The sequence below is a fragment of the Humulus lupulus genome, chromosome 8 (assembly GCF_963169125.1).
Source record: "Humulus lupulus chromosome 8, drHumLupu1.1, whole genome shotgun sequence".
In the NCBI taxonomy this organism is placed as follows: Eukaryota; Viridiplantae; Streptophyta; class Magnoliopsida; order Rosales; family Cannabaceae; genus Humulus; species Humulus lupulus.
The window spans coordinates 25,756,566-25,827,601 of NC_084800.1; the positions used below are offsets into that span (position 1 = coordinate 25,756,566).

General features: G+C 34.5%; 8 protein-coding genes across 19 annotated transcripts in view; 6 read left to right on the forward strand and 2 right to left on the reverse strand.

Annotated features, from left to right (window-relative positions):
* LOC133795162 (uncharacterized) overlaps positions 1-2,862 on the forward strand; it is a 2,927-nt gene extending 65 nt beyond the window's left edge. Inside the window, exons 1-3 of the mRNA XM_062232614.1 lie at positions 1-508; positions 551-2,227; positions 2,722-2,862. The exon at positions 1-508 is cut by the window's left edge and continues 65 nt beyond it. Coding sequence (XP_062088598.1) covers positions 1-508; positions 551-2,227; positions 2,722-2,862 — 2,326 coding nt within the window. The remainder of the gene's footprint in view (positions 509-550; positions 2,228-2,721) is intronic.
* An 8,394-nt stretch (positions 2,863-11,256) lies between these two features.
* LOC133796454 (nuclear pore complex protein NUP96) lies at positions 11,257-16,750 on the forward strand. Of its 2 annotated transcripts, none has more exons than XM_062233964.1 (6): positions 11,257-11,565; positions 12,063-14,635; positions 14,945-15,068; positions 15,534-15,682; positions 16,116-16,213; positions 16,324-16,750. In XM_062233964.1, the coding sequence occupies exons 1-6, from the start codon at positions 11,487-11,489 to the stop codon at positions 16,523-16,525; spliced, it is 3,225 nt and encodes a 1,074-aa protein (XP_062089948.1). In that variant the 5' UTR covers positions 11,257-11,486; the 3' UTR covers positions 16,526-16,750. The 2 variants fall into 2 exon arrangements, with proteins under 2 accessions (XP_062089948.1, XP_062089949.1); XM_062233965.1 differs by having other exon boundaries at positions 11,257-11,520.
* Positions 16,751-17,310: 560 nt separating this feature from the next.
* LOC133796455 (uncharacterized) lies at positions 17,311-20,655 on the forward strand. Of its 2 annotated transcripts, none has more exons than XM_062233967.1 (10): positions 17,311-17,649; positions 18,078-18,162; positions 18,575-18,649; positions 18,742-18,778; positions 19,173-19,256; positions 19,375-19,435; positions 19,524-19,630; positions 19,757-19,822; positions 20,151-20,303; positions 20,409-20,655. In XM_062233967.1, the coding sequence occupies exons 1-9, from the start codon at positions 17,622-17,624 to the stop codon at positions 20,244-20,246; spliced, it is 639 nt and encodes a 212-aa protein (XP_062089951.1). In that variant the 5' UTR covers positions 17,311-17,621; the 3' UTR covers positions 20,247-20,303; positions 20,409-20,655. The 2 variants fall into 2 exon arrangements, with proteins under 2 accessions (XP_062089951.1, XP_062089950.1); XM_062233966.1 differs by having other exon boundaries at positions 17,313-17,706.
* Positions 20,656-21,590: 935 nt separating this feature from the next.
* Positions 21,591-23,761, reverse strand: LOC133796456 (deSI-like protein At4g17486). The gene is made up of 3 exons (XM_062233968.1): positions 23,154-23,761; positions 22,348-22,635; positions 21,591-22,067 (listed from the first exon to the last, which is right to left on the reverse strand). The coding sequence occupies exons 1-3, from the start codon at positions 23,284-23,286 to the stop codon at positions 21,799-21,801; spliced, it is 690 nt and encodes a 229-aa protein (XP_062089952.1). The 5' UTR covers positions 23,287-23,761; the 3' UTR covers positions 21,591-21,798.
* Positions 23,762-24,979: 1,218 nt separating this feature from the next.
* On the forward strand, positions 24,980-31,617 carry LOC133796457 (uncharacterized). Of its 10 annotated transcripts, none has more exons than XM_062233971.1 (9): positions 24,981-25,304; positions 26,152-26,488; positions 27,759-27,897; positions 28,160-28,425; positions 28,595-28,639; positions 29,943-30,203; positions 30,644-30,693; positions 30,796-30,848; positions 31,003-31,617. In XM_062233971.1, the coding sequence occupies exons 3-9, from the start codon at positions 27,892-27,894 to the stop codon at positions 31,381-31,383; spliced, it is 1,062 nt and encodes a 353-aa protein (XP_062089955.1). In that variant the 5' UTR covers positions 24,981-25,304; positions 26,152-26,488; positions 27,759-27,891; the 3' UTR covers positions 31,384-31,617. The 10 variants fall into 10 exon arrangements, with proteins under 10 accessions (XP_062089953.1, XP_062089954.1, XP_062089955.1 ...); XM_062233973.1 differs by having other exon boundaries at positions 27,792-27,897; XM_062233975.1 differs by having other exon boundaries at positions 27,825-27,897.
* On the forward strand, positions 25,022-26,403 carry LOC133795163 (uncharacterized). The gene is made up of 3 exons (XM_062232615.1): positions 25,022-25,269; positions 25,358-25,379; positions 26,152-26,403. Exons 1-3 carry the CDS (start codon positions 25,022-25,024, stop codon positions 26,401-26,403), a joined length of 522 nt encoding a protein of 173 aa, XP_062088599.1.
* Positions 31,618-33,324: 1,707 nt separating the features above from the next.
* Positions 33,325-35,048, forward strand: LOC133793608 (uncharacterized protein At2g39795, mitochondrial). The gene is made up of 3 exons (XM_062230919.1): positions 33,325-33,708; positions 34,294-34,622; positions 34,793-35,048. The coding sequence occupies exons 1-3, from the start codon at positions 33,454-33,456 to the stop codon at positions 34,953-34,955; spliced, it is 747 nt and encodes a 248-aa protein (XP_062086903.1). The 5' UTR covers positions 33,325-33,453; the 3' UTR covers positions 34,956-35,048.
* Positions 35,049-45,294: 10,246 nt separating this feature from the next.
* On the reverse strand, positions 45,295-46,748 carry LOC133793609 (zinc finger protein 3-like). The gene has a single exon (XM_062230920.1). It carries the CDS (start codon positions 46,569-46,571, stop codon positions 45,555-45,557), a length of 1,017 nt encoding a protein of 338 aa, XP_062086904.1. The 5' UTR covers positions 46,572-46,748; the 3' UTR covers positions 45,295-45,554.
* Between the last annotated feature and the right edge of the window lie 24,288 nt (positions 46,749-71,036).

Consider the following 71,036-nt stretch of genomic DNA (forward strand, 5'->3'; position numbering starts at 1 on the left):
CAGTCAGAGGGGCATCGAGGCGAACCTAACTCAGATTGCGTCCCTCTCAGAAATTAAGGAACCCCGAACCATCCGAGACATACAGGCTCTAGCCGGCAAGATAGTAGCATTAAGTCGATTCATATCACGAATGTCAGACCGCTGCCAACCCTTCTTGCAGTGCATAAAGAAGTCCACCAACACCACCTGGGGACCAGAACAGCAAAAAGCATTGGACGAGTTGAAGACTTATTTGAGCTCTCCTCCTATATTGAGCTCACCTATTGCTAATGAAGATTTATTCTTATATTTGTCTGTCTCACAATTCGCTGTAAGTTCCGTTCTTTTTCGAGAAGAAGCCAATCGTCAGAGGCCAGTGTTCTACTGCAGCAAGATGTTGTTAGATGCTGAAACCCGATACAGTATGATGGAAAAATTGGCACTCGCACTCCTCACGGCCAAAAAGAAGTTACGACAATACTTTGAAAGCCACACAATCATCGTATATACGGACTATCCATTAAAGCAGGTACTGAGTAAGCCCGACCTTTCTGGAAGATTATCTAAATAGGCCATTGAGCTTGGGACATACGATATTCAGTTTTTGCCGCGAAAAGCTAAAAAGGGGCAGGTACTCGCTAACTTCCTGGTTGAAATTCAGTCGTTCACTCCTGACGCCCTGCCAGAATTACTAGAATCAGAAAATCAATGGTTGTGGACAATGCACACTGACGGAGCATCCAATTCCCAAGGGGCTGGTATTGGCGTCGTATTAGAAGCTCCCTCGGGCCTCAAAATCGAAGAAGCCATTCGTTTAGAGCAACCCACGACGAATAATGAAGCAGAATATGAGGCACTAATCTATGGTTTGGAACTCGCACGTGAAATGGGAATCCAGCGTCTAAACGTTAGAGGCGACTCGCAGCTTATGATAGAGCAAGTGGCTGGGAATTTCGATACCAAAGCACCCCATCTGGCTAGCCTCCTACAGAAGGCAACTGTTTTACGATCGCATTTTCGCCAGTTCGACCTCACACAAGTACCTCGGGAGCAAAATCAGAAGGCCGATGCCCTTGCCAAATTAGCTTCTGCGGGAGCGTGCACACGCCAATCTTCCATATCTTTAAGCCGATCAAGCAAAGATATGGAAGTCTGTTCCACCTCATCCGAACCTGAATGCTGGATAGATCCGATCATCAAGTACTTGACCACCTCCGAGCTCCCACCTAATCCGAAAGATGCAAAACTTCTGCGCCTTCGGGCACAACGCTATTCCATGATCCATGGCACGTTGTACCGAAAATCCTTCAATGGCCCATATCTGCGATGTTTGCGCCCATCAGAAGCTAAAAAATTGCTAGAAGAAATACATGAGGGGGCATGCGGAAATCACACAGGGGGACGAAGCTTGGCACACAAAGCGCTTACAGCAGGATATTACTGGCCGTACATGATGACAGAGGCACGAGATTATGCTAAGAAATGTGACAAATGCCAACGATTTGCACCCACCATCCATCAACCTGCTCAAACCCTACACTCCATTGTTGCACCTTGGCCTTTTGCAAAATGGGGAATGGATGTAGTAGGTGAACTTCCTAAGGCCGTTGGTGGAAAACGATATGCTTTTGTAGCCACTGATTACTTCACAAAATGGGTTGTGGCAGAGGCGTACGTCACGGTCAGCAAAACAGACACTATGTCCTTCATCTGGAAGCATATTATATGTCAATTTGGAATACCCTGGGAGATAGTCGTCGACAACGGCACTCCGTTCCAAAATGCAAAGGTACAAGAACTATGCGACACGTACAAGATCAAGCTAAGCTTCGCCTCTGTTACTTACCCACAGGGTAATGGTCAAGCAGAGGCTTCCAACAAAGTCATCTTTGCCAACATTAAGAAGAATTTGGAAGACAAAAAAGGAGCATGGGTAGAAGAATTACCGAAAGTGTTATGGGCTTATAGAACAACAAAAAGATCCTCCACGGGGGAGTCTCCCTTCGCCATGGTTTATGGAACAGAAGCTATCATCCCAACTGAAGTCGGTCAGCCTACACTTCGGACAGAGATTGCATCTGATCCAACAACGAACACCATTCAATTACTGCACAACCTAGACCTTCTAGAAGAAACACGTACAATGGCCCAAATGAGACTGGAAAATTATCAGAAGGTAGCAGAACGCTACTACAACAAAAGGGTCCAATTACGCACATTTCAAGAAGGAGATTGGGTTCTGCGTAAGGTCACTGGCAACAAAAAGAAGCTAGAGCCTAACTGGGAAGGGCCTTTCCAAATCATCAAAGTATTAGGCAGAGGGTCTTACACTCTAAAGAATGTACGTAGTGGGAAAATCGTACCCCGTACTTGGAATTCAATGTCTTTAAAGCAATACTATTGCTAATAGCTGTACTGTGCAATTCAAAAGTAATACAACAACTTTCCATTTTTTCACATGCTTTTAAATTTCTCTTATGTATTCAATTCCTTGACGTTATTTTCAGCCACATTACACTAAGTCCGACACGTGGTAATTCACTTTTTTCTCAAGGGGGTTCCTCAATTATATCCTCACCTAACTTTGTAACGTTAATCACGTGTACTCAAAAACCACCTACCACAATGGCTATAAATAAACAATCATCTAATGCATCAAATCGCCACCACATACACCGCATGACTTACATCTCAAAACACATGCCTACGCTTCAATAAACAAAAAGCGATGATAAAAAATAGCAAGGTTCGCACCCTGCACGTTGGAACCAGACTGAATCTCAACAGTTCATGGCAACAAGGCCACTACGCACAGCATATGTACAAGATCCTACCGCTTCTGCGTGCACGCTTCACTGGATTTTGTACCGCATTCTAATCTGACTTGACTAAGCTCACAGGGAACTACGGCCAGCCATTTTGCAGTCTAATCTGCCCTGACTATGCTGATTTGGCCGACCAACGGAGGTGCACTGCAAACCCTACCCTCTTACTCGCATAAGAGGAGCGCCTCCAGCCGTCTAATCTGCCCTGACTATCACAGCAGAACCACCTGCTGTCATGATTTGGATTCCTCTTCAATGTACACCAACTGGTTTGGCAATCCAAGGCCGGGAGGAACTTGTCCCGCAGTCGCACCCATATCCTGCACAATGAGTGCCTCTGACAGGATGCACGGAAGCTTAAGCTCCCCCCACCACACTACACGGTATGAGTGCACTGGAAAGATACCCGCCCCACAATCTTGACCTTTTTGCATCTGCTTCGGTGCCCTGCTCCACGCTATGACCTCCGCACTCGGTCCGGGTCATGTCAACCCCTTTGATCTAATGGGAAAGTTTCCATCCCCAGGGGCATGACCAGACCCAAACAAGACCACTACAACTACTATACATACGTAAGGAGGTGCACCACCCAGCAATATTGCTCACATCGCGGGAGTAAGACACAGCTATCACAGCAACTTAAATTAGCAGATGCTAAGTGCGGGGACACACACACATTTACTCAATTCCTCTCTCAATATTTGTACAATAACTTCAATTGACAAATGCAAAGCGTGGAATCAAAAGTCGATATTTATAAGTTATTTATAAGAAATAGTAATAAATCAGAAGTTGTTATTTATAAGTTATATTACATTAATGGCAATATCCACCCCTGACTTCATAATTGCTCTATTCTCTTGTCCATAATTAATCCCATTCGATACGACGTATGTACTCTGCCATCGCACTCTCTAGCATCGGATAGCCTAACCCGTAGCGTTCACAAGATATATAGTACGGGATGCCACTTCTGATAAGCTCTTCCAGAGCCCACGTTGAGTAAAGCCACTGTGGGTTGTCAAAGATTCTCCTTAAAAAGGGAACCCTCGTCCACTCACGGTGCTCACCTGCAACGACAATGTTGTCAGCCCCAACCCATCACCAAAATACAAAGATGGATCAATCGTACAACACTTAACTGGGCATCCTCTCCCACCATCTGTATAATCTTTCGCTGTACTTCGCACGCAAAGGCCTAAAGGATCTATGAAGCTCCTGATCCAAGTACGTCATACGACATACGCCTGTCAACACGCATTCAATTAAGCCCTAAACGACAACAAACCCATACAGTACACACACCAAGGTCACTAACAGGAAACAAAGTTCTACTTGTATTAACAATGTGTTCTATTACAATCACTTACAAACTAACGGCCTGGAGAGCCCAAAGAATTTATTTGCAGAAGTTAATGACAAAAGTTAACAAAACAAAAGTGAGTCGATTATTCTACGGCACCTCTTTCACCCTCTGACTTTTCCTCAGCCGCAGAGGCAGAACCTGATGCTTTTTTATCAGAACCCACGTTGGCAACACTATCTTCAGCAGCTTCCCCGTTGGCATTATACATCGATCCCAGCGTATCGCCCCTCAGCTTCAATTTCTCCAGATGACACGGCGAATAAGAAATCTACAAATCCCCAAGCTCATTCAAATACTTGTCGACGTCATACTCTCCTATCTTTACATCAACGTTCTTACAATACATCTCCAGTTTCGCCCATTTCTCCTCTGAGGTCTGCTTCTTATTCCGTAATGCCAAATCCAGATACTTGGCAGTGTCCACCTCTGCCACTCTCGCAAGCTTGCGTTCGGTGATCTCTCGATCTCGAATACGCTGCCTAGTGGCTTCAACAGCTGCCTCTGCTGCCCTCTGCAAAAACAAAAAACATCACGGAATCAACACACGTGTTTCATGGGCCCATTAATTTTCTAATGCATCAATAACAAAAGATGAGACATGAACCTCTTATGCTTCCTTCAACTTCTTCCCAAACAGAAGTTCAGTTTCTAACTTCTGCTTCTTGGCCTCTGCTGCGCTGGCCTCAAGACTGTTCGCCCTTTGCTCCAGCTCTTTTTTCTCTTTCTCTAAGGTCTCCTTATCAAATTGCAACGACACAATATCTTCTTCAAGGTCGCTCATCATACTGCTAAGCTTCTCCATGCGGGCTTCATGCTGAATGCAGAATTGGCTTTTTTCCATCCACTTATTGGTCATATCCACCAAGTCAGCTTTCAGTTTGTCTCGCTCTACTTCAAGCCCGACAGTGCTTACCAGCTTCTCCTCCGTGGCGGCCACCCTCTTTTTCGCCTCTGCCAACTCTGTCTCTAGCCTCTTGATGGCCTCCACTAGCACATCTCGATTCGCCTCAGCCATCTTTCTCCCTGACCGCTCCTCTTCTAATTTCGCCATCTGCTCTGCCAATTTGGCTCCATTCTGCATAGCCGCCGCATACTCTCGCCTAGCAGCCGAAGCACACACATAGCTCTGTGAAAAATTGATTATGCCCATTACAAATAACATTACCCACATATAACAAAATGCGAAAAGAGCCTAATTTTTTAATTAACTAACCATCCAGATATGGTCTGATACTTGCTGCAACAAATCGCCTTGTCCACCTAAAGATCCAATAGCTTCTGTAGGTAGATGGGGCCTGCTTATGCGTAGCATTTCTTCCATGACTTCGTTAGATGCAGAGGGGCCATATTCCGACATTACTCCTGTTCTGTCACTTGCTTCTCCCCCTGCAGATGCAGCCGCAAAAGCAACGGGGGCAACTGGCTTCTCACCTTCTGCTAGCGTCGATACCGTAATGCTATCAGACGCTAACGCAACTGTCCCCGCGCCAGAAGAATGTGTCTTCAAAGGACGTACAAACAAGCTATCATCCTCACTCAAATCACTAGGGAGGTACACTGGCGTCTGCACGGCAGAAGACGTGAGCTGCTCCAAGAAAGCGCTAGGAGATTCAAAAGTGTTAGTACCCTTCGGGGACACAGCAGTGACATCTCCTGGATGAAACTCAGAAGCGGTAGGCAGCAATGAAGAAACGTCAACACAAAGACTGTCAACACTTGTTACTTTGACAGTCCCTGATTCCTGGCCCATAGGGATAGTTTCGGGCTCAACGACCTTACTTGCCTCAACTGGCGGAGAAATGATATCCGCAAATTCAAAACCCTCCCCGAAAGCATCCTCTAGAAGCTTGTTTTTACGAGAGGCAGAGGAAGGGCGCCTGCCCTCTGAGCCACGTTTATGGCCAATGGAAGACCCTATAGCTAAATCAGAAGCAGAGGTCAATGCCTCTGACAGCTTCGCGCAGACAGCAGGCGACTTCACCCCCATCGGTAAGCCATTTGGCACTCCGTCTCCAGTCGCCTCTCCTGGTAATTTGGAAGGAGAAGAGGAAGCGCCCTCCACATGAGCCACCCCTTCTGAGCCCGCTACCAAGAAAGATCCAGTATCAGAAGTAACAGAAGGTGCCCCAGGTAAATGCCCAACAGGGGTAAATCCCCGTGGCTTTTTGCACAACGAGAGGGCCTGACCTGTTGGCAATTTACCGGGGGAAAGTTTGGGGATTGATAGAGCAGATCCTTGAGGAGTGGGGACAGAGCCTTTCGGGATCTGAAGCTTTGACGAAATGCACTTCCCGTCGTCCGAATCTTCGGAAGAGGATTCCTCACGCTCCTTTCTTTTTCCCAAGGCGTCTGTAGGCAAAGGCACTTGCTGAAGAGGCTTGATTTGCAGAGCGTCAGAAGGCGTGGACGACCGCCCTTGGATGCGAGAAGACCTGCGCGATAGGCCGGACTTGTCAGGGGAAGACTCTGTAGCCAGGCCAGAACCCTCCTTCTTTTTACCCTCTGGGACCCCTTGACGCTTGGCACACGCGTTGAAGGTTTCAGTGCACGCCCTTTCGAACTCAGCTTTCGTCAGTGACAGAGTTGAAGAAGTAGGAGGAGATTTCTTCAGGAAAGCTCCCAACTGCTTCGCGCATGTCGCAGTAATCTTACCTAGGGCCATGCCACCCTTCTGCAATCTAACCCGCACAACTCCAGGGTCGACTCGATCCACGAAGCAGAGCCGAGTCATAATCTGCATACAGTAGGAGTTCAGTACACCCCTAATACTAATGGCATTCTCCTTAGATTCGTGAAGAAGCCCCTTCTCTGTCAGCATGCTCTGTCGCTCAGAACTCATGCTGACCTGAGGCCAAGAAAAATCTGGCACGAAAAACCGAAGCAGCAGTACAGAGAAGTTAAAATACTCGACAATCATCCAGATACGATTAATGCACATTAAAATTAATGAAAAACATGACTCACCTTTTATAAACACCCTGGCCAGGGGAAAAATTTCCTGAGGCACGTACTCAGGGTACCATGCTCCTCCAACAGCAAAGAAGTATTTATCCCAATTTCGATGGGAGCTATCAAAATCGGTGAACATTGTCCGATCCTTTTTGGGAGAGAGGTAGAAAGTTTTCCAAGGCTTTCCCTCTATCACCTTGTTCGTAGACTTGGTGAAGCACGCGTAAATATCGTCCGACTGAATATTGACATTCCTAAGGCTCCCTATCATCTGGGCCTCGACTATAGATTGAATGGCATTTGGAAGAAATTGCGAAATGTGAGCCCCGGAGTTTGAAATTATCTGAACAAGCAGCGCCGGGAGAGGGAAGCGGAGCCATTCGATATGTCTCAAGCTCATGACTATCTCAGTAGGCTTCACTACGTCCTTAAATCGCCATTCTCGAAGTTCGGCCTCCGAGAGCATCCTCACCGTCACATTGTCTGGAATGTCGAACGATTTGCGCATGCGTTCGAACGCATTTTTGTATCCATCACGATCCGTAGGGTCGGGAGATGAACGAGAAGACATTATCACACCGAATGGGATGATTAACGAAGGTTTGAGCTGGATAAAATCTCTAGGGTTTTCTTTGAAGCTTCTCTCTGGAAGAGGGAACAGAGTTTGGAAATCTGAATGAGAATTATTTTGAAACAAAAACTACTTAAATAAGAGATGAAATTTTGAACCAAACGTTTTACTCGGTAACTGTGTACGCATTAAGTATAACCTGTCAGGTAATCAAATGATCATGTACCTGCGGATTGCCTTGGTTTACGGAGAATGACGGCTTTAGGCGAACCTTTTGGTGTTGAAGAGTCGGCCCAAGATTCTAACAGATTAGCATACCACATCTGTTCAAAGCTTGGGCCAGGGGGCATCTGTTGGGCCCAAAATGTTCGGCCCGAAAACACTTGCCTCACTTATCAAATATTCAAAACGGAGCGTTTAGACAAAGGGATGTTCCAAAGCCAGAAGCTGTAGGTCAGAGGCAATCCGCGCCTCTGACCTCTGAGCGAGACATCTTAAAAGTTGGTATTTTTGGAGAGAAATTTAGTTCCTCTCCTTCCTCATTTTCAGGATCCACTTGAACCAACTAACTGTTTTGTATATTTCATCCTATAAATATGAGATTTGGAGGAGGAAAAAAGGGATCGAACTTTTGAACTGACTTAGGCATCGGAGTGTCTTTCTTGCAGGAAATCCCGACGAGTCAAAGGCAGATTTCATCACCGGAGAAGAAGCAAGTCGTCAAACACCGTCGGGTCTTTACCTCCACAAATAGAAAGACAAATAGTTGCTCCAACACTTTTATACAAGTAAAAGACTGCGCCATCAATATTATTATTATTAGAGTGATATATGTCTCCAAAATAATGACACAAATATATGTTATAGTTTAACCTAATTAATCACATTTATTTAAATTAAAATTTATTATTTTAAAAACATTGATACGTAATATTTAAATATATATTTTTATGTGCACATATCATTACTATTACTATTACTATTACTATTACTATAAGAATTATCAGCAAAAATATTTAATATTTTGAAAAACTTTTGGCAAAAGTATTGTCAAATTGGGTCCATAACAAATAGGGTTAAAGCTTGGTGTACATGTGGTATGTTATAATTGATCCACCTATAGTTTAAAATAGAAAAAAATAATTAAAATATATTTAAAATTTAAAAAATAATTAAAAAAATTAAAACCTATTTCCTCTCACCTCTCTCTCTAATTTCTCTATCTCTCCTTTCCGTTCTAGACGCCGTCTCCATCAGCTTTGTTCCAGACGGGGGTGGTGGTGGTAGTCGTATTTTGGCTTGGGTTGGGGTGTTGGATTTTTTTTTCTTCGATTTTTGGAGCTGTTTTTTATATGGTTTTGATCTTTTTTATTTTTTTATGTTTATGATGTTGTTCTGAAACATGTGAAACACCTCACGAAGATTATAATGATCAGATCTAACTAATGGGTTAATACCGAAATTTTGATGAACAATGAATAACACTCTTTGACTCAAATATATTTTTTAATTATTTTTTTATTGAAAAATTTTTGCTAATGATTTTTGGATTTTATTTCATTTTCATAATTTTTGTATGAATCGTTATTTTTAATCATTTTTTCTTAATTCAAATGCTTTTTTATTTTTTTATTTATTTTAAAATAAATTTATAATAAATCAATCGTGTGTACACTAACTCCACATTTACTAGATCTACTACGGTGGGTACAGTCAAAACCCAACGAAAGTAGATATTGTATATTTTTCTCACAAAAAAAGATTGATACTAATTCACAAACTTTGTAAAGCATTAGTTACTTTGCCACTAATTTCTCTTATTGTTATATTATGAAAATGTGTAACAAAATAAAAAATGTTGTAATTAAGTTATGTTATATTTAATAAACTACTTCGTGACTTTTGCTATACAAAATTGATGCAAAATGAGACTTTCACAAAAAAAAAAAAAAAGGCTTAAGTGCAATGTATCATTCTACTATTAATTTTTGCCACAAATTACTTCAGACTGTATTTAAGTCTAAAAACATACAAACATACCACTATTAAAATTAGTCAAAATAAGTTTCATTAAGACAAAAAAAATTAAGGTGTCAAACTAATAATTTAATTAAATAAAATACATAAAAAAATATTTTATAAAAAAAGTAAATATTATTTTAGACTCTGTGTTTTACAAAAGTTACCAATGAGATTTGTGTTTTGTTAATTAATTCACACCATGCATTTTACAAAATGTAACAAAATAATATTTTGCACAGAATTTTTGTCAAAATATTTTTCAATATGATCAAAATAACCTAAAGCTTTTTAATTAATGAATTAATTATATAATCAAAAATGCATTTTAAATAAAAAAATTTCTATAAATTGATTTCAAAATAAAATATAATTAAAAAATATTTTTATTAATTAAAAATTAACATAAAGAATTACAAATTATTAAATTGAAACTAATCAATCCTAAATCAAATCACAAACACAATTTATTATCTAATTAATCACATAAAATAAATTAATCACAAGCCTGTTCACCTAGATCCGAGAAGAAGTTTGTGCGCCCAGGTCGCATAAGAAGCTCGCCCATATTGGAGAAGAGGCATGCCCAGTCGCCTCCGTCTGTTGCCTTCTCGTCGGATCTAAGTGAAGCTCTCCCAAGTCGGAGAAGAAGCCCGCCCAGTCGCCTCTGTCCGTTGCTTTCCCGTCGGATCTCAGCCTCGTCCCATCTCACCATTAACTTAGAAGAAGGACACGAAGAAAAAGAAGACTGACAAAAGAAGAAGAACGTTTTGAAAAAATTCACTACTATTTCAGTTTTTTTAATTCTATCATTTTAGTTTCAGTTAAGATTTTTGTTTAAGATTTGTTTTAATTATTTAAAATTTTAATTTGTTTTGTATATTTTTATTTTTTCACATTAAAAATTGTATTTTTTAATTTTAGTTTAATTTTTAAATTAACTAAATATAATTAATATTAAATTTGTAATAATATAAGAGGGTATTTTGGTTGTATTGAAAAATATTTGGATTAAAATCCAATTGAGTATATTATTTTGTTCTGTTTTATAAAATGCAAGGTGTAAATTGTTATTTAACAAAATGTAAAGTTCAATCGGTAGCTTTTACAAAATCACATAATCTAAAATAATATTTATCCTTATAAAATATGCACACACAAAAATTATGAATTTATGTTAAGTAAACCAAATATAATGTAGTATCAAAATGAAATTGAGATTTTTGAACTTTGTGTTTTGTCTTATTATCTGTTTGAATTTTGCGTTTTAGTAAAAAAAAATTATAACTTATATTTTGTAAAATAGTTCAAATAGATCCCTAAACTCAATTTTGATGAAAAAAAAAAACTGAACATAATAATACTAATTTTAGTAATTTTAGGTAGAATAATTTTATTTTTATTCTGAATTATTAGTTTAATAAATTATTTACGATTTTAGTTACCATTTTATAAATCAGAGGCTATTTCTCAAAACACATGTACAAACACAGATAGTAAGATAAAAGACACTGTACAAAAATTATAAATCCAATGAAATAACATCCTGGCAGAATTCATCTCTAATTTTCATAAAATAAAAACAGAGCTTTTTAACAGTAACCAATTTGCAAAGGAGTCAAGCTAGCCATAACGTCGCGGACTCGCGGCTCTGCTCTTGTACTTGTAACCGGAGACTGGAGACTTACAACGGGGACAACCGGTAATCCTGTTCCAACAACCAAAACCTTCTCATCCATATAACTCAACCTTTACAATCTTTCCACTTCACATTCTCATGGCTTCGCCACTGCTTCCGCCTCCCGTCTCCGGTAATCTTTCTTGTTCAGAAAATGAAATGAGAACCATAGTTTCAGGTTTAATTCGCCATCTTCGACGATATAGCTACTCTAGTTTTTTTACTTTTATTTTTTCATGGAACTATTATGGTTTGACTAGTGAGTGTTGCTGAAAAATTGAAGATTGTAAAGTTTAATTTTAAAGATTAATCAATCTTACATATGATTCACTAGTTTGTAATGCCGTATATATATATATATATATATTCGCCTTTTTTGTTTGTTTTTTGACCTCCTCGAGTGGGAGGTGGCTTTTGTCAACTTCTAGGGTTTATTGCTTGCATTTTCACTTGGGATGGGTTTTAGAATTCTGCGAGAATTTTTTTTGGATTAATCGCTAGTAATATGAACTTTCGATGTGCATTTCCCTTTTCTTGTTTTCATTTGGAAGATTCTAAGGAGTAGCAAATATGTTTCCATGTCGTGAACTGTATTTTGAATCTATAACGTATATTTTAGTATACTTTTGTTGTGTTTTTATTGTCACCATCATTATCATTTATAATTGCTGCTAGGGGCTTCTGGTGAACTTGATGGTAGAAGAAGTACAGTCAGTGCTACCTGTGCTATGGACTTTGCTGCAGGAATTTCAAGTTCACAAGATGGACTCCAGTGGGACAAGAGAATGAGAGAGATTGAAACTCTTTTACCCACTCTACACAAGCCTGAGTATTATATGGAGCCATGCTTTGATGAGTTGGTCTCGAGGGAATTGATGGATCCTGGTTATTCTAGCCGAGTTCCAAATTTCACAGTTGGAAGATATGGTTTTGGGTCTGTCAAGTATATTAGAGAAACTGATGTTAGATGGCTGGATCTAGACAATATTGTGACCTTCCATAGGCATGAGGTAGTTGTATATGAAGATGAAAATACCAAGCCTTTGGTTGGTCAGGGCCTTAACAAGACTGCTGAAGTAACTTTGGTGCTAAAATTAACATCTTCACCTATTGAGGAGGATCAGAAAGAAAGTGTGGTGGGTAAATTAAGGCAGAGCGCAGAGAGACAGGAGGCTCAGTTTATGTCATTTGACTCCAATAATGGTGAGTGGAAATTCTTGGTTCACCATTTTAGCAGGTTCGGATTGAGTGAGGATGATGAAGAGGATATGATAATGGATGATGCTCCTGCAGTTCAAGAGCCCACAGAGATGAGTGGCGGGGAGGTCTCTGACATTGATGAACAACCCCAATTGGATAATTCTGGAAACTTGCTTTCTCATTCTCTTCCTACTCATCTTGGGCTTGACCCAATAAAGATGAGCGAATTGAGAATGTTGATGTTCCATGATGAGGAAGATGAGAGTGATGATTTTTATCAATTTCCTAGTCATCAGAAACCATCCTTTGATAAAGAATCTATCAGATCTCCTCTGCAGAATTTGACACAGATGAATCATAGATCTACTCCGCTAGTTGCTCGCAAAACTCCATTGGCATTGCTTGAGTACAAGCATGGTAGTTTTGATTCAAACTCCCCTGGAGCCATTTTGATGGCCCAACAAATTAAAACCACACCTCTCAAGAAATTAAAAACAGAAGGTTTTCAGCTGGACCTCAAGCATGAAACACCAGTAACTAGAAGCCATACTCAGTGCGTAGTTGATGCTGGTTTGTTCATGGGTAGGTCATTTGGTGTAGCATGGGGTCCAAATGGAACCCTTATTCATGCTGGTACACCGGTTTGTGGTAGTGATTCTCAAAAGGGGTTGTCTTCTGTGATCCACTTAGAGAAGATTGCCATTGACAAAGTGGTTAGAGATGAAAAAAACAAAGTGAGAGAGGAACTTCTTGATTTTGCTTTTGATTCTCTTCTAAATCTCCATAAAGGAATAAATCACGATACAAAAGAAAAAGAATTTGGGTCTTTTAAATTGAAGCTTCAAAAACTTGTCTCTAATCAATTACAGCTTTCAGAGATTTGTAGAAACTATGCAGAGATTATTCAGAAGCAGCTAGAAGTACCCGGGTTGTCGTCTTCTGCCCGCTCTGGTTTGATGCACCAAATAATGGTCTGGGAGTTGATAAAAGTCCTTTTCTCTGAAAGGGAAAATAATAGAGAATTGAAACCTTCGGGTACAGACAATGAAGAAGACATGATGCAGGACCAGGATGCGAAGGAAGCTTCTCTTGATGTTGATCTTGAAGCACTCCCTTTAATCAGGAGGGCAGAGTTCAGCTATTGGCTGCAAGAAAGTGTTTGTGGTCATGTTCAAGATGACATAAGCTCCCTAAATGAGACCAATTATCTTCAACATATATTTTTGCTCCTGACTGGGAGGCAGTTGGATACTGCTGTGGAACTGGCTGTTTCTAAAAGTGATGTAAGACTTGCTTGTTTATTAAGTCAGGCTGGTGGTTCCATGGTGAGTCGTTCTGATGTTGCAAAGCAGCTTGACCTTTGGAAAATCAATGGGCTGGATTTCAATTTCATCGAGAAGGATAGGATAAGGCTTTATGAGTTGCTTTCTGGTAACATTCATGGTTCTTTGTACAACATTGAAATTGACTGGAAGAGGTTTCTAGGTTTATTGATGTGGTATAAACTACCTCCTCATGCTTCACTGCCTGTTGTCTTTCACACATATCAACACCTTCTTGAGGATGGAAAAGCTCCATCTCCCATTCCAGTTTATGTCGATGAAGGATTTGAAGAGGAGGCCAAAAATTGGAGATCAAAAGAGCGTTTTGACATCTCATACTATCTTATGCTTCTTCATGCAAGCGATGAAAGCCAACCTGAATTTTTAAAGAATATGTTCAGTGCCTTCTCTTCAACACACGACCCACTTGATTATCACATGATTTGGCATCAACGTGCTGTGTTGGAAGCAATTGGTGTCATCAGTTCTGATGATCTTCATGTTCTTGACGTAGCACTTGTTTCTCAACTCTTGTGTTTGGGCAAATGTCATTGGGCCATCTATGTGGTTCTCCATATGCCTTATCGTGAAGATTTTCCTTATCTTCAAGCTAATCTAATTCGGGAGATCTTGTTCCAATACTGTGAATCGTGGAGTGCTCAAGAAAGTCAACGCCAATTTATAGAAAATTTAGGTGTTCCAGTTGCATGGCTGCATGAAGCACTGGTAAGAATTTTTCTTTTTGGCTCTTTCTCATGGTTTCTTGTTTTACATAATGTCAACTTGTTAATGTATCAATAACAATCATATAAGTTAATTTAAAGTTGTCCTTTAGTTCAAGATAGGAATATATAAATATCTTGTCAAATTTTGTTGCTAAAAATTTGTTTCCTTGGAATTATCCCACAGATGAATTTGTTTCTACTGCAGTTTATATGGATTTACTGAAATGATTTGGAATATTTACATGAAATATGACTCTTTTCTTGACAATCTCTTTCTACTGGCTCAACTGTTTTATTCTACAAATTGCAGGCAGTTTATTACAATTATATTGGAGATCTCTCAAAAGCCCTTGAACACTTTCTTGAATGTGCTCATTGGCCAAAAGCTCATACCATTTTCATAACGTCAGTTGCACATACACTATTCTTGTCAGGTAAAATATGTTATGATGTTGTGGTTATATAATGCTAATTAATAGGGTGTATCAAGTTTTATCTCATATCTTGTTCTTTTGAGGAATCTCATGATACTTAACACATGTTAAAAACCAATTGTACCAAAGCTCTTATGATTAATTTAAACATGATGCTCTTAAGATTTCTTCTCCCCCTATTACAAATAGCAAGATAGTTTAATGTTTTAAATTCAGTGTTATTTCCAAAGGCTGTATTTAGCTCCATCTTTTTGCAAGATGGGAGTGGTACAGTTCCTTTTTTTTAGGAAGAGAAAGAAAGAAAGAAGATAGGAGTGGTAAAGTTTCTGAATCTCAATATATTTTTAGCTTATTTTTTGTAGCTGAAGGAACAACAAGATGTTTCCTTCAAGTTTTTAGGACTTGGTGTGCCTTTTTCCATCCACTGTAGCTCACTGGTTTTTATTTTGTTTTCTTTTAACATAGGCAAACATTCAGAGATATGGAAGCTTGCAACTTCAATGGAAGACCACAAGTCAGAAATTGACAATTGGGACTTGGGGGCTGGAATATACATTGCCTTCTATTTTCTAAGAAATTCACTTCAAGAAGATAATGATACCATGAGTGAACTGGTAAGATAATCTATCATTTTCAGCTTCATTATTATCATGTGGAGCAGAAAGTCGTGGATTGATAGTTTCATAAATCAAACTTCATGGTAGGAAGTTTGAATATAATTGGATTCATTTAGGCTGAGGTTCATTTGCTTCACATTCAACGTTGCTGTGTGAGTTGTAAACTGTCCTAGGTCAAAGAGACATACAACGCCCTGAGCTTCTTTAAATTTGGATTTTTCATCATTCCCATAAAAGCTGACTAATTAAACAAGAACTGTGATGAGAATAATGCGCTAGTGTTGTTTATAAAATTCGGTGCATTGAATTTCAAAATTTCATTTAAACTACAATATAATTTTAGTTCTTCGTTACTATCTTTACAGTAGACATCACTTTTGTTTTTCCTTTCCTAACTGGTATTGAGTGAGAAACTAAATTATGTTCGCAGGATTCACTTGAGAGCAAAAACTCTGCCTGTAGTAAGTTTATTGGTCAATTAAACGATTCTCTGGCAGTTTTGGGTGATAGATTGCCAGTTGATGCCAAGTATGTCACCTCACCTTTATACAACCACACATTGATAAATTTCTTGGATTTGTTTGTATTTAGAAACATGGTACTAACAAGATGAGGATGGTGTTGTGATGTTTTGGCAGGGTGGCTTATTCTAAGATGGGTGAGGAGATATGTAGCTTACTATTGTCTGGTGTTGGTGAGGGCAGAACGCGCGATATGCAGCTAAGCTGCTTCAACACAGTGTCTACTGCTCCAATACCTGAGGAACTCCGATCCAGTCATCTGCAGGACGCGGCCTCTCTTTTCACATGCTTTCTTTCTGAGGTGGCTGCACTGACCTAACCTACACACTTTCTTGGACATCTTTGAATGTTTTTGCTTTCATATTTTGTACACACATTGAGAAAGTCCAAGAGGTTTTCTCTTTTGTATATTTTGCTTGAGTTGCCTAATATTCGTAGTGTAGTTTTTTAACTTTTGAGTTAAATTGTGAGGTTTTAGTATAAAGACCTCTGGAGTTTTTTGCTCTTTAGTAATTCAGTCCCTTAAAAAAAAATTAGCAATCAAGTCGTCCAATTTTATTAATGGTAGTAATTAAGTCTTTAGTGTTTATTAATTTCTTTTACAGACTTTTTAGTTTTATTTATTTAACTTTTTACTTTGGGGTGGGAAATTTGAATTTGAGATATGGTTTTTACCAAAAAAAAAACATCATTACTAGTCTTCAATAGCCACAAAATTGAGAAATGGAAGTATATAATATAAAAATATTATTATTTTTGATAGATAATTTAGATATTAAAAACAAATAACTTAAAGGATTTAATTTTGATTGTTTTCAAAATTTAGAATATGTTTGGGAAAAAAAAAAAATTCTTATGGACTAAATTGTCAAATAAGGGTGAACAAAAAATATCACTAACCCAAAGAAAACTAACTACAGTACAATCTTCTTATTATAATCATATGATCAATTCTCACTCCCTGATTTGTTAATTTGTTTTTAATATAAATATTCACAAATTTTAAATAAACAAATAAAAATCAGTTAAAGAAAAGAAGAAGGGATTTTAATAGGGGTGTGAAAACTCGGAGTCCCAGAGGGATATTACCTGGCAAAGTCGAAAGCTGGGTGGGGGCCATCATAGGCTCCTTCCTGTTAAAACGAAAGAGAGCTCATTTGCTACCGTACGCCGTCCTCATCCCAACGCCAAACAGTTCAAAAGCAAGGTAAAGAAGGAGGGCGTAGTACGCACCCTCACCACCTCCACCATCACCATCACTGTCGAAATCTACAATACACCACGTCATCACTTCCTTCTCTTTCTCCCTCTCTTTCTCTCTCTACAAACTTGGTTAAGCTCCGGAGCGACGAAGCTTCGAAGCTCAGTCGCTGGTTCTCTCTCGGTCGCTTCGCTGTGCTTGCTCTTTGTCGACGATGAAGCGGTCCGCCTTGAGAAAAACGGGTCAGACCAATTCAACAGCTTCCATTAATTCTTCGGCGGCGGATCTCTTTCGCTCCGGTTCACTTTCTTCTTTATTATTCAATTTGGTTTTTTCCCCTTTCTTTTGAATCATCGACATGACGATGAGCTTGCTATTATGATCAGAATGATGGGTTATTAAGGATCAGGAACTAGTTCGGTTGATTTATCGTACATGCAAAGATTAGTTTTTTTTTTTTTTTTTTGAATTATGAAACCCCGAAATTCCGTGAAAACAAGATCAGGGTTTTATTTGGGGCTTGATCTTTTCAGAATTCGTAATAATTTAACATCAATCTAAATTGGGACTAGTTGATCTTCTTTCTTGATTAGACTATATTTGGGCATTATTTATTCTCAAACCTCTATTTTTTTTTTGGTGATATATATCTATATATATCATGTTTCAGCCTCCAGTAAATCCTCTTCAAAAGAGTTGGAACGAATCGATAACTTGTTTTGTTCATACGCTAATGGGTCCTCCAATATGATTGAGTAAGTGCACTCAATTAGCATACAATTTCTCTCTGATCTTATATTTTGTGTGTTTGAAGACACTTTTGTTTTGTTTTGCTCTTGTGTTTTTGTTTTTAATGGAATGCATGGGTAATATGGCTTCGAGTTTCTTGAGAAATCTCCATCATTCATTACATTTAAAATAAAATAAAAAACAAGATCATCTAAATTACTTTGTATAGAAGCACCTATGCTTTAATTCATTTCCCTCTTCAATTAATACTTTGAGTGAATAAAATTAATGATCTGTCTTTATCTGCTTAAAATTCTGTTATGTCTATGGAAATATTATCTAACAATGAGTTGAAAGCTACTTACCGATGTGAGCTGAAAGCTACTTGATAGATGTGTAGTCGCTATATTTTGACATATTAACTGCCATTTTGTGCAGCCCAGAAGGAATTGAAGCTCTTTGTTCGGACTTGGAAGTGGAGCATACCGATGTGAGGATATTGATGCTTGCCTGGTAACTATATTTTGGAGTCATTTGATAAATCTCAATTCTATATGTTTACACTTTGGCTTGTGTGTTAAATTCAATTGGCTTGCATGTACCAGGAAAATGAAGGCTGAAAAACAGGGATACTTTATTTTGGTAAGTAACATTGTTTTTATGTTCACATAGTTTTCTCAATTACATTTAACTAATTATCCGTTCATTATTAATATATTTAAATAATAGAGCTTTCCAAGCTTTTTTTAATTAGTTTAACCTTTTATGACCCAAGAAAAACAAAAGGGCAACTGTACATCAATTCAACTAGTTTACAGTTTTGAAAAGCTTAGCAATCTTTTTCGTTTCCCTGAAATGCAAGTGGTGTAGAAAGATCTCTTCGAGAGATTATATAGTAAACGGAGTCTATCATCGTACCTGCACACTAGCACTGTCTTGTAGTCTTTAGTTTCTGGTATAAGCTGGAAGATATCATACTCGTGGCTTTTTATTTACTTGATATGCTGAATGACACTGCCAATCTTATCTTTATTAGGAAGAGTGGCGAAGAGGCCTCAAAGCATTGAGGGCTGACTCAGTAAATAAATTGAAAAAGGCACTTCCAGAGCTAGAGAAAGAGGTATATTCTCAGAAATTCTTGCTTTCAGAATTCTCTTGTGATTTGGTAAATCTCATTACAGTATTGATGGAAAGTTCGCTAGAATTCTGATTCATCTTCTGTCTTATTAAATAAAAAGGTCAAGAGACCATTGAACTTTGTGGATTTCTATTCTTATGCATTCCGTTATTGTTTAACAGGTAATGATTTTACTATGGCAAGTACTTTAATCACGCACACACATATGTATTTGATTGTTTTTAACCTAGCGTAATATTTTTTTTTCAGAGGAGAAACAGAAGAGCATAGATATAGAGAGCATATGTGAATTGTTAAATATTGTTCTAGGGTCTGAATACCCTTCCCAGGTTGAATTGTTCATTGAGTATTTAAAGGTGCATTCATACTTTGGAAAAAGATGTTTTTATATATTAATTAAAGTTGTAGATTAAGGGATTGATTTTTGAACACAATTAGTGGTGAAATCCTTATACAAAATTTTTTTTATTTTTTTTGTGCAGATTCAGAACGATTACAAAGTCATAAACCTGGATCAGTGGATGGGCTTTTACCGGTTTTGCAATGAGGTATAACCGAGGGAGGGGGGTTTCCGCTTTTCAAGTTGATTAATTCCATTTATCTCTTTGAATTACATGTTTGAGGTTGCGTTCAGATCTATTCATTAAAAAAAATCGATTCGATAGGTTAGGTGCTATACTTGATTTGAATAAGATTTTGGATCAATCTATATTGTACTGTTGCTAGCAAATACACCCATTAAATTCTAGCATGTGGCACCACAAATGAAGCTCTAAAGTTGAACTCACAAATGAAGTTTTAAGTTGCAAATGTTTACTTAATGCTTCCCTCCCCAATACCATGTGCCCAACCTAATGCATTACTGTTGATCCACAGATAAGTTTTCCCGGCCTTGATAATTATGATCCTGAACTTGCATGGCCATTGATCCTGGACAATTTTGTCGAGTGGCTGCGGGAGAAGCAATTCTGAAGTTTATAAATTTTTGGTCGACTTGGTCCTGTGCTATATACCACAATTACTGCCATAGTAGGTGCTCCGGAATCCTTATTTTTCGTAATTGACAAGTATTGCAATTTCTTACTCTTTTTATTTGTTTTTATTAATGTCACTATGATTGATAAATTTTTGCAGGGCTACCAAAACCTCACACATCAAATTGGACCCAGAAATCCTTTTAGTTTCTCCTCTTCTTTTTTCAAGCATTGTCAAATGCGCAAAATTGATCTCACATTGGAAATTACATGTCTGTTAGTAATGTGAAATGTGTGCTTGAGAGAAAGTCTTGAAACATATTCTTCCTTTTGTTATAATTTGAAATTTGATAACAGTGGATACTAATCATACTACTACTATCTAATTGATTGTTTGTTGCAAGTTATTTCAAGCTGATCATATTATTACACTCGGAACTTTGTTGTTTATTATTAATATTGAAACGATCAGACAGCAGAATCTTAATCTAGTCTTTTCTTAATTGGTGACTCGTGAGAAAACAGCTTGTAATTTCAAACACTTGAATCTTTAGATAATAACAGCAAGAAAAAGAGAAAAGAAAATCCTAGTAGTTTGTTTACACGTGAAGCTGCTTACTTGCAAAATTATGTACGTTAAACAGTAGTTTCGAAAAGAGCTTCAAAACATAGCAGACGAGTTTCTGAAAATGTGCCTGGTTTCACTCGCATGCTTATTATTATTCGCATGCTTATTATTATTATTTTTGTTTCATGATATTAATGGAAGTCAAAGAAGTAGTTCCATGATTGTTGACCCAAGTAGAACTTATGGATGTACTATGTACAGTGGCGTTGTTGGGCAAAATTAACAGGCAGGCACGCCTTTTCTTGCAAATCAGGTCCGTAATTTATGACAAAATTCTCAACTTTATTAGACAAATTTGCTGAAAAAGCAAAGTTCAACCGAACATTTCGACTGATGGAACTTCAGAATATGATGCTTTTGACAGTGTGCCACCACGTACTTTTTCCTTCAAGCTCTACTTTTTCTACTGGAATACTTAAACGTGATCATTGGTCTGTTGGTTTACTTCAACGTGAAGTAAAAAAAACAGTTTCACTCCCTTTAAGATAGGGTTAGAACTTCTTTTTTTTTGCCTTTTATATGATTATTCTAGCACTTTATTTGTTATGACAAGTCACTGTAATTTGTCAAAATAACTGAAAAAAGAACCAAAGATCAACAATTGGTTAATATTGAAGCTTGATTTTTATCCAATAAACTCAAATTTGCCATAGCAATGTCAACCATGCCAAGCTACAAGATAGAAAACTGAAATCAAAACAAAAAGATGGGGGATTTTGCAGAAACATATCATCACTTGCCAAAAAATGAAAGCATACCCATTTACAGATATGTGCTGCATGCTTTTGCTAAGGTGATGTTAGCATTATATGACCACCAGAAGATATAGATATAGAATTAAAATAAAAGACAAAAAATACTTCATTTTGATTTTTTTTTTTTTGGGGTTTCCTTTTTCTCTATGAGCTTCAAATTTGAACCATCAAGATGCTGAAGTGACAATCAAAGGAGAAGGTGGAGGACGAGGGCGTCTGGTTCTGCTTCTTCCTCTGCGCATTTTGGTGTCAGAAGGTGAAGATGAGGGAGATGATGAAGAATTGGAAGAAGAAGTCAACACATTTGACTCAACAATTAGCTTCTTCTTCTTCTCTCCTCCTCCTTCAATAGGTGGTTTATTATTCTCTTCAATTCTATGATGCCGAACTTTTGTTGAGTTTAAAGTCACAGGAAGAACACAGTTGCACATAAACCCTGCATTGTTGAAACAATCACACATTATTGCAGAGACAACTTCAAAAGAAAAGTCTTACAATTTCAAACTAGTTTTGACTAATTAGTTCAACTACTTGATTAGTATTGAACTAAACAACCAAAAGTAGGTAGCAATGAGTTGTTAAGGGGAGAAAAGGGTATGAATGCATAACTAACATTTTTCAAATAATGACATAATGCATTGTTTCTTTAATACATTAACATAAATGTTTTATGCCTGAAAAGAAGTTATAAAAAAGGGATTAGAACAGTGTCTTACCGATTCTGGCAAGTCGATTAACCCAACTTGGGATTGCATTTCTAGTCAATCTAATACAAGCATCATTACAAAAATGGTTGCAGTTTTTGGTTATCAAATTATAGGCATTTCCTTTGTAGACTTCTGCTAGTTCCTCCATGACTGTTCTCACTTCAGAAGGTCCCATATCTGTTTTGCCTATCAAAATTGTCTTTCTGAATGTAAATCCCTCACATTTTTTAGGCTCTCCTTCAAAAATCCCAGTACTGGCATACTCATGAGCTCCAAAAGCATACTCAACACCATGAACTGCATGCAATACATCCAATCAGAGTCAGACTATTTTTCCCCCTATTTCTTTTTCTTTTTTCATTTGATTACACAAAACCCAGAAAAACCCAGATGAGAAAGATGAAGAAACAGCCATAGAATGGTTGAACCAGACACCTTAAGCAAAGAATTCAGAAATCAAGGCAAAAAAAAAGTAGATAACATAAATGAACATCAATGGACTGAAATTTTTAGATTTAAGTGATAGAAAAGCTTAAATAAAATAAACCATTTGATCGAAAAACCAAATAACCCAAAAACTTTATCCTTTTGTTTTCCACATTCTCATCAACCGACCAACTAACCCAAAAACTTTATCCTAAGTGGGAATATATTCCTTTCAATAAACCAAAATCACCAAATCCACTGAACCCAATTTGAAAAAGAAGTACTTCCAGTATCATGAATCAATTTCAAACACAGATCTAGATTGTAATTACACCATTAAAAAAAGAGAAACCCAGATAAGAAAAGGAAAAAAGAGGAAGAATAAGTACCTTGTACCCCAGAATGGTAAACTCCAAGACCAAGCCAGTAGGCATAGCCGTTAATGGGTGTCAGATCATAAACATTAAGGTACACTGGTACAGATCCATTATCCGCATTGTTGCAAGATTTTCTGCACAGCATTATGATCTTCCTCTTCCGTCTGTACTTACTTATTATGATGATGAGTCATTTAGAATTATGTGACTTAATTTTTCTGCCATGCCATGCCAAGCTTTAGCCAACCAATCTCAGCAACTAAACCGTCCTTTTCAGCTCCATAGTGAAACTTCCATTATAGAAGAGAAGCTCACACTTCTCACACACACACACACACAACAATTTTTAAAAAAATGTCTTTTTTTTCTTTTTAAACTTAAAAAAGAGAAAAAAAAAAGAAATGGGATTTATTTAAAGCAATATTTTGATTTGAAATATAAGGAAGAGAATGAGAATCTTCTGCTAATGGGTTCCACCGGCGGCAGGTAGTGCCGCACTGTCTATTATTTATATGTTTATAATAAAATTTATAGTATAGTTTGGTGGTGATGTTGTTCTTGTATAATTCTGGGTTTTGAAAAAAAAAATTAAAAATGAAAAATATAAATTTTGGGGGTTGGAATTACATAATGATTAATATAGTTACAATGTGATTCTCTCTGAGCTGTGTTTCAATTTTTATTCTATTATAAAATTTTGGATTTTTTTTTAATTTTTTTGGGAGAAAGTAACGTACACTAATTATGGTTCATAGTGGGTGTGACACATATTTTAAGATGGCCTCTAATTAGTGGGTTTTTTAAAAATATATTTAAGAGAAATTATATTTTATATCGGACTTTTAAATATGAATGTTTTTGGATTTATTTTAAAGAAAGAAGGGAGTTATAAATTATTAAAATTAAAATTCTTTAAGACTAGAAATTTATTCACATTACGACATAATTTTATTCACATTGGTCGATTAGGTCGATTGCTTGCTTTTTTTGGGAAATAAAATTAAATAAATTAAATAAAAAGATGATGTTGACAAGAGTGAAATGGACATTGAATTATTGAAAATGGAGTTTGAATGTTGTTTAGAAGTGGTCATAATCATATCATATCATCCTTTGCAACCTTTGCACCCTACACTATTAATATAAACACATGCATTCAATTATTTTTATTTTATTTAATTACCATTTCTTTCAACTATTATATTTATCATAAAAATAAGTAATTGGTAAACAAAATTTACTCATATTTACATTCAATTTACCACCGACCACGTCATAAAAAATATCACATACAAATATTGTATGTCCTAATAAATTAAAGACATCAAAACAGTAATTAGTTTTCTTAAATTTATAAATCTTTTTGTCGTTAAAGAGAAATAAAAGATATGAATGCCTATTTTATTTTTGGAATGTTTACAAAAATACATCAAAGTAAAAAAAATTACTAAAAGTACAGAATTTGAAAAAAAATTACAAAAATATGGAAGAGCGTAATTGTAAATACATTTTTTTTTTAAACTTATAATTTTATAGTAATGTAGTTTTTTTATAACTAAAGTTTACAAGTTTGTAATCATATGTTACAATTTTATAAACAATATTTACGTACTTAACAAAAAATTATAACAAGTAATAACATATTTTTATAATTTTTGTAAAACTACATTTTTTTTTTAAATTTATAGTGCTATTATGTGTAGTTTACAAAACGTTCTTACCTTTAGTTTTCATAAATGGGCTGAATAGTTTCTTTTGGGCCCAATAACCAAACATGCATGGCCTGGGCCTGAGACTGACCTTTCCCAGCCCATTTAGACTGCATGTGAAGTATTCATTATTTCGGCCGACGATTGCTTTCTTTCAGATCCTTCATCGTGATGTTTCGCGCCAGAAAGGACTGGTTTAGAGCTTTGAACCAATTTAAACTCGCTAAAATTGGGAAGCCATTTTCGAGCAATCCCACTACCACGGGCTCCACCAGCAAAGGAGGCGGCAGCGGCGGCGGCGACAAGACTGAGTCCAGTTTAACTAAGTATGACGAGTCGTATCGGCAGTTAGACAATCTCGACTTCATGACCGCCGCTAAGATCCTCTTTACTGATCCTCCCAAGGAAAAGAAATTTGGGTATTTTCCGTAGCCTCAAAATCTCTTCTGCCACGGTTAGTTTTACATTTTTTGTTTCGTTTTGGGTCTTGTTGTTTTGTTCGTACAGGCATTTTGTCGAACACTTTTATGTCTGTTTTGGGTGTTCATGGATGCCACTGTTTTTTAATTAAATAGCACTGGAACACTATTGTAAACTAAGGTAGTCAACTTAGGAATTATTTAAAAGTCTGAAATTGGCATCAACCAGTGAAAAATGATATCTTTAGTCCTGTTAATACAATACCAGTTGCATAAACTTAATTGGGGTGATATGATAACAAAACATAAAACCATCAAATAAATTAATGATATGTTTTAGTACAAGTTCATGTTTCTCACACTTTGTTTATCTTTGTTTTTTGGCATCTCTTTAGTGTTTGACATGTTTTATTGCTTATTAATCTTTGTCGGGTCAAGTTTACTGGTTCAGCCAAGTTTCCTTGGCCTAATCCAGTTTGGGAACACTATCGCTTTGCCTCTTTATTCAATCAAGAACCGTGGATCAAAATACAGTCAAGCTTGGTGTACAACTCTCAAACTCTCTAGTGTTCTCTTTCTAAACACTCAACCCGAGCAATATTTTCCAAACAGTTGTATTGCTTATTACAAAACCCACACCCAACTCTTTTCTTGATCCACTCTCTCTCTCTCAGTTCCGATTGTTCCTGAGCTTCTTCCTCCTTGTTGTTCTATCTTCAAGTGTGAACCAAGTCTGAGTATATATAGGACTTTTTGAAGACTTGCCATTGGCTGGAAGTTGATTATTCTGTTATAACCAATATTGGTTAAATTTTGGAGAAACTAATTCCTACATCTTCTCAATGTTGATCTCTCAATTTCTTTTTATAATCACTATCTTAGGAACTTGAGGTAAAGAAGAAAAAGGAAGATGAAAAGAAAGCAAAAGAACTTGAATTGAAAGCTATTGAAGAAAAAGAAACAGGTAATCCAGAGTTATGGGAGGTGAAAACAAGGCTAGATAAACTAGAGGAATCTCTCAAAAAAATTGTGGCCGAGTCAAAACAGCCAGGCAATGGAGCGGTGAAGAACAATGAAAGAGATGTGGAGAAAAAAGATTTTGCAAGGACTGAGACAGGCAGCAGTAAAGAGTAAATAAGAATCAAGCACATCCATTCACACTGAGAAAGAACCTTGCGGTGGACTTAATTTTCAAGGATAAAAATCAGTCCCGGATGAGGTATTTAAGTACAACAGTTACATAAACTTATTTATGCTACCAATATCCATATTTAAAAAAATTAGTATTTGACATTTAACAAGGTTGCAACAAAAAATAAACATTACATATTTATGTCGTCAAAAAAATTAGTTAAGTATTTAAGTACAACACATACATGAATTTAAGTATTTATGCGACTAATATCCCATAATTCTATAACTATTTACTAATATCCCACGCTATTTTTGAGTGCAAACTTGGCTACATTGCTTTTATTTTTTAATAAATAATTTTTTTTTCATCATCCTTTGTAATTCCATGTTAGATGAGAATTTTAGTGTGAATAATAACATTATTTTTTTAAAACAAACATTTAGTGCTAGTATCTAATTATCCATTATTGAAATTTCATGTTATATGAGAATTTTAGTGTGATGAATAGCATTTTTTGTTTTTTTCAAACAAACATGTAGTGTTAGTATATAATTATTTTATGCTAATTCAGCTTATGATATTGTTTCAAGTCAGATTGAAAGTATTTTTTTTTACAATTGTTTCGAATGGGATGGAAAATATTTGTGTTATCAAAGTAATAATCTCTAGATAAAATACCCCAAAATTTTAAGTGGGTTTTATGTGAAAATATTAATGAGGTTTTCTAGTAATTCAGGGACATATTCAAAATACAAAAATAAAAAAGAAATAAATTAAGGAGGCTTGTTTTCAATTTTATCACGTACGTGGCCTTAGTTTGATTAACCCTTAAGCCCTAAATTGTTGTAAATCCCAGACCCTGCCATCAATCCCAATTCCCCTACCTTCCTCCCTCGCTCAAGCACTCATCAATGGCTCGCCTGATCCGACCTTTGAGAAAAACCCTTTATTCTATGTCACCATCTTCTTCTGGTTCCTCTTCCAAACCTCTAGCTTTGTTGCAACTTCACCAGCAACCACATATCTCCCTCTTAAATACCCATCTCTCTCCACAATCTCCAAGAACATACATTTCGGAAATGTGCAAATCGGCCTTCGATGGCAACCTTCTTAGGCTCCTCCGTAATGAGATCCAGTACGAAGTGGAGGCCTCACCTCCTGACCAGGTAACTTGTAATTTTTGTATTGCTTTCTCAAGCTTTGTTGTGGTTATTGGATTTGTGGAGCTTGAAACCAATGAGAAATTTTGTTTGTGTTCCTAACTTTCACAACCAACATTTGGGAAATTATGTTTATGTCTTCGTTTTTACTTGGTGGGAATTACAAGTTTTGAATTTATTTTCTTTCCCTGAAGATTGTGCTAGTTTGTGATCGTTTAATCGAACAGTGATAGTCAAAGAACTTATTTTTTCGATGAAAGAAACCAGGAAACTTCCCCAGATAGCTGATCCCGTTACGACTTTTGGGCTTGGTTGAGATACTAAATCATGAAGGTGATTAAGTACCTTTTATTTTTCTTCTCTTGACTGTAAGTTATAAAATTCAGGTTAATTGAGTCGAACTTATTTCTATGCTTGAACTATATAAATCTTTTTGATGAGTCCAGCATTGAGTCATGTTGTTTCTCTAATCTAGGAATTAATCCTTCGATTGAATTTTAATTTTACTTTTCAACCTTGTCCTAAAACCTTAGAGAACAAACAGGTAGTCATTGCATTATGAGTTTAAAATATGTCTTGTTTCCTTCTGTAACAGCCAGTTACAAAATTTGATTCATTTGCAATTGATAGCCGACCTGGAGAGCAATGGGTTAGCTTGAAAAGAAAATTGGAGGATGAAGATATAAAAATCGAAGCTACCATGTTTGATGGGGTTGTTACTTCTTCAAAATCGGGTGCGCCTGTTGTTGGAAAAGATGATGTGGAGTTTCACATTAGCGCAGAAGAAATTGAGAGTGACAGTGTTTCGATTCGGAAACAAGAAAATGTGCCTGCTAAGCCTTATCCTGGTCCTGTATTTAAGTAAGAACTTCAGCATTTGGTTTTTATTAGGAAATGAACTAACTTAAAGAAGCTAAAATTTGGAATACATGAGCCTGATTAAACAAAAATTTGATTCAGTTGTCTTGTTAGATTTCGGTTTTATTCCATGGCAACACCTAATGTGTTCTTTGTGTTTTCTATTGTTCAGGGAGTTGGGTGAGAATCTTCTGCTAATGGGTTCCACCGGCGGCAGGTAGTGTCGCACTGTCTATTATTTATTTGTTTATAATAAAATTTATAGTATAGCTTGGTGGTGATGTTGTTCTTGTATAATTCTGGGTTTTGAAAAAAAAATGAAAAATATAAAATATAAAATTTGGGGTTGGAATTACATAATGATTAATATAGTCACAATGTGATACTGAGCTGTGTTTCAATTCTTATTCTATTATAAAATTTTGGATTTTTATTTTTATTTTTTTGGGAGAAAGTAACGTACATTAATTATGGTACATAGTGGGTGTGACGCATATTTTAAGATGGCCTCTAATTAGTGGGGTTTCTTTTTTTTTTTAATACATTTAATATACATAATAAATATGAATGTTTTTGGATTTATTTTAAAGAAAGAAGGGGGTTTTAAATTATTGAAATTAAAATTCTTAAAGACTAGAAATTTATTCACATTACCTCATAATCTTCTTCAAACAACATTTTATTGGTCGATTAGGTCGATAGCTTGCTTTTTTAAGGAAATAAAATTAAATAAAAAGATGATGTTGACAAGAGTGAAATGGACATTGAATTCTTGAAAATGGAGTTAGAATGTTATTTAGAAGTGGCCATAATCATATCATATCATTTGGAATTGCCTTTTCAACCTTTGCACCCTACACTATTAACCTAAACACAAGCATTCAATTATTTTTATCTTATTTTATTTTATTTTATTACCATTTCTTTTAACTATTATATTTATCATAAAAATAAATAATTGGTAAACAAAATTTACTCATATATTTACATTCAATTTACCACCGACCACGTTATAAAAAATATCACATAAATCTTGTATGTCCTAATAAATTAAAGACATCAAAACAGTAAATAGTTTATTTAAATGTATAAATCTTGTTGTCAAAGACAAATAAAAGATAGGAATGTGTATTTTATTTTTTGGGAGTTTACAAAAATAAAAATATAGAATTAATTGTAAAGACAGTTTTTTTTTTAACAAAACTTAAAAATTAACTGTAACTAAAGTTTAGAAATTTGTAATCATATTTTATAATTTTACAAAATTTACAGACTAAATAAAAAAATTTAACATAATAACATATTGTTATCTGCATTTTTATAATTTTTGTAAAATCACATATTTTTTTTAAAATTTATAGTGCTATGTCTTACCTTTAATTTTCACAAATGGGCTGTATAGATTTTTTGGGCCCAATAACAAAACATTTATGGCCTGGGCCTGAGACTGACCTTTGGCCAGCCCATTTAGACTGCATGAGAAGTTTTCATTATTTCGGTCGACGATTGCTTTCTTTCAGATCCTTCATCGTGATGTTTCGCGCCAGAAAGGACTGGTTTAGATCTTTGAACCAATTTAAACTCACTAAAATTGGGAAGCCATTTTCGAGCAATCCCTCTACCACGGGCTCCACCAGCAAAGGAGGTGGCAGCGGCGGCGGCGACAAGACTGAGTCCAGTTTAACTAAGTATGACGAGTCGTATCGGCAGTTAGACAATCTCAACTTCATGACCGCCGCTAAGATCCTCTTTACTGATCCTCCCAAGAAAAAGAAATTTGGGTATTTTTCGTAGCCTCAAAATCTCTTCTGCCATGGTTAGTTTTACATTTTTTGTGCGTGTTTTGTTCCGTTTTGGGTCTTGTTGTTTTGTTCTTACAGGCATTTTGTCGAACACATTTATGCTTGTTTTGGGTGTTCATAGATGCCACTGTTTTTTAATTAAATAGCACTGGAACGCTACTGTAAACTAAGGTAGTCAACTTAGGAATTATTTAAAAGTCTGAATTTGGCATCAACCAGTGAAAAAAGATATCTTTAGTCCTGTTAATACAATGCCAGTTGCATAAACTCAAGGGTGATATGATAACAAAACATAAAGCCATCACATAAATTAATGATATGTTTTAGTACAAGTTCATGTTTTTCACACTTTGTTTATCTTTGTTCTTTGGCATCTCTTTAGTGTTTGACATGTTTTATTGCTTATTAATCTTTGTCAGGTTAGATTTCCACCTGGTACAACTCTTCTTTGTCTTGATGCCTTCATTGGGTATTACCAAGTTTTCAATTTTAATGTAGGTCGTCTAATATATTGGACTTATCTATTGATTTTGGGACTCATATCTAAACTAGCTTATTTCATATGTAACAGCTGTATATTTGGTAGCCCAATATGCTCGTTATGAAATAAAAAGAATGGAACAGGTGACCAAATTTTTTTTTTCTTACTTATCTGTCTTCCCTTTTTCGTTACTGTTTTTTTCAATTTGTAGGTGTTGCAACTCCAAAGAACTATTGTCCTTCTTCATAGTCTTCTCAATGTTGATCTCTCAATTTCTTTTTATAATCACTATCTTAGGAACTGGAGGTAAAGAAGAAAAAGGAAGATGAAAAAAAAGCAAAAGAACTTGAATTGAAAGCTATTGAAGAAAAAGAAACAGGTAATCCAGAGTTGTGGGAGGTGAAAACAAGGCTAGATAAACTCGAGGAATCTCTCAAAAAAATTGTGGTCGAGTCAAAACTGCCAGGCAATGGAGCGGTGAAGAACAGTGAAAGAGATGTGGAGAAAAAAGATATTGCAAGGACTGAGACAAGCAGCAGTAAGAGTAAATCAGAATCTAGCACATCCATTTACACTGAGAGAGAACCTTGCGGTGGACCTAATTTTCAAGAACAAAAACCAGGCCCGGGTGAGGGGAAGGAAGGTAAGCAAGCCTCGGCAGTTTCCAATCCCAGGTAGAATCAGACTAACACCATCCAAGATGAAGGAATATCTCAAGGACGCCAAAGTTGAACAGAATGGGTTTTTGGCTTTAAATCCTTACCGCTTGTAACTATCTTCTTGCAGCATGAAGCAAATCATTTAATTGTGGTGCTATTCCAATCATTTTGTGTGGAACATCTTAAGCAAATTTTGTCGCATAACAATTTCAAAGTAATAAGAATTTGACTAGCAAATTTTGTTGCATGACAATTCCAAAGTAGTAGCCAGACGAATCATGGTTAATTTTTGTAGCATTTATATAAAGGTATATTGATATATATTCTTATCATTGTCATTCCACTTGATTTGGCTATTATACAAAGCACATTAATACACTAAAATTACAGTTATAAATGTACAATTAAAACACACGAGAAATAGTACTAATTATCTAACCAAGACACTTAATAACTAATTTCCACAAAAATACATGAACTTGAAGGAATAAACAATAAATCATGAACAAAACATCGTATAGTCATACAATGAGAACATGAACAAAACATCATATAGTCATACAATGAGAACATGAATAAAACATCATATAGTCATACAATGAGAACTTACATGTAGTTTGTCCATATGTGTAGAACTGTCACGAACTAATTGTACAATATTCATTTGATAATCTTTAAAGATATTTAATGAACAGGGATGGAGCGAGAACTTTTATGATAAAGTACGAAGGAAAAGAAATATACTGATAATAAATATGAAGATTGAATGTAAAATATACTTCTCTAACAGTTATTTGGTAGAACATAGATGAAAAGTATAAAAAAGGAAGAAAAAATAATCTTATTTTATAATTATTATTATCATGTAATTTTTTAAAAGGAAATTATTAATTTAAATTTTGGTATATATGCCAAAAAATGGTATATAAAAGTTATTTAGTAAGATAAAAGTAGTATTTTTATATTAATAATTTTTTAGATATTGGCGGTATAAATACCTAAGTTAATAAATACCTTATCTTTAATTTTTGTTGCAATTCTTACTTTTTTTCCATTAACAGAAAAATATCAAATATGAATATTGATAGTATAAATACTTAAGTTTATGTAACAGTCAAATATCTAAATAATTTTTTTAAAAAAATTTAAAAATAAAAAGTTTATTATTTATGCTACAAATATTAAAATTTAAGTATTTAAGTGCAATTTATGTCGCTAATAGTAATAAAAAATAAATATTATGTATTTATGTCATAAAAAAAATAAAGTAGGTATAACACATATATGCATTTAAATATTTATGCAGTGAATATCCTATAATTCTTTAACTATTTACTAATATCCCACACTATTTTTTAGTGCAAACTTGGCTACATTGTTATTTTTTTAATAAATAAAAAAAATCTAACATGTATTTTTTTTTCATCATCTCTTGTAATTCCATGTCAGATAAGAATTTTAGCGTGATTAATAGTATTATATTCTTTTCAAACAAACATTTAGTGCTAGTATCGAATTGTCCATTGTAGATGAGAATTTTAGTGTGATGAATAACATTTTTTTTTTCAAACAAATATGTAGTGTTAGTATATAATAATTTTATGCTAATTTCAGATTGTTTCAAGTCAGATTGAAAGTATTTTTTTTTACAATTGTTTCGAATGGGATGGAAAATATTTTTGTTATCAAAGTAATAATCTCTAGATAAAATACCACAAAATTTTAAGAGGGTTTTATATGAAAATATTAATGAGGATTTTTAGTAATTCAGGGACATATTCAAAATACAAAAATAAAAAAGAAATAAATTAAGGTGCTTTGTTTTCAATTAGGGATTGTTAAGGTGTATTAATACCGACCGAAGAGGTAGCTTTATTCGTGCAATCCAATATCAAATTTCAATTATATAAATTTAATAAGAATTATAGTATATCTCCGACTAATCATAACACATAACAAGACTCTTTTCAATTTTATCACGTACGTGGCTTTAGTTTGAATAACCCTTAAACCCTAAATTGTTGTAAACCCCAGACCCTGCCATCAATCCCAATTCCCATCCCTTCCTTCCTCGCTCAAGCACTCGTCAATGGCTCGCCTTATCCGACCTTTGAGAAAAACCCTTTATTCTATATCACCATCTTCTTCTGGTTCCTCTTCCAAAACTCTGGCTTTGTTGCAACTTCACCAGCAACCACATATCTCCCTCTTAAATACCCATCTCTCTCCACAATCTCCAAGAACATACATTTCGGAAATGCGCAAATCGGCCTTCGATGGCAACCTTCTTAGGCTCCTCCGTAATGAGATACAGTACGAAGTGGAGGCCTCACCTCCTGACCAGGTAACTTGTAATTTTCGTATTGCTTTCTCAAGCTTTGTGGTTATTGGATTTGTGGAGCTGGAAATCGATGAGAAATTTTGTTTGTGTTCCTAACTTTCACAACCAACATTTGGGAATTTTGTTTATGTCTTCGTTTTTACTTGGTGGGAATTATAAGTTTTGAATTTGTTTTCTTTCCCTGAAGATTGTGCTAGTTTGTGATTGTTTAACCGAACAGTAATAGTCAAAGAATTTATTTTTTCGATGAAAGAAACCACGAAACTTCCCCAGATAGCTGATCCCATTATGACTTTTGGGCTTGGTTGAGATACTAAATCATGAAGGTGATTAAGTACCTTTTATTTTTCTTCTCTCGACTGTAAGTTATAAAATTCAGGTTAATTGAGTCGAACTTATTTCTATGCTTGAACTATATAAATCTTTTTGATGAGTCCAGCATTGAGTCATGTTGTTTCTCTAATCTGGGAATTAATCTTTCGATTTAATTTTAATTTTACTTTTCAACCTTGTCCTAAAACCTTAGAGAACAAACAGGTAGTCATTGCATTATGAGTTTAATCTATGTCTTGTTTCCTTCTGTGACAGCCAGTTACAAAATTTGATTCATTTACAATTGATAACCGACCTGGAGAGCAATGGGTTAGCTTGAAAAGAAAATTGGAAGATGAAGATATAAAAATCGAAGCTACCATGTTTGATGGGGTTGTTACTTCTTCAAAATCGGGTGCGCCTGTTGTTGGAAAAGATGATGTGGAGTTTCACATTAGCATGATTGTTAACATCTCCAAAGAGGGAAGTGGTCATATGGTGGAGATCATGTGCTCGGCTTGGACAGAAGAAATTGAGATTGGCAGTGTTTCGATTCGGAAACAAGAAAATGTGCCTGCTAAGCCTTATCCTGGCCCTGTATTTAAGTAAGAACGTCTGCGTTTGGTTTTTATTAGGAAATGAAATAACTTAAAGAAGCTAAAATTTTGAATACATGAGCCTGATTAAACAAAAAATTTGATTCAGTTGCCTTGTTAGATTTCGGTTTTATTCCATGGCAACACCTAATGTGTTCTTTGTGTTTTCTAATGTTCAGGGAGTTGGATGATGAACTGCAGAACTCACTGTATGATTTTTTGGAAGCGAGAGGCATAAATGATCAACTCGCTGTGTTCTTGCACAAGTACATGAAGAACAAAGATAAAACTGAGTTTATTAAATGGATGGAAACTGTAAAATCTTTTGTTGAAAAGAATTAAAGATTGGTTGGCCCAGTTAAATTTTGAATTTTGAATAAGGTTGTATATACTTTATTTGCATTGGCTAGTGAAAATTGAACCGAAGTCTGCACATATGTATTTGTTTTCCCCTCTTGCATATATGATCTTTTAAAATTTGATAAAAAGAAATAAACCCGTGGGGGCTGTTTGCAGTAATACTGTATATAAGTTTTCAAATACTATTAATGGAATTTTAGTAAAAAGATATTTATTTAGTCCAACTCTAAATTGCTCTTCACTACTTCGGGACACAACTTCTTCCTAAAACATATAAAACAATCTTCACTACTATACCAGTGTCTTCCTGAGATTAATTTTAAAGAAAAATTATTCAACTATACTTACACTATGTTTGGTAGGGAGGAGAGATGGGTGGATGGAGAGGGTTGGAGGGAGAGTAGTGGAATGAGAGGTTGAATCCTTTTGTTTGAGAGATGGGTGGATGGAGAGCGTTGGAGGAAGAGTAGTGGTATGAGAGGTTGAATCCTTTTGTTTGGCAAGAGGGAGAGAGGAAGGGAGAGGAGAGATGGAGGGAGACATTCTCCCTCCAAAGGTTCAAAATTCATTCCCTCCATATCCAAGAAAAAGACAAAAAAATATTATGTAAATGACATATATGTCTTTTTAAAAAATAATAAATATTTATATTAAAAATATAAAATGGTAATTTTAATAATTAATTTCCTCTCCATCCTTCCAACTTTACTCCTAATACCAAACAACACAAATAAGAGCAACTATCCTCTACGTCCTTCCTAAACTTTCCATCCATCCTATTCTCTCTCTTTCCTACCAAACATAGCCTTAGTTAACAAGTCTGGGAACTATGAATCATGGCATGGTCACTTGGGTCTGATCCAATTCTTATGGGGATTTTTCATAAATATGGCTTTTATGCTATTAGTGTGCAAAAATATGGGATTATATTTTTCCTAATTTGTATAGGAAAATTTATTAAAGGAAAAAACAAAGTATGAGAAACACAATTGCTAACTAACTAAATATGGAAGCTAAATTTAAAATCAAAACACATCAGCCAAACAGAGGTACTATTGTAAATTCTCATTCCACTCTTATCTCTCTCTCTCTCTCTCAAACCCCAGCCACACAAACTCTTTCTTTCTCCAAACCCAGCCACACAAACCTTTTCTCTTTCCAAACCCAGTCGCACCATCCCTTCCAGCTCCGCCCGGCGCAAATCCCCTCCAGCTTCGCCGAATCTGCGACCCCAAAGCAGAACCTAGCTCTGGCGAATCCTTGACCCTCTGTTCAAGAGCCCCATCCGTTCGAGACCCCAGCTCCGTTCGAGAGCCCCATCCGAGCGCGAGCCCAGGCACGACACCACCATCTCCACGGCGAACCACCTCCCAGCTCCACGGCGAGATTGTTTCAGCCATTTTCATATATGATTTTTTTTTTCAGATCTGAACCCAGGCAGCGGAGAGGCAGGCGCGACCTAGACACGAATCCAGGCGGGGATGGGTGCTCGAATTCTGGGCTCTCGGGTTGCCTAGGCTGAGTGCGATCCGTGGTGTTGGGAGCTGCACAAAACGACGAGGATGATTGGGGTTGCGACGGGGTTCTGCATGCAGGGGATAGGGGGTTCTAGTGGTGGTCGGAGGTGATGCGGGAGGTGGTTGGAGTGGAGGGTCGGCAATGAGAGGCATGTGGCAGCTATGGTTTTTGGTGAGGGAAGAGAAAAAGATGGGAGAGAGAGAAAAGGGGAAAAAAAATATCTAGGCAGCTATGGTTTTTTTCTTCTTTCTATCTTCAGGTTTGTGCTAACTAGTTACATATACGTTCTTTGTGTGTATATTTATGAGAGTAACGGGTCAATTACACGTTCTTTGTGTATATATTTATAGGGGTAACTGGTTACCGTCACGTTCTTTAAGTGTATATTTGATATTTCTGGGTTCTTTATAGTAACCGGTTACCTTCATGTTGTGATATGTGTGTATATTTTTGGGTTTTTTATGGTAACTGATTACCTATATTACTAAAATTATAGTCACTTTTTTTTTAATAAAGTGTTATTCCTCTTTTTCTTTCAAATTTGGTGTTTATTTTCATATTTAATATGAGTAGCCCGTCATTCCTTTTATGGTAACTAATTATCCCTCTTATGACAGAAGGTTACTCCTCTCAGGGTAATTGATTACCCCTCCTGACAACTAGTATTTAACCTAGATCTAGGATTTTTTGTGAAATATCAATCAAGTAACTGGTTACCTTATCTAGGCTTTGGAAAAAAAAGTACAATCTAAAAAAACAATGTTTATAATAAATAAAAATAATAATAAACACAATTCATATTACAAAAAAAAATTGCAAAACAACCGAAGAAAAATTTAATATAAAAATAGTTATATAAAAAAAAACAATTAAGCTAAAAAACTAATAATCAAATTACAAAAATACTCATCCAACTTAATAAAATTTGATTAAGAGTAAAACTATGGCATAAACTAACTTTTATACAAAAATATGGGAAACTAAACCATAAAAGTTAAAATTCTTAAAAAAAACCATATAATAACTTTTTTATTGGAAAAAAAAACCATATTTTTGTAAACTTTATTAAAAAAACCTCATATAAAATGTAATTACCTCACTTCTTATTCATGATTAATGACATGACAATTTGGTGTTTTACAAAGCCTTTTCAAAGGTATTGTAAACACAACTCATATTTTCTTAGGGAAAAAAAAAATTATAAAACCATATAGTAACAAAATTTGTATCCAGCAGAAAAACAAAATTTGTATAAATTTAGACAAGTGTTATATTTGGTACACAATTTGGCATTGTACTCCAGTATATAGGAACAATTTAAGATGTAAATTGATATAAAATTAATAAATAATTTTTTCGACAAAATAATTATAATTATTGGAAAATCATTTTTTCCCTTTTTATTTTTATTCTGTAATGGCAATATTATATTTAATATGCTACATTTCAAACAACTTTTAGTATGTACCTAATTAAGTTGGCATTGCTTTTAGCACAATATTAGAATAAAAAAATTTACTAAATTATAACACTTACTTAACACTCCATTGAAAATGTAACAAAAAAATAAATAAAAAATCGATAGAAGCATCTCAACAAGTGTCGGTAAGATTATTTGTTTCTAATATTGTTTCTTTAATGTTATTAGGCAAACACAACGTGCAATGTATTTATTTAGTTTTATTTAGAAAATATATTCATTTATTTTATTTATATTTTTTAATTCTTATTTAAATGTTAAATAAATAAACAATGTCATATATTATAAAGGAATGACGTAAATATATTAAAAAAAATTATGCCAAAACATTGTCTATAGTTTTTGAAAAATGATAGTTTTTAATTTATTTTTAAAAAATCGTAAAATCAAGAATTTGTTAGATATACAATTTTTAAATGTAAATATATGGTGCATTCTAATATTAAAGTAAATTATTTGTTGTTGTTTATTAGTTTTAAATTTAGTGTTCATAATAATTTAAATTTTGGTATTTTTTATGTTTTGATTTATATATTATATATGATGATTCTAGTTTTAATTTTAAAAAAAAATTATTAATTTTTTTTAGAAAAAATATTTAGTAGTGTTGACGCCATTTTTTGTTAACTTGAAAATGAGAGCAATTAAACTGGAATATACCAGAGGAAATAAAAGAATATGAAAACAGGAAGTTTTTACGTGGATCAGTAGTTAAATCTGCTTAGTCCACGAGTCTGTGTTATAAGTACTTGGGAGTTTTCTGGAAACTTTTCAGTGAACAGTTGCCCAGAGTTTTATCTCAAAATCTCCAGATTTCGGTCCTTTACAAATGGAGTTTCCTTCTCTATTTATAGAGAAGATTTCAGAATTCGTTCCGACATATTTCGGGAAGATATTCTGTGAATCAAACAATATAATGCCTTTTAATGCATTATTTCCTACATACACGGAAATATCCCATAAAACGTGAGATTGGATAACAAATTATATAATATCCCTTAAGCATAGGGATTTTACAACAATAAATATATTCACATGTAACTGATTGACTCAGATGCGGAGTCGACTACATCTACGAGACTTTGTGCCGTTCGCGAGCTCGTCGTCTCACTTCGTCTATGCTCAGAACAAGTAATCACTAGCGAAGTCATCACATTCGAGCTCACACTTTTCGAGCTCGAACCATTTCGTCGGAAGGCAAATGATGTATCAGAGAAATATATACAAGTGTCAAACCATGCTATTGCGAGCTCATAGCACATTCGAGGCTCCATACTCCTCGAGCGTTCGAGGTCGCTGTTTACAAGAAAACGGTCTGACTGAAGGGACATATGACGACCGTGCATATTTCGCTCACACCTAATAAGCCTAGATTTCAAGATCATAACTTCTCATGCTCGAAATCTGGGTGTAAGAAGTAGAATAAAATATTCAAATATTCTAAATTAAAACTATGAATTTAAAAAAGTTATTTGATCAAATTTTTATTATTTAATTTTAAAATAAAATTAAAGCCAACAAAAAATTATATATAAATATATACTATTTAATTAATGGCTAAAATAATTAAAATGAGTAATTTCTCATAAAAAAAACTAAACGACAAAATAAGAAATATGTATATTTATGTCTTATGTCACGATTACATATATATTTGGATAAAAAAAATACATTAAATGACAAAATAAATAATTAATAAAAAATAATTAATTTAAGCACATAAATATTTTTCTTTTATAGTTTTGAAAATATAATTGATAGAGTAATTTAAATACTTTAATATGAAATTTTATAATATGTGATGAGAAATTATTATGACTCATTTATTATTTTTGTTTTCAATTGATTTACCTTATTTAGATGAATTTAAAACTAATGGAAACCAACAATTTCTATTAAACTCACATTTATAATATATATTGGGTCAAAACAACGTATAATGCACATTTATTTAGTTTTTATTTAGAAAATGTATTAATTATTTTTATTATGTTGTTTTAATTATCATATTAATTACAAATAGACAAAAATATTATATATATTATAAAAGAATGATAGAAACATATTAAAAATAAATTAAATCAAAACATTATTTATGATTTAAAAAAAAAATAACAAAATCGTTAAACCAAGAATCCGTTAAATACATATTTTTTATATATAAATATATAGTACATTCTAGTTTTAAAATTATTAAATAATTTTTTTCTAATTTCCTTTAAAAAAATACGTATGAATTTCAATATAATAAATAGTACAAAAAATTAAATGAAAACTATGAATTTATCAAATTTTAATTATTTAATTTAAATTTTTTTAAAGCCAACAATGAGTTATATATACATTTATATTTTTTAATTTATAGCTAGAATAATTAAAATAAGTAATTTCTCATTAAAAAAATAAACAGTAAAATAAGAAAATATATATTTATGTATTATTTCACTATTACATATACATTTAGATAAACAAAATATGTTAATTGACAAAATAAATAATTTATAAAAGAAAGAATAAAACATTAAGCACATAAATATTTTTCGGTTATAATTTTGATTTTTGAAAATATATAGAATTGATAGAGTAATTTAAATACTTTAATATGAAATAGATAGTTTCTAATAATCTTATAAATAAAAAATCTCCAATTTTAAAATATGTGATGAGAAATTATTATGACTTATTTATTTATCTTATATAGATGGTTTTATTATTTTTTATTTTTTAAAAAAAATTATTTACTTTATTTAGATAATTTTAAAACTAATGGTGTTATAAAACATTAAAAAAATGTTAAATATGACATAAACACAACAATTAAGTATCTTTAATAAAACAAAATAACAAAAGGTTTGCAAACAAGATGGACCAGTGTAGCAATATTTCATTTTTGAACTCCAATATAAGTTTAATAATGGAAAAAAAAAACATCATGCTATATGAAATCAATGATAGGAATAGCATTAAAAAATAATTTATACAGAATTATTATTTTTAGAAAAAAACTATATATATGATAGCGTTGGCCCAACAAAATGATAGTATATAGAATAGTTATAAATAAAATTAGTAGAGTAGTAGGCTGCTAATTAAGTGTTTCGGTTATTTGGGCACTCGATGTCAATCTCAATTACTAGCTAGGCGCTCTCTCCTAAGTGCTATGCGATTAGACCAATATTTTTATTTGGTAGTTTTAAGCTGTCTTTTGCTTAATTAATTTTCATGGGGTTTTAATAATACTAAAATACCTTTTAATCAATCAATAAATAAAAAATATTTATTTAAAAATTAATTTTAATAAGATAATAATACTCTTTCATTTTATTTAAAATTGTTTTTATAAAAATATATTTTTCTAAAAAAAAGGAAAGCTAATATTAAAAAGCTATAATTTTCGTATATGCAGACGTCTTAACCCAATAATTTGTTTTAACTAATAATAATACTTACGTTGTTATTTAATCTGTTTTGTAGTTCAAAATCATTACAAGATAATATAAAATAAGGCATCAAAATATATATGATCAATTAATACATTTATATATAAATATATAAAATGTGTAAATATTCTATTTGAATAAAGTTACCCTTTAATTATATTGCATCATATTCTCAGATTTTGTTGCGAGTTGTTTAACAAAATTTTTTCTGAAGAATATGATGGCATTGAAGAACAAGATCAAATGCATAGAGTTTTACACTTACTTGAAGTATTATATATTTAACTTAAAAAATAACTATTATGAAAATGGAGCTCATCATAATATTTTGTACTATACAATATAATATAGGAATTTTCTTAGGCAGGGCATCATTTTTGCCTCCATCATTATATGTTTGGAAAACAGACTGTTTGAACTCTAATTTTGGTATCGTAAATTATTCATAATTTTTTAAAAATTAGCAGGACACCTATTATAACTATCATGTACAGTACAATATAAAAAACCTAATAAGAAGCTCCCTATCATACATATATATATAAATATATATGAGAATTTTTCTATATGAGCTTCACTTTAAACCCTACCGGTGAGAATCTCAGTGTTCTCGACTCGTGAACAGTTTTCGGCGCGATCTTTTTTATGACCGTGTATATTGTAGCTATTTAGAGCATCCTGCAAATTTTCAGAAAATTCTGATTAGTTTACAGTACCGAAAACTAAGTTCAAACATGTTGTTGCACACGTGACTAATTTTTTTTATGCACGTGGAAATCAACATGTTTGAGCCTATTTTTCAGTACTGTAAACTATTTGGAATTTTATGAAAATTTACAGGATGCTCTAAAAAGTTACAATATACACGGTCATTAAAAAAATCGCGCCGAAAACTATTTACGGGTCGAGAACACTGAGAGCCCCACCAATAAAACTTAAAGTGAATCCCCTTCCCCTGTATATATAGGAATTCTACTATAGAATTGTTCATATATATATATATATATATTTATAGGACAATTCTTCTATAGGAGTTTCACTTTAAGCCCTACCGGTAGGGCTCTCAGTGTTTCTCGACCCGTGAACAGTTTTCGGCGCGATTTTTTTTATGACTGTGTATATTGTAGCTATTTAGAGCATCCTGCAAATTTTTAGAAAATTTCAAATAGTTTACAGTACCGAAAACTAGGTTCAAACATGTTATTTTCCACACGCATAAAAAAAATTAGTCACCCGTGCAACAATATGTTTGAACCTAGTTTTCGGTACTGTAAACTATTCAAAATTTTCTGAAAATTTGCAGGATGCTCTAAATAGCTACAATATACACGCTCATAAAAAAAATTACACCGAAAACTGTTCACAGGTTGTAAATACTAAAAATCCTACCAATATAACTTAAAATGAAACCCCTATTGGAGAATTCCCCTTAATTTATATAATTATAATCATGTTAAAAAAAAAACTCTTTTCTAGATGCTCGTGGGTCACTTATTCTTTTATGCCGAATACGTAGCCATTGATTAATTAATGCCTAGAAAAAAGTGGACTTACCTTTCAACTATAGCATTGGCTATAAGGGGAAAAGAAGAGAAAATAATAGAAAATGATTTTTTTTTTAAAAAAAAAAATAGTATTGTAAGGATTAATAATGAACTGACAAAAACCAATGTCAAAGGATAAGATTCTAAGCCATCGGATCTGCCCCGCCATTTGTAAGCAATGTGCACGAGTTCAAAGCTGACCAAATGCCCTACATTTTTTTTGGATATGTTGGATAGTCAATGTCATATACATACATACTTATATATATATAATACTTAATTATAATGAGTTATTAGCCTTAATAAACACCGTATGTAATCCATATATATTATAAGCATTGAGGATAATTCTTTAAACAACATAGCAATAGACCACTGAGGTCGGTGGTATAATAGTTGGATTCTGTCTAGTTTTTTTACTATTGATTTGATCTAAACTTCTTAAATATTATTTTTTTATTTTGAGAAATTTAATAGTTCTTACTTCAAACTTAGGTTGACGATACATTTAACCTAATTCGAGTGTGAATTTCTGATAATATATAAGGTCTCATTCATTAAAATACTATTTAGCAAAGAGACAAAGATGAATTTGGCAATAGTAATAAAAAGTTTGTTCGCCAAAGCAATTGTGGAAACTTTTTTTTTCTTTCTTTTTTTTTTTTTGAAAGGGAGCAATTGTGGAAACTTGATCGTTGTTAATTATACTCTGTTGTTATTAGTCAATATGAACAGTTAATAATGGAAAGGTGAGAGTTAAAAAAGACAAGCTTTTATGTCAATACAACAAGTATTTATATATATATATATGTATATTATATATACATGTCTATGTCCATGTGGGTGATGTTGATTATCTCTCTACTATTGTTTTTAAATATTTTAATTTGGTTGATTGAAACGGACAAATAATATTATTACTATGCTAATGAGGGGAGAGGAAGACTAAGTCATACTTTATTTAGTTTTTTATAACACTATTTTCCACCTAATCTCAGCAACATGATAGCTCCAAATCTTTCATGTATCTCTTTTTCTAATATAAATATATAAATATATTCTATTCCAAAAGTTGTTCCTTAATTGAGAGGCGAAATCAATGGTTTTTTCCACAATTGTTTTTTAATGGACAAATATGGTTAAAGAATAAGGCAGTGTAACACAAAATAAATGGACAACCTAACTGATCTTAATTTCCACAGCATGTGGGCATTAGAAGTTAAAATTAAAGATTTTTCATTTGGAAGATTTCAGTGTGTGACATTTGGGTTAGTCTATCACACTCTCTTTTGTTTAATAATATTATGATAATAGTTAAGTGTCATAATGACACATCTTTCAGTTACTTTCATCTTAATTTGAGGAGAATTTTGTTCTATTAAGACTAACTCAACCCCCACATTATATTGTAGGTTAGTAAACATCAAAAAGATCTGGACCCACCATTTACTAAATAAGGTCCCACCTTAAGAGATCTTCTTTGGTAAAAAATCTCAAGATTACCCATAATTTAATATTTATATTTAGATATATATATATATATGGAGAGTAAAGATGATGTGATAGCATAGCAAAAGGGTCATTATGTGGCCTGCTTTCACATGGGTTTGCTATACCTACCTATGGCTCTTTTGAATTTGATCACACTCACTCTCTCTCATCACTCCACACTATGAGAGAGAGAGAAAGATGGTCTATTACACTTTTAACTGCTGGGGTGGGTCAAAGATGTTGATTTTGGGCTACTCAATCACAACCGTCCAAAATGTATTACATTACATTTTGTGTGTGAGTGTGAGTGACCACGTCAAAACTAAATTATGGGAAATGACAATAACAAGCATCCAATTTTGTGCACGTTTTGTGCCCCATATGTCACTCCATAATTATATATAACAACATGGATCACCCCAAAGTGAGTCTCTTGTTTGATATCTGGTGAACTAAACTGTCATCTACAATAATTATATGTATGTGTACATATTTTTTTTTACTATTTCCCTATATATGTATAGATATTAATCGTCTATTAATGCTGTTACTTGTTGGTGGGGATTAATCAATATTATTACTAATTATCAAGCCTGCTAATTAAGTAATTTATAATAATCATCACTACCAAGTTTTATATATTTTTCTTAGTGTGTACTAAAATGTAATGATTATTATATATTGACCATATCTAACTCATATCTAAAATATTCAATTTTCATATTTTTTTAGTATGCACAAATTTAAGAGTTTATATATACGACCCGTCATCTATAAATAATTTGACATATATACTCTAAACAAATACATAAAGATATATGAAAAAGATATATGCCCATGGCTTCATTTCGCATCTCAAATTGGAAAAAATGAAGAAAAAAAATCTAATGATCAAGGCAAATTATATTTATTAGTAGTTATTAATTCCATCCAAACTCATATGACATTTCGGAATTAATTTCGGCTGGTTACCAAGTTAAGATCAATATCAAAGCATTTACACAATGTTGCAACTAAATATATATAGAAGAAAAAAAATGACAAAGTGAAATTGTAAAAAAAATAAAGAAAAATGAAAAAAAAATAATAAGAAGAAAGTGCTTCATTATTAGAGCTTGAGAGACAAGTCAAGTTTCTGCAACTCATCTTGCTTTGTCTTACTAGTACTATTCCACCAAAACCCTCCAATTTCCCCATCGTCACGATGACTGCTCACCGGAGAATACCTCCGACCGGACTCGAATCTCGCCGGACCACCACTTGGAGAGGACAAAAACCCTCCGGCCTCACCGCCGCCGCCACCGAGGCGAAAAGTCTCCGGTAATTGGAGCCTTCCAATGGCAGGTTGTTGATCAAAACAAGGCAATCTCAGGCAACCATTTTGATGATGATGATGATTATGATTGTGTCCATAAAACTGAGTCTGATGAGATGAATTACTGATAGTACTGGTAGTGCTGCTCGGGCTCATCACCATGTTGGGTTGATGATAATAAGAAGATGGAGAAGAAGAAGAAGGCTTGTGAATCATAGAAGAGTGAACCTGAATACCAAGTGACCTATTGAAAGAGCCATGCAAAGGGAGCGAAGCCAAGCTTGAGTATCTGTACGGAAATGAATGACTATTACTATTACTCATCATCATACCAAACGCCGTCGTTCCAACCATCTTGTGTCCTCTCTTGGCCAAGGTTCTCTCTCGCTTGTGCGCGTTTTGGTGCCCCCCGAGAGCCTGGGAGCTATAGAATTTTCTCTGGCAGTAGTTGCAGGAGAACACTCTAGGCTCATGACCACCTTCATTGTTGCTATTATTATTGTTATTCCCTGCAGATTGATCTTGATCTTGGTCGTGGTCGTGGTCAGGACTGGTCTCGTCGGAGGAGTAATTTGCAGTGGTGGTACTGTCGAAGCAGTCGATGAAATTGTGTTCTGGTTTGGACCCGTGATCGGAATCGGACTTGTTTGGAAGGCTAAGATCCAATACAAGATCTTGATGATGATGGCCTTGTTGTTCTTGTTCATGGTGGTTTTGTAGTAGTAGTGTCTCCATTGAGATTTTTAGGGTTGAAGAAGAAGAAGAAGTTGTTTCAGATGAAGGCCATGATGGTGGCTCTAGTATTGGCATTGAGTAGAGATCATAGAATTTTTTTCTCTTTTAAAAATAATAAAAAGAAAATTGAAATGTGGGTAACTAATAATGAATGATGTTTGTTCTAATTATGTATAGAAAGGATATTCCAATATTTAACAGTTACAAGGTCTTAATATAACAAGACTTAGAGAATAAGACTTTTTAGGAAAAAGATGAGAAAGAGAGAGAGAAAGCATTTTGATTGAAAGAAACTCATGAGGAACATCATGTACGTCTTTTCCTTGCCTGTATATGCTGTACCCCAATATTGAATATATAATGTTTTCCTTTTATATATATATATATCATTATTATTAATCTTTGTCATGATACCCTTTTCTTCTCTATGTATGAGTATGAGTATGAGTTTTCCAATAGTGTTTTTTTTGGACAATACCTAATTTATTTCTATAGTTTTAATAAGCAAACATATATACATATATAAGCTTTTTCGTATTATAATATGGGGTAAGGTACGTATATTTAAGGGTTTTATAAATTTATATAATAGAAAGATTAATTAATAAAATGAAAAATAAAATAAGTTGGATGAGCAGAGAAAGATTAACAAAATCTCTCCTTACAGAAGCACTTTGTGTCTTATTCAAAACAATGACTAATGACCTTTGTCTAAGTGCACTTGCAAAGTTGGACACTTGTGAACTAGTTGCTTTGTTAATTCTACCAAGCTATATCTAGCTTCTATACCTACCTGCGTACGTATATCATTATTATTTAATTCAGAAAATGATGAATCTTACATTATTTAATCATGTTCCCAAATTAATCAAATTTTATTTACCAATAATTTTAGTCAACAGAGAAATGAAAATTATACAAGGGTTCCTTTTTAGCCTTTATATATATATTTATTGAAAATTCTTTGTTGCACCTCACAAAAAGAGTGCACACCGTCCGTTTACCTATTGTATTTCGAGCATGTCAATAGTATTTTGCAATTTTTTTGTCATATATATATATTAATTATTAAGAATTTATTATAAATTTAAAAAAAAAAATTAAATAAATTATTATGTCAAAAATAAGATTTAAATAAATTGTTAAATGCGTGGTTAATTATTTTATGTACGTGAAAGATAACTTATTTAAATTTGATGTTTTTCAATAATATAAATTATTTAAAAAAATTTGTAAGATTTTTTAAATAATTATAATATATACGATCATAAAAAAATTATACTAAAAATCGTTCGCTGAATGAAAAACACCAAAGAAGTGCACCATAGAATCATCCTCTCTCTCTATATATAAGCAATGCATTATTGTATGTATACATGCATATATACTATATGCCATTCTTAAAGAACGAATTGTATGTTTGTGTGTGTATATATATATATTATCAACAACAATATAAATATATGTGTAGACCATATGATAAGGCAATATTCCACATCCAAACCAAACTTATAAATATTATAGTCTTCAGATGTCTAAATCTAAGTCGGGCCACTTTCATAAGATTTAATATGACTCTATCTAATTTTTATATATATAAAGTCTAGAATAAATATTATTTATTTATTTTTTATCCTATTCTGTGCTAGTGTGACTAACTTGTGCCACGACTTTTACTTAATTGGAGTTCTTAATTAATTAGATAGAATGATTGATTCCATCTTTTTATTTTTTATAAGTAGTTATTATGCTATATATCTTTACCGTGTCCTTTTAAGATTTGTAAAAAAAATCTACACTTTCAAGATAAGAAATTAAATAATTGCACACTAAACCATACTAATTTATTAAACACATTGAGGGACAGGAGAAAGAATCTCTTGTCCACATATAATTTTTTTCTTTTTTAAAATTATATTACTGGGCCATGCACCTATATAAAGAAGACAAAAAAAGTACTTTTTTTTTTCTTTCTAACTTGTTTCTTAGTTTTTTAGTCTCTAACACCTAGCTTTTAGCTATATAAACATAATACTTTTGGGTCAAAAGATATCCATCAACATATATATATATATATAAAATTAAATTTTCTATCACCTACTTTTTTCTTTTAAGTTTCAACTGTCATTATTCATAGACGATACTATACCATAGTACAGAATTGCACCCTTTATATTATTTACTTTTTAATAACCATGCATAGAACAAGATCTGTGTGGCAAAAAATTGTACTTGTGATTGTGAAGTTAGAAATTTCCAGGAAATTTCTACTTAATTAATAGCATTTTATAACATTTAGAAGATTAAAACTAATATTAATTAATTATTCATAGGTAGGGTTAAATTCACAGTTTCATAGCATGACAATACAACAGTAATATACCACTTGTGGTTTATTAATTTCTTTGCTCAAAATGTCTTTTTCTTCTCTTACTATATATTTAATTTTGTAATGTTAGGCAAGGGTAGGATTAGATTGAAATGGTTTGATAATATAATTTTTTTTAAAAAAATTGGAGAGATTATTAAAAAAATTAATTCAATAACTTAAATAATATTTATTTTAGAATGGGATAGTTAACTTAATAGGCTTACTGAGATAACTTAGTCCCATTGAAACACTTAGAATAAATTTAATTTTATCCAATTATGATGATCAACTTTGTGTATTTCAATAGTAAGAAAAAAAATTATAATTATACATCCAAACTAGTTTTCTATCATAATTTATTGTTAGCAAATGTTCAATTCATTCATTTTTCTATAAATATTTTTCATCTTATATATTTTTATCTATCAAATCTAATCAAAGCATATTTTAAACCGTGAAGTTATTATAAGTATATATAATCTTCTACATTTGTCATGAAATAGGAATCAATATATAATTCATCACGATCATTCACTTAGAATAGGACAGGAATCGGAGAAAAAATAACTAGCTATAGATTGAGTTAATACTCAATTAAGTTAGAAGGATGAGAATAGTAATTGAAAAATCTTATATCTACACATTAATTAATGTTCTAATTAACTTATATACATACACATATATATATGTGATATATAAAAAAATATATATATATATAAATATATATGTGATGTGACGACTCAAGTAAAGTATATAAGTTCTCGGATCGTTAATTGAAGAACAATTAGTCTTGATTTAGGTGACACATAGTTGAAATTTCATTAGAAATGTTAGGTAAGCCTCCAAAACAAGAGAAAGAATGAGTAAGCCAATGAAATTATTTCTTGTGGAACAGCAGACACTTTCGTCTTGGAATCTTAGCTATAAGCTAGCTAATAGTACCATAGCTACTATACTAAGCAATCACCTTCTTCCCCTGCTTTATTATCAATTATTTTTATCTTTGTTGATTGCCTTAGGAAATAATTCTTTGACAAAATTGATAGATATGTGAGAACCATCATCCCCTAAGGAACATTATTATATACATTCTTTAATTTTTTTTCTTTTTTTTTTTGGCTTTATTTTTGTTATAACATAACATAATTAAGCTTCACTTCAACTAAAAAAAAAAGGAAAAAACTGACAAGAAAAGGGTAACTCAATCTGTCTGTAAAGAATTTGAAAGGTTTGAAAAAGAATTGCCGTGAAAGTCGGCAAATAATGTAAAAGAATCATATATAAGTACTTTTTGAGACGTAAAGGACATTTTTTCTTCCAATGAATTCATATATATTATAATTAAACTAAATGACTATATACATAAAGTTTTTGAAAGTGATCACATAAGATAAAGCATTCATGAGTTGAGTTGAAACTTATAGGCGGCTTTCTTTCTTAAGCTAATCGATTCATGTAATTAGAAAACTAATTTATATTTATATATAAATGTGTCATTATTAAACATGCCAAAAAAAAAACCTAAGTTCTCTTCATCACTAATGGCCTCATGGCCCTCATCATTTACCACTTTATAACAATATAATACCCTCTCGTCTAATGTGATCATAATCTATATATTGACCATATCATTAATTAAAGTCAATTTTAAAATTTCTAATTAATTCATTTTTTATCTATTTTTGTTGTATATATGCTTATTCATTTTCCCATTTAATTTTTTATAATTTCTTTCGCTATTTACACCAAATCATATCACATTATGTATGTGACGAAATTATTTAAGCTTACGAACATGAGGTTAAATCAAAATTAAAATAATTAAACTTTTAATGGCATGAGACGTACGAGTGAAAGAATTAGTCAGAAAGGGGAAAGAATTGTTCATGCTGCACGCTACATTATTAATTTGTCTTTTTTTTTCTGAAGAATATATACTAAATAATTCTAATTTATATAGATCATGAAAAACAAAAAGACAAAAGTAGTCTCAACATACATAATATATGCTTGTTATAAACATCAATCTTTATAAATATATAAATATAATAATTAATCATATAACCAGAACAAATCCCTCAAAAGCAGCTTTCAATATATGCTTGTTATAAACATCTATCTTTGTAAATATATAAATATCTATATAGATATTTAAATATCTATATAATTTGTTTTTGGCCTTTGAATTGTTATAATTTTATTTTTTTATGAAATTTGAATAATTTAAAGTGTTAAAAATATGATTTAAATAATTTGTTGTGTACATGTATTAAAAAAAATATACACATGTGCAATTAACTATTTTAACAATATTTTTTACACTTTAAATTATTTAAAATCTTACAAATATTAGTAGGATTAAAAAAAATTATACCGATACAGAAAACATTGAAAAATCCTTTGGTAAGTAGTATATATAATAATAACACAGACAAATTTAGTCAAATATTATAATTTATCGTCATTATAGATCAAACTTACTTTTCCCTGTTAGGTTCATTCAAATTATCCCGCTGACAGATTATTTTACTGGACAACTTTCTTTTTTGATCTATCTATATTTTAAGGTTCTCCACTTGCATGCACCTTTAAAATGATATATATATATTTATATGAATAATGATTTAAACTAATTAAAGTAATATTCGTTTAGCGCCTTGGCCGGTTGATATAATTAATATCATATAATAAAAGTTTTATAATTCTTATTATATATTAGTAAATAAATATAAATTTTAAATATATATTTTAAGAAATAAATAATAAATTCATATTCATACCATCTAAGATAGATAAGTATCTTTGATATTTTAAAGTATCGATTGACATCATTTAGCAAGTCACAACATGCACCATATATATCATCATTCTGTTAGAATATTTTATATGGACTGACATAATTATACGTTGCTCACATAGTGTCATGATTAGCATGTAAGGATAACTATATAATCGGTATTGCATGCTATTACCATCGGGCCATAATGAGATAGACATAATATACTGACACGCTCGAGGCCTATGGACACACTCTCAATGTCTTTAGGCCAGCCCATTGGGCATTGGGCCAGGACAACTAATCCTCTCATTGGGTATCTAGGCCCAATAAGCCCATTATGTTTTATAAAAGGGGTTACACCTTTTATAATGTGAGGGTGGACAATGGGTGTTTAGAGGAAAAGGAGAGAAATAGAGTAGTATTCATCTACACCCCAAGCACACCTTTGATCTTTGATGTGTAGGTGGGTGAAATGTGATGAGCATAATCATGGAGAATGATGGTTCATAAACTTGATCACAAAGGTATGTAAAACTTCTTTTTCTTATTATGTTTGATGCCTTAAAAGATGATTTCATTATGCAATATTGAGCATGAGTATGTTTGATCAATTCTTGATTATTGTTTGATGCTCAATTAATTTCATCAATTGGTATCAAGAGCCAGGTCATCTGATTTTAAGGCTTAAATATATTTAATTTTATTTTATTTTTGTAACGCCCTGGTTACCCCAGAATAGTTACAGTGAACCGGAAATTTGACTCGCTACCCGAGCCCTTTGGTTAAAAACGTGATCTAAGTGTTATTAACAGGCTAAGGTGTAAAAACCAGTAAAAAGGAGAGGATAACTTGCATTAAATAAATAAACTGCTCATGAGCCTTTAAAACGTTTACAAGTTGTTCATAATACAAAAGGGTCGCTACCGTTTCAAATTTACAATCCCCGCCGGCCTAAGAGGCAAAAACAGGGTAAACCCCTAGTTCCTCTGAGAACTCCCTGACCGTGGTGGTCAAGCGGCCAAATATGTACACAACACCGCCAAGACTCTCCACTCAAGGTTGGGCGAGCTTCTCTTTCCCTTTACCTGCACCACATAGCACCCATGAGCCAAGGCCCAGCAAGAAAACACAATAAGGCATGACATAATATCAACAACGATCATAATAACCATTCAGGACTATCAGTCCAAAACAGATAGGTGACAGTAGCCAAAGTCACAAATGATGGGTACAGCTCCCTCTAGCCTTGTGACGATAGGGTCACCAAGGCTTAACTGATAAGTGGTTCTTTCATAAGTTTAGTCAAGATAGGTGCATGGTGATTGGTCACCAACATAACCTTCCTCCCGACCCTAGAGTCGTAACTATGGACAGCGTCCCTTAGCCATGTGCCCTGGCTATGAACATCTGGTCTTAGACCAGGCAAGCGCTTATAAGTTCTTCGACCTTAGGGTCGGTCCAACATTAATGCCCTAGAGCCATTCAATGCATGTTCATCGACTTTAGGGTCGGTCCCTGACTAGTCAGTACAATAGACGAGTAATCAGCATTCGCTAGCATTTAATATGCAATCCATGTCCACATACATCAACCAACATGCTTCAATAACAAACCATGCATGTCACATACATATACAGGGTGCAACTGTATCCATACACTATTTTCTTACCTCTGGTTTGAGTGAAAGTTATTATAAGAACGACCCCTGAGAACGTTCAATCTTTTAGCTCCTTAGCGGTTACCTAGTCACAACCAAATATAACCTCCATTAATGAGAATCCACATAAATAGGGTCTTAACCTAAGCACCACTCTCGGGACCTCGAAACATGCCCACACGGTGAGTAGATTCGATCCCGGGCCTTAAGGATTGAAACCCAAAGTCAAAAACCCTTAAAAACACTCAAAACGGGACTTAGAAGAAACAGGGTAGCGCTACAGCGCTCATCCCCTAGCGCCCCAGCACTATACTCAGAACCACCCATATGCCAAAAAACCTCCTGAGGAGCGCTGTAGCGCCCTAAGGTGGGCGCTATAGCGCTACCTCCAGACCCAAACTCCCCTGAATCGACCTTCTTTAACTCCTTCGATTCTAACTCGATTTCCAAGCTTCCAAATCCTATTCTTGATGTCAAATGAACCCAAAAACCATCCTAACACACCCCAAACATATCAAGCATGGGAACCCTAGCCAAAACTCCCAACAAAACCAAGAATTCACCCTAGAAATCTCAGCTGCAAAACAGAACCAGAACAAGGCAAACCAGAGAAATCCATGGTTAGAAGCTTACCCAAAGTTCAGCTTATGACGCTCTTCAATGATGGAACACACTCCCAAACTCCCAAGGCTTGCTTCCTAAGCTTGAATCCTCAAAATTGGTTCAAAAACCACAAAGAAAGGTGAAGAGAAGAAGGTACGGGAGAACTCTTAGACATACTCTGTTTTTCCACTATCTTCTTCAGCTATCAAAGGATATATCTATCCTAGGGGTGAAATGTCCATTTTACCCCTAGGTCAATTAATAGTTTCTAAAGTCTCCCAAGGGCATATTTGGTACTTCCCTCCTATCTCGTTAATCATAATTAATGCTCTCCAATTCCCGCTATTCTCAATAATCTCAAACGCCAATAATTCACAACCCGTTACCCTTTAATACCCAGTAACGCTCTAATCATTAAAATCACCCCGAGACTCAATCCAAGCCCCGACACTTACACCTGTTGTGACTAAACCGCTAATCAATATTCTAAGATCATCTCATGCCGAATAGCTCGAACAAACCCACATTATAATGTGGTCTCAACACATATCATCGACATGCATATAATTATACAATTATACTCTCAATGAGCCAAATGACCATCACACCCCTGTAATTAAAATGCAGGCCCACATGCATGCATTTAACATCATATTATAATATAATTCACATATACATGCATAACACATTTAATGACGTAATTAAGCAGTTACGGCCCTCCCGGCCCACTAATCCAACCATTAAACCATATTAGAGAATCCGGGGCATTACAATTTTTCTCCAAATTTTTCCATACCCACGGTTTTGTGAGAGACCCATATGCAAAAATTTTAATTTTGAATTTTTTCGAACATTTTTTTGGGTCTATTATTCTTGGGTTGTTGAAACAAATTGGGTAAAAGTATTTTGTTATTTTGTTGCATTATTACAAGCAAGAATGGCAGAAATCCGATTTTTTCAAGCATGAAAATGGCTTTCATATTTTGATCTGAAATAGAATTCTTTGGGCTTTTATTGGCTGTTTTGGAGCTTGGGAAACGTTGGTAATAGCTTGGGCATGAAAACTCCTCAAACGACATTAAAAATGGAGTACCGGAGGCCAAAATCCGACAGGGTCGGAGTCGCGGGTCCGAATTGGGTCGGGTTGACCCTGTTCAGAGGTCAGAGAAGACCCCAAACGACATGTCGTTCGACCCCAGCCAATGGAAAAACGACATGTCGTTTATTAGATTTAATGGGCTTTTCTGATGCTTCAAACGACACGTCGTTTTCTCATTACTGAAGAAAACGACATGTCGTTTTTATGCTAATAATCGTGAGTAACAGAGGAGAAACGACACGTCGTTTTTCCTCAGCCATGAGGAAAAGGACATCTCGTTTTTGGCCTATTTAAAAAAAAAAAAAAAACTGAACATTTATGGCGCGTGGGGGCGCGTGCAGGGTCAGTTTGGGACAAATTTTTCACCATTTGGTATTTTTTTTATTTTCCCACTTAATTGTGCAATTATATTTTGGGTTTGATCAATGTTAAAGATTAATTGACACATAATCACACAATTAAATTAAATTAAAATTATATCTCACAATTTATCTTATATCATTTATTAATTATAAACATGATTATATTTATTTGAAATTTATGCCTAATGTTTTGTTTTAAAATACTTGGCATTATGTGCAAATATGATTATGTTGTTGTGACGTTAAATGAGTGCTTATGTACTCACCTATCGTGAGTTTAAGCATGTCAATTTGTCATTCATAATAATTGTGAGATTAATACAATTTGAAGGTTTATGTGCTTGCCTATCGTGAGTCTAAACATGTCAAATTATGGAGTTTAAAATTATAATCTCACATAAGACCCAATAATCGAGCAATATGTTATACCAAATTTTGTACATATGCCTTATAATTTGTTTTTTTGAGGATTCATGATTATGAATGGATTATTGTTGGCATATATTTGGTTTATTTACAGAATTATTACCTATTTGATTTATGTTTTTTTTAAAAAAGATTCTTTGACATTTATGGATGCTTAGTTGGGATTATTTGATGATTATGAGATTATAATCTTTGACGAACATGTAATTGAATGTTCTATGGATATTCATATCGTGATTATGATTATCGCTGATTAAATTCACATTTGTTCTAATCACAATAAATACTAAGATCCATACATGCAATTTAGTCATCCTGTCGATGATTTTATTGTTGGGTAGGATGCTTAGATGGTGAAGGAAACACATTGGATGTCATGAATCGCACAATCTTTTCTACCCTATCGGTAGTGGATTAATGAATTTGGTTGTGACATGTGAAGTGGTTATCCTTACCTGCGTAAGAGTCATATGTTTTGTTAGAACGACTCTAGCATGACATGATCGTTTCTGTTAATAGATCATTTGGAAAACTGAGAAAACGAGCAAATAGCGTGATCCTTGTTTTCACATGCATAGTGGCACTGCTCATTGATATTTTCTCTTAGCTTCAAGCAATCCTAAAATATCTACTGTTTAGTTATTAGATGGAACAATAATATGTTTTGACATAACGATATCTCATTGTAAAGATGGACTAGGCCTAAAATTAATAAATCTTGAAGTCGCATTGTTTAAATAGATGCCAAGTTACTCCATGATCAGTGGGAGATTAAGAATATTGAGATGGGTGTTAGTTGGCTGTAGTGAGGTATATATGTGTTAATCGATCCTTCTATGACAATTTTATGAGGATGAGATCGCTTAGGAATCTCTTAAGGTATTGAAGTGAAACTTTTACGTTTTTTGATAATGATGAGTTCAGGTGACTATTGCATTGATTTTATGCCCTAAGATAGTTTCAGTGGAACTAGTGAATCATCTATTGTGATTTTCTTATAATTAAGGCTCAAGATATGACATAGATCATAAGTGGACAAATTTTGAATGAATACGACAATAGATATGTGATCATTATCTATTTTGAGGTAATAAGCGTATTACTTGGAGATGTTCGTAAACATGATTAATCCAAATTAAATGGAATAACGCATGTGTACTCAATATCATGTCGTTGTTGCTACAAATTTGAGGATAGCTAAGTTATATTTAGGCAACAATTTTGGTTTGATTGAAGTCAATGAAACACCTAAATAATTAATCCAAACATGCATAATGACGTGCAATCACTTCTTATATGCATTGTTTGACGAAGTGACAAGTACAAAATGGGACGTATATATATAGTCTCAATGGTTGCACTGCATGCATGTTGTTTTAATGGTTGTTATTATATTTTGATATCTTCCATGCCAAATTATGTTTAAAATATGTATCCTATCGGTATGATATTTTACATGATTTATTTGACTGCCTATTAGATAATAAAGTTTAATATGGTGGTTGTTTATTATATTGGTCCAAGTGGGAGAGATATTTGAATTTTTGTATGGACTAATATAATCACAAACATAATTCCATATTCACAACCTTGTTAGGTGTTTAAAGAGACAATAGGAGTTAAGTATTTTGCTATGACACTCAAAAGGATTTAGATTTGATGAGTTGTATCGTTTCATTCCAAATAGCCTTATATAGGTTGAGACTGAATAATGATTTAATTTGCAGACCTTGTTTTTGGGCAATCGCAATCTGAAAGTTTAATTGTGAAAGAGAAAATGATTATCTCAATGGTTATTTTTTGATAGTACTATGGTTCATATAATTGTCTCTTCTATCCACTATTGATGATAAGTAAATAAAGTTGTCCATGTTGGAGTTTCAAGTTGGGGTTAGTTAAGGGTCAAAAGATTATTTAGGGAATGTTGATGCGGTTCTTCGCCAACAGGTAATTAAGAGAAGGAGAGAAAAGGATTAGTGCTAAATGTGAATCGAAATAGATATATGATCTTACAGGACGAAAGGGGTGACTCAAGACACGGTTTTTAAGTGGTTCGAAGGTTAAAATCCTTCTACTCCACTAGTCAATATTATTGATCTATACTGAGTATTTGGTTACAAAGTATTTCTTACAAGAGATTATTTTCCCAACCCCTATCAACTCCCAGGGTCTCCATATTTATAGGAGAAGGCACCTGGAAGTTGGTAGGGAGGTCATCCCGTGACCTTCTTACTTGTCGTATCAATTCTGTGACATTCATGATTAATTCCTAAACCTGACACATAAGTGTGGTCAAATCAATAGGTAAGGAAGTAATGGGCCGCACGGCCCAACCCAATCGTGGGTGTCTGAACACGCACATTCCTGCTGCGTGTCCGAGAAGTCAGGGGGATATCAGACACGTGATGCCTGATATATGCACGTTTACCTTGCGTGTGTTTACTTCTCAAGGGGTCATAGCTCCATATCCAGCTCGTACCGCAAGCTGCATACTGGACTCGACCTTCGGCCTTCAGGGGGCCTGCTCCAGTCTTGGACAATGGAGGCGAGCCCTTTGGGCTTCCTCGAGCTAACGACGGAAGCTCCGGTCTTAGGGGAGTTCATGAGATAACTACGATTAGTCAGCAGCTCGGCTTGCTAATCAGCCCGCGGGAAAACCAGGGCGTACAGGGAATAACTAGACTTATCCCTTGTTTTGCTTCCGCTGTTCTTCTTGTCGACCCTACAATCAGCCAGAATATGATAAGAAACTCCATATGTGAACAAGCAAAGATATAGGATCGAAATAGTTTTACAGACCTACAATTACAAGTAGGAAATAAGGTTGACGACATATACCTCAAAATTATTAATCGAGAGCCATTAGTAGTTCTTAATCCTTATTTGGAGAGCTAATATGTTAATATCACGATTTCCAAGATATGATCAAACATGGAAGTTTAGGCTTAATCACATGATAACTGAGAGATTTTTCTTGATGATAGGTCTTGTTGAGAACAAACTATTTGAGGAACAAATTAAGGTTGATTAAAACCTATAGCTAGTTACCATTATGATGGAATGAACTGTTCAAAATACATTATTATTGGATGATAAAGTGCTGATTATTTGGAAATCAATATAGAAGGATGTGAGAACTAAATTCTTATTTTAGAATTTCATTTGGCTCAATCAAGCCTTGAGAAGGCAATTGACAAGGACACCTGAATTCAATGGATTAAATTCATTTTGGAAAGGCATCAAGACAATGACTATTATTATTCTCAGAATGGAAAGTTCGAAACATTATCGTTAATCAATATTATGTGAGGGATCAATGGGAACAATGATATGTTTATATTATTACATGATTAGTACATTGCTCATAATTTATGATACTGATCTAATCTGGAGACAAGTAAAACTGTTATTTGATAGTCTCTGTTGGATGAAGAATTTTAGAGAAGCCTTGCATGGTCTAAGTATTTAGATTCTTCATGTTGAGATCAACGGAAAGATGAATTATCTCATAGTTTATGTTGACTGACTTTTGATGTGAGTAATGTTTCAATTTCATTGAGAACTTTGGAATAGTCTAAAGTGTGATGTATTGTGAAAGGCCTAAATTCCACATGTATTGATAATGATGAGAGATCAATTTTGAGATTGTTCCATACATGCTTGTTGAAGGCAGCCTCGAGTGTTCTCATGTATACGCATTCCCTATTGTGATATTTGTCATGGGCATGCTGGATTGGTACTTGAGTAGTCATCCTTATGGTATCAAGGATGTCTTTGCAATCGACAAATCAACATTATGATGCTCAATAGTTGGTTTTAGTGATATCGATTGAACAGGCTGCATGGATGTCAAAATCCTTTAAAATGGTAGGAGGAGCTATTTTGTGATTAAGTGTCTAATCAAATAAACACCTACAATTTCCTCTCTCATACATGCAGGTATAATGGTAAAAGGAGTTATTTTGTAATTAGGAGTTAGGTGGACACTTACAGCATCCTCATTCATAGATGTAGAGTGAGTGACGTGTTATGAGGACATGGTTTATACAATACAACTGTGATATTTCGTTTCAGTGTCAAGAGTAGTTTACTCTATTGTGAATTTACTGAACTTATGTGATAAATGTTGCAGTCATATCTTTCTCTCGGAACTTGCGGAGTTTTGTTACTCCATTAATGAAGATGACGTTCCATTTGTAGTGAGAAAGTTGTGGAGTCCTTTATTTGCATCATGACACGCACTTATAGATAACATGTCAATAACTACACTGACAAGGCTTACCTAACCGTGTGTACTGAGAACATACTTCTTATGTGGATTGTTAGGTGCCAAAGATGTATTTAATCAGTGGGAGTTACCGTTTTCATATATGATAGACATGTTAAGGATTGCTATTTATTGTTGAATACATGCATATTAAGGATCACTCTTTGGCATTATGAGTGCACACTCGTTTGGCAATGATATAATGATGCGAGCCAATGGCTTAGTCTAGATATCATGTTTGAGTGGATCCATATTGGGAGTTATCGCCATGCTTTATGAATCTCCAATGTCTCGTTATGTATCATATTTGTATCCTATCGATATGATATGATGCATAATTGGTTTTATAGACATTTGTGGTTCTTGAGGTTCTTGTGTATAGACATTATTGTTCAATGAGCACTTGTTGGTTTAATTATGTAGTCCAAGTGGGAGAATGTTAGAATATTTTATATGGACTGACATAATTATACGTTGCTCACGTAATGTCATGATTAGCATGTAAGGATAACTATATAATTGGTATTGCATGCTATTACCATCGGGCCATAATGTGATGGACATAATATACTGACACGCTCGGGGCCCATAGACACACTCTCAATGTCTTTAGGCCAGCCCATTGGGCCAGGACAACTAATCCTCTCATTGGGTATCTAGGCCCAATAAGCCCATTATGTTTTATAAAAGGGGTTACACCTTTTATAATGTGAGGGTGGACAATGGGTTTTTAGAGGAAAAGGAGAGAAAGAGAGTAGTGTTCATCTACACCCCAAGCACGCCTTTGATCTTTGATGTGTAGATGGGTGAAATGTAATGAGCATAATCATAGAGAATGATGGTTCATAGACTTGATCACAAATGTATGTAAAATTTCTTTTTCTTATTATGTTTGATGCTTTAAATAAGATGATTTCATTGTGCAATATTGAGCATGAGTATGTTTGATCAATTCTTGATTATTGTTTGATGCTCAATTAATTTCATCACATTCAACTCTAGAACGCAAATGATAATAAGTTCTACTTAATTAGCTAATTCTTTTTATTATTATTATTGTACTAATCACATTATCATATATAGAGGTAGTTTATATTATCAAAATATATACTCCATGTATGTATATATAATTGGCTAATGTATATATGAAGATAACTAGTGTTATTTCGATAGCGTTATTTTATTTCATTTTTTTATTTTTGCTTCTTCTTCTTATTTTGCGTTGTAAATGTCTTGAAAAATTCTAGCAGAAATACTTCATAATGTTATTTGCATAATTGTTAACATTGCTGATGGAACTATTTGTTTTCTCTATTTTTTTTTAAAGTTAAATTTTGTGCTACATATATATGTCACGATTCTTTTTTTCTTTTCTTATTTAAAGGACGGAACTACATAACATAACAAGATAACACTAAAAATTGAAATTCTTGAAATAATATACAAGTACAATGAAAAAAGAATAAAAAAGTACGAGCCCCTGCTACAATGTCAATAGTTCTAGAGGAAACGATTATTTGCGTTGTGTATATGTATATAGGAAAAATTTGTTACAGGGGTTCACTTGAAGCTATGTCATTGGAGTTCTCAGTGTTCTCGATCTGTAAATAGTTTTTGGCGCAATTTTTTTTATGACCGTGTATATTGCAGCTATTTAAAGCATCTGTAAATTTTCAGAAAATTCCGAATAGTTTACAGTACTGAAAACTAGGTTCAAACATGTTACTTTTCACGCGCATAAAAAAAATTAGTCACATATGCAACAACATGTTTGAACTTAGTTTTCAGTACTGTAAACTATTCCGAATTTTCTGAAAATTTGCAGGATGCTCTAAATAGCTACAATATACACGGTTATAAAAAAAATCACACCAAAAACTGTTCACGGGTCGAGAAACACTGAGAGCCCTACCAAGAAAACTTAAAGTGAAGTTCTTATAAAAAAATTGTCCTATATATATATATGGAATGGATTCGACACTAAAAGTGAAGAAACCAAAATGTGGCATGGGAACAAATTAAATAAACCTCCATTTTCACAAAACCAACAGGAAATTAGGGGTGGCAATTTGTGTTATCGTGTCATAATCGTGTCGACACGATTATGACACGGCACGATTAGAGTAAACCCGTACACGACACGATTATTATTCGTGTTAGAAATTCAAACCCGTACACGACACGATTATCTTAGCGGGTCACACGTGTCGATACGATAACACGTTTAATAAATTTGTCATTTGACACAAATCTAAAACTGACACGATTAATACACAATTAAACGTGTAATGACACGACACGAAATTGACACGAAATTGACACGATTAACATAATATAAATAAATTAAAATGTTTATATAATCTTAAACGTGTCTTAAGCGTATCATTTTCGGGTTAAGCGGGTTGACCCGAAAATGACACGTTTAATAAACGTGTTAAACGTGTCGACACGATTATGACACGAAAATTAAATGTGTCACCCAAACCTATTTATTTCATGTCGTTTTCGAGTCGTGTCATCGTGTCGTATCGAAAATTGCCAGACCTACAGGAAATATATTCTTCATATAATAAACATATATGAAACGTGGGGAGGAGGACAAGTGGCCGACATGTGAATGTAGAAAAGATCATGAAGAGAAGAGAGCCCTCCCTCCCTCCCATCCTATTTAAATGTGCTATATAATAATAATTTAATTGATATTACTTCAATATAAAAAGTATGTAAATTATGAAAAAATCTTGTTTTTAATGTAATATTTAACGGAATATTCTAAATATTTAATAAAATATTATTTTAAAACTAACTAAAAATATATATTTATTAATTATATTAATATAACTTTAAATATTATAAAATATCATTATTATATTAATATTTAATATATATAACACTACATATATAATAATTACTACATACAAGAACAACTTGTAATATGCACATTCACTTAGTTTTATTTATGGAATTTATTAATTAATTTTATTAAATTTATATAAATGACATATAAATTTCAAATACATATCCTATTTTAATTAAATAATTTATTTATTTTTGTTTAAGTTTATGTTTGTTCTAGTTTTTGAATTTGAGAATGACAACAAGATATTATATTTTAAATGTTTAATGTAATATTAAATATTATAAGTAGATTTTAAATTTAAGTTTCTTGCTAGTTTAAAAAAAAAAACAATTTGCTGCTAATTGACAGTAGATTATATTATATGTTTAATATGATATTATTCTAATAAGTGAGTTTAATTTTAATTAAATTTTATTTAAGTTATAAAACGTATGATTTTATTAATTTTAAATAATTATCATTGTAAAATATCTAAAAAATATCATATTTTAATTTGTTTAATTATTTATTATTTTTAAATAATTAGCATTGTAAAATATCTCAAAAATATCATATTTAAATTTTTATAATTATTTATTTTATTTTATTTAAGTTTAAGTATTTACAAACTACTATTAAATATATGAATATTCTGTTAAATATAAGAATATTCTGTTTGTTGACGTCGTTTTTCGTCAACTTAAAATGTAGAGCAATTAAACAACAAGAACTATGGTGTAGATAAATAATACAGAATAACAACAAGAATTTTACGTGGCTCAGCAGTTAACTCTGCCTAGTCCACGAGTCAATTTTATTAAGACTTTGGATATTTCAGGAAATTATTCAGGGAAGAATTCTCTAGAAATTCTCTCAAGATATCAAAAATCTGTCCCCCTCTAAGTGTTCATGATCTATCTATTTATAGAAGGTTCTCAGAGTTCGTTCCCACATATTTCAGGAAGATACTCCTCTTCATTAATGAGAATAATGACATTAAATTCTGTAACTCCTATATACAAGGAAACGTCCCCTGAAGACCAGGAGGCATATAACAGACTAATTAATATCCATTTAATGTAGGGAAGTTACAACAATAAATATCTTTAAATGCATGGAACACGTCTCATCAGATGACCCATTACGTCGTTCGAGATCGGTAATCAGTATCATGCCGGACCAGGTCTTTAGGTAAATTATGAGCTAGCCACCTTACCCTAGGACTAGCTCGGAGCGGGTAAATACCACCGATGTCGTTACATTCTGAGCTTGTACCTATGCCAAGCTCAGGCTACTTGATCCGAAGACACCCGACAATGGATATACTCCGATGCTATGTCTTTCGAGCTTAGAAAGAACTTTGAGGTTACATATCTTCGAGATTGCCACCTTGCTTCGAGGGTTTGGCACCTGGACCACGAACATGCACTTTAGATATCGCGAGCTCACACCTGACGAATCCAGCTTTCGAGGTCACAGTCTCAGTACTCGAAATCTAGGTGTAACATTTTGCCCCCTCAAAAGTATTAGTTCGAATCCCATGAGAAGGAAACTTTTGAACTACTTCCTTCGGGAACCGTTCCATCGCACACTCGAGTATGGACACACGTCAGCTGGGTATTGCTTATTCAAGGTACTTGAGTGCCTTGAAACTCTGCCCATGTCCATCAACCTGCCCTCCTTTTGGGTAAATATCACTTCACTGTTCCTTGATCGTCAGATTTGTTACAGAATCTGGCCAATGGCCCAGATTAGTTATCTTTTCGTCCCTGTGGGCCTATAAAAAGGTATCCGGTTGTCTTCTCCATTTTTCCTTTACATTCGAACTTTTAGAGTGAAAAAACCAGAATCATTCTTGTCCGATTCTTGCATGTTCTCCAAGCCGAGAAGACAAAACACGGTTGGACTTTTTGAATCAGTGAGATCGTACCTGCAACTGCTCGTTCAATCATCCATTTCTCTGTTTCCATCGATTACATTGTGTAAGTTTTCGGTTTATGGTTTCTTTGCGTTATATATATACATTTTTTTTATGCATGCTTATGCTTCTGTTACACCGTAGGCATTAGGTTCAAACCCAACTTCTGCGAAAAAGGGTCCAAAAATGGCTCCTTTTTTGGGTTTTCAAATTTTAGAAACCGTATCTTGCACACCAAGATATCAGGTACAAAGTTAGGGTTTGTCTTTAAGGAATGCACGATTCCCAAAAATATCGCCTTTTTAATAACCGCCACCTTTCTTCCCTTATATTTCGGGATTTCCCATTACATATCCACCTTCCTTCCCTTCGGTAGAACACACGCTCTGGGACTGGTCTCGTTCTTTGGATCGAGCTTGCCTTGTAGCCTCGATCATTCGAGCTTACGTACTATTTATCTCTATACTTCTTATTCGCTTGGCCCTCACCCTTTTACTTTCTTGTTAGATGCTGTAGATTTCGGGAAAGTGGTGGGGGTCAAAGCTCGCAATTCCCTACTCACCAGTAATTCCGAGCCCGGAATCTCCTTTCACCCGGAATCAACGTTTAATTTGGGAGCACAAACTGAGGCGTGAGCAAGAAGACACTCGAGATCACTTCCGATGTCAGGTAAACGAGGTCGAAGAAGGGAAAAGGAAAAGACTAAGGGTCGTTCTTCATCCAGATCCGGATATCGAGCCTAGACCGATTCCACTCGACCCTTCGCTTAAAGTGACGATTGCCTTCAAGCCAGGAGATCTTCAGTTTTCACTGATGGGGGAACCCTCTACCTCGTAGCCGAGGAGGGAATTTTTCGAGGCCGAGCATTATTGGAGCTCGGTTACGTCACTAGGCCAGATAACTGATATCCTGACCCTTCACGGTATGGGACTATCAGGCTCGCTAAGGTGTCGAGCCCCGACCCCCCATGAGCGAAGCTGCCGCGCTCCAGGAGATGGAAATCCTAACAGCAAGCTGAGATATGCAGCTTGGAGCCAGGAGCACATGAAGGCAGGGGCGGTACTGCCCTTGAAGTCTTTTTTCAAGGACTTCACAGATTTTGTTGGGTTGGCCCCCTTCCAGCTCAACACCAATTCTTATAGGGTCCTGTCTACCCTGAAGTCGCTGTATCACGAGTTGAAGTGGGCGGGACCTTCACCAAAAGAGATTTTATGTCTCTTCTGCTTGCAAAGCAATCCCTCCCGAGCTCGGGGAGGGGACGACTTCTACTACCTCTCGAGCTATCCAAAGGAGAAGAAGATGTTTGAAGACCTTCCCAATCATCCTCCTGAATTCAAGAAGGCCTTCTTCTGGACAGATGGCCTAGCCCCGTCTCGATTCTATTCACTCAGACGGATTCGTAAGTATTTCAACCTCCTTCTTTTTTGTGCTCGAACTTTGCTTTAGGCTCGTGCTTAGCTGAAATGTGCTTAATTTTCCAGCCAACTATCATCGTCCTACTCCCACCGATGAGAGACGCGAGGCCTCCACCTCTAGTTCATCATAGGAGTCCACAATCGGGGAACGAGGCCAATGTCGAGGCCTCAAGCTCGGGCTCTGATGAGCAAGGTACAGTCATCCTTAGCTCAAATATGTGGTCCCCCTCCCTATTAAAGCATAAACCCAATAGGTTAGTATTATGTAAGGATGATAGGGACCGTTTCTATGTATGGTCTTGGGTAGATGATAGGGTACATAGGTTTGATAGCTGGCTCGGGAAATATGACACCATGTATAGCCTGAACGAGGTATGGAACGGGATAGCCGTCAAATATGGGACTAACGACTATAGGGACCTTTCGAGGTTGACTTCCACCTATAGGGAAGGTACTTCCCCCGCCTCTTCTAAAGATGGGGGAATTTCGTGGTCGCCGAGCACAAGCTCGGGGAAGAGTTTCAGTTAGGTTTTACTCCTTTTGTCTTTTTATCCTTTGAATGTCCGCACTATGTTGAATTATTTTATTTCACGACAACTCATAATGTGGTGTAACTGTGCAGGCGAGATGGACTCCGACCTTGACAACATCCTGATCAGTGGCGAAGCCAAGAGGAGTAAGCGTCCCAGGGGGTCGCGAAAAACCGACCGGCCCGCCAAGGTCCTTAAGAGGACCGAGAAAACACCACCTCCCCCGGCTCCGGTTGCTCCGAGCTCGGCCCTAAGTCCACCTGCCTAGGTCGAGACTTCGTCGTCGACCCTACCTCCTGCATCCCAAGTTAATCCCCCAGTTGGCCCGCCTCCGAAGAAACCCTCATCCTCGAAGACACCACTGTTCTCGATCTCTACTCATGTTGATGAGTATGTGATGAGTATGTGATCGACAATGCTGCTGGATCCCACTGGGCAACACTAGGCTCGAACATCCTGTCTCGGGTGGGCCAAAGCTTTGGGAGCATTGACGCTCCTCACTGGAAGTTTCTGAACAATGCCAAAGACTGCAACACTCTTTACGAGAAGAGTGTTGAGCTCCACGCTGCGGCAATCTTTCTGCTCCCGCTAGTTAGTTGCATTTACACTTAATCCATCTACTAATTTTGTGTTTTTTTTGTATGTCAGGCTCTTGCTGTCGATGCTCAGCTTAATTATAGGTTAAACAACGAAGTCCACTCGAGCATGACTCTTGCTCAGGAGGCAAAGGACCTTCAGCTTAAATTGAGTGACGAGCTTAAGTCCACAAAAGCAAAGGTAGAGGTAGGATCCGAGGAGCTTAAGGTCAAGATATCTGAGCTTGAAAAGCATAATGCCAGGCTCGCAGAGCTTGAGAAGGAGATTACTCAGGTCAAGGAGGTCAATGCCAAGCTTGAAGAAGAGAAGGCCATCACTTTTGAGATCATTGAAAGTGAAAAGGCTTGTCTTCTTGAAGAGTTTAAGGAGAAAAAGGATCGGGCGGTCGACCTGGCCATGTACATAATCTGGGCCAACAATGTCGACCTCGATACCAGCTTCTTAGGCCATCTTGAAGCGAAACTCGTGGCCAAATGGCAAGCTCGGCTTAATGAGGAGGAGGCTGCTCGGGATGACGCAGAGGGAGCCGGGGAGGACGCTGATGCTGAAAAGGCCAAGGAGGATGCTGAGAAGGCCAAGGAGATTGCTCATTCTCTTTAGATGATACCTCGGGGCTGCGTCCCTTTATTTTTTGTAATTGTTTTCTTTTAATTTATGCCCATGGGGCTGATACAATTTTTCTTTTTTTGACTTCATTTTAATATATATGCTTTACATTTCTTGGGTTGAAATATTTTGCACATTTTATATTAAAGTGTCATATATGCCTATTTAATCACACAAACATAGTTTGGATTTAAGCTCGAGGTTCAATGCATTCATGCACAGTTTGCTCAAATTATCCGCTTCCGATCTCGTTATTTGTCAAGGTCGGATATTACTTTTACCATGCACCCGAAAGTACTTGTATGGTGTGTAATGCAATTGGTTTAATTATATCTTACTTTTTAGTTACTTTTTCTCATCCTCGGTTAGCTCTCCGAGGTTATGAGGTCGAAACTATTGTTTTGCAAGATACTCCAGCCTCGATCTCGGCTTATACGAAGTGGGTTATGCTCCAACTTACTGCCGATTAGTTTTAGCTGGTTTGTTCCAAACCTATTAAGGTCGTGTTAGGTTTGTAATCCATACACTTATATTTTAATCTAGTTTGCATATTTGGTTACATCCAAACATTTTTATCTTTTTGCCAGTTTGGTTATATCCAAACTTATCTCATTTCGCGCATTTGGTTATTTCCAAATACTTGTGTACTTTTGACAGTTTGGTTATATCCAAACTGTCTTAGCTTGCGTATTTGGTTACGTCCAAACACTTATATGTGTTTCGTATATGTTGTTTTATTTTTTCAAGCTCGTGGTATATGTGCGACTAATGCCCCCTTAATATCCTATGAGTGAGAACATATGTTATTAAATTAAGAGAGATTGCAAAACATACAGCATATTAAACGAAATGAAACTTTATTTGAAAAAAATCCAAAAATAGAAAAACAGTACAGATAAACAAGCATGGTTATAGGCAACATCCTTCCTGTTGTTATATTATTTTATAATATAATGTAATATTATATTATTTTATAATATAATGTTTTAGATTAAATAAATGTGACATGGAGTGTCACATATTGTAACATATAATAGAGAGTTACATTATTTGGTTATATGTGAAATACCCAAACATGTAACATATTTGGTGTTACAAATTCATCACAAATTTGTAACTCCTAAATATCACCCATTATTGTGTAGATTTGTTGTTACACAATATTGAGATGAATTTCTTAAAGCCATATGAGAAATGGCTGATAGAGATGTGATTTTAACTCCCATATTGTGTATGGAAGTTACAAAATCAAGTGGGAATAAATTGGAACGTTTTGAAAAAAACTGAAGAAATGTGTTGCTGAATTTGACTGAGGGCCGCGGCGCCTGGAACTAGCGCCGCGGCCCTAATGGCTGACAGCTTCTATAATTTCGGTTTTTTGTCCAACTTTGAACGATTCCAACAGCTAAGTAACTCCCAAATCTCTATTTTAATTCCATAAAACACCCAATTAATCATTGGTAACAGCCATGGGGGTTGGTGGAATTTGAAATTCAAAGGGTGTCTCTAAACTCTATAAATAGGAGTCTAATGCTCACTTGTAAGACACACCATTTCTATCCACTAAAGCACTTGGCTAGAAACACCTTGAGGCTTGATAATTCCATAAAGCATTTCCAAAATCTGAGAGAGATCCCTTAGTGCTTGAGTTAGGGGGAAATAAGCTTTTGGACAAAGGTTTTAAACCTTGTTCAAGTTGGTGATCCCCAATCCTCTTCACTTAGGTTGTGTAAGTGAGAGTTTGTTTGTGGTTTATGTTCTTCCTTTTGTTCTATTGTTCTTCTTCTTATTCTCTTGTTTTATTTACTTGTATATTTTGTTTAAGAGTTGTAATCTCTTCATTTGGTCCAAACACTTTATTTTATTTGTAACTTTTGTTTTAAGTTGTATTTTACTATTCTCTTCTTCTTCATCATCATCTTCATTTCCTTTGTTGTATTTGTATTTTCAGTTATAGAGTTGTAACACTTTTTTTAATCAATCTTGTCCATTGTAATATTTTGCATAGAGTTGTAACATTATCTTACCATTTCCATTGAGGCAATATTATTTTTCCTAACACCTATACTATTGATAGTAAGGTCGTAGGTGTTCGTCATTCCATGCTCGTGGTACTAGACTTCCATCCAATCTCGCCAACTTGTAAACGCCAGGTCGGATGACTGGCTCTATCTGGTAGGGTCCTTCCCAATTTAGCCCGAGCACGCCAGCTGCTGGATCCCGTGTTGCCAAGAATACACGCCTTAGCACCAAATCTCCCATGCCGAATTTTCGATCCCGAACTCTTTTGTTGAAGTACCGGGTAGCTCGCTGTTGGTATGCAACATTTTTTAATTGAGCTTCGTTCCTTCTTTCTTCGATCAGGTCAAGAGTTTCTTCGAGCTGAGAGTGGTTCGAGGCTTGATCACAAGCGAGGGCTTGAATTGTGGGAATTTCGACCTCGATTGGCAACATAGCCTCGCAACCGTACGCCAGAGAGAACGGGGTATGTCCTGTCGATGTACGGGCCGTGGTCCTATATCCCCATAGGACTTGGGGAAATTCTTCGGGCCATCTTCCTTTAGCTTCTTCCAACTTTTTCTTCAGCGAACTTTTTAGAGTCTTGTTTACAGCTTCGATCTGGCCATTCGCCTGGGGATGGGCCACTGACGAGAAGCTCTTTATTATTCCATTTTTTTTTCCGCAAAAGTTGGTAAACAGACCGCTGTCAAACTGGGTTCCATTATTAGATACAACCTTCCTCGGCATCCCAAATCGACATATGATGTTTTTCACCACAAAGTCAATGACTTTTTTGGAGGTTATTGTCGCCAAAGGTTCAGCTTCTGTCCACTTTGTGAAGTAATCTACGGCGACTACCGCGTACTTTACTCCGCCCTTGCCAGTCGGAAGGGAGCCTATGAGGTCGATTCCCCATACCGCAAATGGACATGGGGAGGTCATCATAGTTAGCTCGGATGGTGGAGCTCGAGGAATGGTGGCGAATCGTTGGCACTTATCACACCTTTTTACGTAGTCAAACAAGTCTGATTTGATGGTAGGCCAAAAGTATCCTTGGCGTATGATTTTCT

Bases quoted from the DNA above. Each gene is read 5' to 3' on its own strand.
- LOC133796454 (XM_062233964.1), top strand. From the start codon at position 11,487: ATGGCTTCGCCACTGCTTCCGCCTCCCGTCTCCGGTAATCTTTCTTGT. The intron at 14,636-14,944 runs GTAAGAATTTTT...TACAAATTGCAG, and splicing joins CATGGCTGCATGAAGCACTG to GCAGTTTATTACAATTATAT. The intron at 15,683-16,115 runs GTAAGATAATCT...TTATGTTCGCAG, and splicing joins ATGATACCATGAGTGAACTG to GATTCACTTGAGAGCAAAAA.
- LOC133796455 (XM_062233966.1), top strand. From the start codon at position 17,622: ATGAAGCGGTCCGCCTTGAGAAAAACGGGTCAGACCAATTCAACAGCT. The intron at 18,779-19,172 runs GTAAGTAACATT...TATCTTTATTAG, and splicing joins AACAGGGATACTTTATTTTG to GAAGAGTGGCGAAGAGGCCT. The intron at 19,436-19,523 runs GTAATGATTTTA...TTTTTTTTTCAG, and splicing joins ATTCCGTTATTGTTTAACAG to AGGAGAAACAGAAGAGCATA.
- LOC133796456 (XM_062233968.1), bottom strand. From the start codon at position 23,286: ATGCTGTGCAGAAAATCTTGCAACAATGCGGATAATGGATCTGTACCA. The intron at 22,636-23,153 runs GTACTTATTCTT...TATTGCATGCAG, and splicing joins TTACCATTCTGGGGTACAAG to TTCATGGTGTTGAGTATGCT. The intron at 22,068-22,347 runs GTAAGACACTGT...TCAACAATGCAG, and splicing joins TAATCGACTTGCCAGAATCG to GGTTTATGTGCAACTGTGTT.
- LOC133795163 (XM_062232615.1), top strand. From the start codon at position 25,022: ATGTTTCGCGCCAGAAAGGACTGGTTTAGAGCTTTGAACCAATTTAAA. The intron at 25,270-25,357 runs GTATTTTCCGTA...TTGTTCGTACAG, and splicing joins CCCAAGGAAAAGAAATTTGG to GCATTTTGTCGAACACTTTT. The intron at 25,380-26,151 runs GTCTGTTTTGGG...TCACTATCTTAG, and splicing joins ATTTTGTCGAACACTTTTAT to GAACTTGAGGTAAAGAAGAA.
- LOC133796457 (XM_062233969.1), top strand. From the start codon at position 27,316: ATGGCTCGCCTGATCCGACCTTTGAGAAAAACCCTTTATTCTATGTCA. The intron at 27,571-28,159 runs GTAACTTGTAAT...CTTCTGTAACAG, and splicing joins AGGCCTCACCTCCTGACCAG to CCAGTTACAAAATTTGATTC. The intron at 30,694-30,795 runs GTATTACCAAGT...CATATGTAACAG, and splicing joins TGTCTTGATGCCTTCATTGG to CTGTATATTTGGTAGCCCAA.
- LOC133793608 (XM_062230919.1), top strand. From the start codon at position 33,454: ATGGCTCGCCTTATCCGACCTTTGAGAAAAACCCTTTATTCTATATCA. The intron at 33,709-34,293 runs GTAACTTGTAAT...CTTCTGTGACAG, and splicing joins AGGCCTCACCTCCTGACCAG to CCAGTTACAAAATTTGATTC. The intron at 34,623-34,792 runs GTAAGAACGTCT...TCTAATGTTCAG, and splicing joins TATCCTGGCCCTGTATTTAA to GGAGTTGGATGATGAACTGC.
- LOC133793609 (XM_062230920.1), bottom strand. From the start codon at position 46,571: ATGCCAATACTAGAGCCACCATCATGGCCTTCATCTGAAACAACTTCT.